The sequence below is a fragment of the Haliotis cracherodii genome, unplaced genomic scaffold (genome assembly GCF_022045235.1).
Source record: "Haliotis cracherodii isolate W230 unplaced genomic scaffold, xgHalCrac1.p SCAF_7, whole genome shotgun sequence".
NCBI classification, from domain to species: Eukaryota; Metazoa; Mollusca; class Gastropoda; order Lepetellida; family Haliotidae; genus Haliotis; species Haliotis cracherodii.
In genome coordinates this window covers 7,255,725-7,327,813 of record NW_027266330.1, presented here as the reverse complement: position 1 = coordinate 7,327,813, position 72,089 = coordinate 7,255,725, and the positions used below count along the sequence as shown (strand labels likewise).

The 72,089-nt window shown below is 41.0% G+C and overlaps 3 protein-coding genes across 3 annotated transcripts; 1 reads left to right on the top strand and 2 right to left on the bottom strand.

The window, feature by feature from the left end:
• Nucleotides 1–11,953: 11,953 nt before the first annotated feature.
• LOC139448547 (monocarboxylate transporter 14-like) lies at nt 11,954–18,207 on the bottom strand. The gene is made up of 6 exons (XM_071230114.1): nt 18,018–18,207; nt 17,192–17,335; nt 15,963–16,239; nt 15,213–15,619; nt 13,740–13,865; nt 11,954–12,156 (listed from the first exon to the last, which is right to left on the bottom strand). The coding sequence occupies exons 1-6, from the start codon at nt 18,205–18,207 to the stop codon at nt 11,954–11,956; spliced, it is 1,347 nt and encodes a 448-aa protein (XP_071086215.1).
• Nucleotides 18,208–30,658: 12,451 nt separating this feature from the next.
• LOC139447207 (monocarboxylate transporter 14-like) lies at nt 30,659–45,881 on the bottom strand. Its single transcript, XM_071228432.1, has 6 exons — nt 45,692–45,881; nt 42,476–42,619; nt 41,126–41,402; nt 39,893–40,299; nt 33,185–33,310; nt 30,659–30,861 (listed from the first exon to the last, which is right to left on the bottom strand). The coding sequence occupies exons 1-6, from the start codon at nt 45,879–45,881 to the stop codon at nt 30,659–30,661; spliced, it is 1,347 nt and encodes a 448-aa protein (XP_071084533.1).
• Nucleotides 45,882–54,112: 8,231 nt separating this feature from the next.
• LOC139447799 (ras-related C3 botulinum toxin substrate 2-like) lies at nt 54,113–68,498 on the top strand. The gene is made up of 6 exons (XM_071229285.1): nt 54,113–54,224; nt 58,614–58,784; nt 61,351–61,465; nt 63,321–63,438; nt 64,327–64,487; nt 65,965–68,498. Exons 2-6 carry the CDS (start codon nt 58,669–58,671, stop codon nt 66,040–66,042), a joined length of 588 nt encoding a protein of 195 aa, XP_071085386.1. The 5' UTR covers nt 54,113–54,224; nt 58,614–58,668; the 3' UTR covers nt 66,043–68,498.
• Nucleotides 68,499–72,089: the final 3,591 nt, after the last annotated feature.

The window sequence follows — 72,089 nt, the reverse complement described above, 5'->3', positions numbered from 1 at the left end:
TGGGGACACTGGTGGCCCAGTCGTCTAAGGCGCCGCGATTCACTGTGCAGAGTTGCGTCCCTTGGGCACGCCAGAAACCTATGATTGTGGGTTCGAATCCCGTCTGAGACCTGCATCACTTCGGGCTTTCCTCCCACATTAACCTGACACGCCGCGATATAAATGGACTACCGTTAAAAGCGGCGTTAAACCCAACTCAGCTTAATGTGGGAGGAAAGCCCGAAGTGATGCAGGTCTCAGACGTTTACCACTTCGGTGGAACCAACGAGCAAGGGTATGATGCTGACAAACCTCGAAACATAATTAGAGGATTCGAACGCACAATCATAGGTTTCTGGCGTGCCCAAGGGACGCAACTCTGCACAGCGAATCGCGGCGCCTTAGACGACTGGGTCACCCGTGCCCCCTCTCGGTGCTGAAGCCACTGGAGGATCCACCATTTTGGTGAGACAGGATGTGATCCACAGTCCCACTGATGCAAGTCTTCAAGCTGTTGCTCCGGCGACGTACTTTTCTTATTGCACTTGCTCTGCGCTCCTATATCCTTCAGCGACCTGATGAACAAGCTCCATATGGCGGGGGTCCTAAAAACTGTATCATAAAGGGTGATTTAAACGGTCAGTATCCCTCGTTATTGTATCCAGCAACCTATTTTTGAAATGTGACAACATTGGCGTCGTTTCTCCCACGAGCCTGCACGTGACAGGTTCAGATGGTTACATCCCATTAGTAAGACATCCCATTAGTGAGACACCCATTGTAAGACTGTGGAGTAGGTGGGATTAATTAAACAAACACAGCCAGTCTACCCACTTAACAATGGTCACAGCCCATGACTAGCGGATTTATTAATAAGAGTAGGCCAGTACTTCTGTTTGAATATTCTCAGGAAATAAATGAATTAGGAGCTAGTAGGAGCTTACTCAAAAAGTTGAAATGCATGTTTTGTTAAAACTTACTTATTACACATATAAATTCTGTGAACATTTCATGCACCATCATGGCAGATACGTGTTGTACAGTGACAAGGTGTCCGAACTTATGGGCAGATTCTTTTAAACAGAAGTATCTTGTGTTTTGACAAAGCTTTAGATGATATTGATGTCTCAATAGATTTATTCACCAGCACTGTATGCAACTCTGCGGAATCTTGATAGCCTTGATATGATATCCTTGGAATGATAAAGAACGCTCATTTATAGGATGGAAAGAGACATGTTACTTAAATGTTGTAGACGTGACAAGGATAATGATTCATCACAACTGTACATCAAATCTCGGAATATGTCTACCAGTACCCAAGTGATGAGAAACGTCTACACTCTGATAATATGAAACGCACATTATTATCTAGCATGCTTGATGCTAAAAGGGTTAGGGGGACTCTAAAACAATTCAAAATTTTAGATTTACATATATCGCCAATAACGACTGAAAGGTAGTGCGAATATTTTAAAAATTAATTTGACATTGCTGAACATTTGAATGAGAATGACGGCGAAGGTGTCTTTGTCAGCGGGACTGATGCATACACACATAAGTACAAATTCGTTAGTCTCTCCAATTACTAGGAGGAAATATTTAAAGGCATTGAGGATATGAAATGTAATAAATCCTCGGCTATTTTCCAGCTTCATGCTGTACTAGCATAATTATTCCATTGCATAAAAAAGATGATACTCACTCCCCGAACAATTGCAGAAGATTGTTTGATAGGCATTACTTAGAAGTTGGCGGATGAGAAGGTAGACACAATTTTATGGATAACAACTTCTTTAATTCTGTAAAAAGTGACGTTTCGGTATAGATCCTTATACCGTTGACAAGCAAGACTGATTGAGGGTTACTTACGTATATTGGAGATTTTACGTGCGCTTTCCGACAGTAAGCGTATGGGGGGGGGATGGGGGGGTGGTTCAAGGGTTGCTTATTGAGAAATTTTGAGATTTTGATGTGTTGCGTAAATGTCAAGAGTGGTAGAGGGCGAACTAAGGGAGCAGTGTGTGGTAGGACTTTTTGTTTACGTGATTTGGATTTGTAAGTTTATTGGGGTTTAAATGCGATTAATAAGTCCTGTTTTGATTAAGTATATGCCTAAGGCCTTGAATTTTTTTCTTATTTATTTTGTGGATTTAGGATTGATTCTAGAGTAAGTGCAGTATTAAGATTTAGGGTGGTTTGTAGTGTGGTTCGGTGTGTTTGGTAGTGTGTGCAGTGAATGAGTACGTGTTCTGGTGTTTCTTGTTGTTTGCAGTGTGGGCAGGTTCCTGTTGCGTGTAGTTTAGTTATATTATGGTAGTTATTTAGTTTGGTGTGGCCTATTTGTAGTTTAGTGATTATTCTATCGATTTTTTTGGATGGGTGTAGTATTTTTGGTTTAGTTAGGGTTTTTTAAAGAATTTTTCTGATTTGGCTATTTGAATTTAGGTATATATTTGGCGATATTGTGGTGATTTTTTGTTTAGTAACACTTTTAATTTCTGATTTTGAGATCGGTAGGTTTAAGCTTATTTCTGGGAGTTTAAGGGATAATTTGGCTGCTTTATCGGCGTTTTCATTGCCAAAGTTTCCAACGTGGGCGGGGATCCAGATGAATGATATTTGTTAGAATGAGGGTTACTTACTTAAATTAGGAATTTAACGTGCGCTTTCCGACATATGCGTATTTCGCGCACGGGCCCGCCAGACCATTTGGTGTTTGGTCGAAAAGGGTATGTCCGAAAAGGTGAGGCAACCTAGGTGGGTCTCTTTAGGGTTGCTTACTTACTTTGGAGAACAATTTTGGAACTTTGAAATATGCCATAAAAGGTGTGTGGGGAGACTAAAAGGAGTTTGTGTGTTTTTATAGGTTTAGATTTTTAGGGTTTATTGGCAGCTTGTTTGTTGTACTTTTACTTTTAAATGCGACCAAATAGACCTGTTTTGATTAGATATATGCCTAGTGCTTTAAAGGTTTTTAAGTCATTTAGGGGGTTCAGTACAGTTGCTAGTGTCATTTGATTGTTGCAGTTTAGTGTGGATTGGAGTGTTGTTCTGTGTTGCAGGTAATGTGTGCAATATAGTATTACGTGTTCGGGCGTTTCTTTTAAGTTGCAGTGGGGGCATTTACCGGTTTGGTGTTTTTTAATTTGGTGCAGGTGGGAGTTTAACTTAGTGTGGCCTGTTTGTAGTTTAATTATTACTCTGTCAATATTTTTGGTTTTATGATGGATTTTTGTTTTTTTGAGTGGCTTTTGTAGCAGGTGTTTTAGTTTACAATCAGATTTTTGCCACTTTTGGAAGATTTTTGCCTTTGTGATACTTTTAATTTCGTTTTTTGATATTGGTAGGTTGATGCTTACTTCTAATTTTAGTGCTGATTTGGCTGCTTTGTCTGCGTGTTCGTTGCCAAACACTCCAACGTGGGCAGGGATCCAAACTATTTCTATGTCTTTACTTAGTTTACGTAGATTGTTGGCGCTTTTAATTATCTGTTGTATTAGTTTTGGGCGTTTTTTTGTGTTTTTGTTTTTTATGGCCTGGAGCCCACTTAATGAGTCTGAAAGGATTAGGGTTTTTTGGTGTCTGTTTATTTGTTCGCTGTGCAGGGCTGTTACTATCCCCAGCTGTGAAAACTGATTGATTATTTGGGAGCCTATATGATTGTGTTTCTTTTTGGGGTTTGTTGATATGGATGCCGAATCCTGTGCGTTTTGAGCCATGGTCAAAGGACCCGTCTGTGTAAATGTGACACCAATTTGGCCAGAATGTATGCTAGTGTTATGGCTTTAGCGGTATTTGGATCAGTTTCTTTATTTAGTCTGGTGGAGAGAGATATGTCGATTTTGGGGGGTTGAAGTTTTGGGTTTATATTAGTTTTAAGGATCTGTTGGATTTGTTGGTTTTGTTGGGTTGAGGCCCAGTAATTTATTGTTAGACAGACAGATAATTTATTTAAGTCTCACCTCACAAGTACAGGGTAAAAATATGCTATACAAAATACAATAAAAAGTGAGCCACCCTTTAAGGGTTACGAGAGACTATATATGAACTAAAAATACACAAAACATAAAACTATATACACATAAAAGGTTATCACTACAAAACTAAGAACATAGAAAATATACCATTGAAATATCATAAAATATACACAAAATAAAACCATTACCGATTACAGTATAAAACTTGTTTCCGCTTCTGTATTAAAAGTTTGCAGGTTTTGGCGGAATACAAAACAACATCCGGATGAGCTAAGATGAAACTAACTTTCTGTACATCTGTAAAATCATTAAAAGTACAACATCTATCCAAACATATACTTAAGAGGGTAGAACGTATATCATTATAGAGGGGACAGTGTAATAAAACATTGATTTCATTCTCTCCTCCACCGGTGTATTTGTGTATCGTCCTGTCTCTATGTTTATTGGGGCTACTCTGCTTCTGAATTTGGCTAAGGCACTTCTATTACTCCTGGGAATCGAGTTCAAAATATATATTTCAACACAATAACCACTCTTAAAATGTCTGTACAGTCTCAACTTCCTCCCACACTTCTCCTGCTGTGAATTCTCTGTACATCAGTTTGCCAGCTGGCACACTCTCCTGGATTTTGGCACATATTTCAGATGTGATAAAACAGGTGTGGAAATTGTTGCTAAGAGAGATAAAATGTTCTAGGTTCATACTCCTCAACTTATCATGTACGCGTTTGTTCCAGTTCCGCTTGCGATGTTCTGCTTGGGTGTTGCTCCAGATAAAAACTTTAGATAAGGACCGTTCAGGGTGTATGGAACTTAGACGTTTATAAAACTTCGTAACACTTTTCCATTGTCTCACACATGGTGGAGTCCATCCCATATCACCAACCAGAGCTGCATTGGGCGCGTATTTGTTGAGTCCCATATAGAACCGCATGGCTCGATTATGTAAGGCATTGACAGCTGGCACGTTGTACTGACCCCAGATTGCAGCTCCATACTCAACTATAGACCAGACCATAGAGTCGTAGAGTTTAGTGTACGTCTGGTATCTCATTCCTCCCATCACTTTGTACTTAGATATGAGGAGTCCTAGTGCTCGACTTGCTGGACTTGCTGCCACCTTGCCCATCCGTCTACAGTCTAAAAAATTAGTTAGAAAGAGTTCAAGATAGGTGTAACTGTCTGATACTTCCAATTCAATATCCCCACATAGAAAAGTGGCTTCTGTCCTAGGAGTTGCAGGATTCTGGAAGTGGATAACCTTGGATTTGGCTTGATTCACTGTCATCTTGTTCTCTAAACACCACGAGTTTAAACAGTCTAACATCAAGTTCAGGTTGTTCTCATTCTCGGCTAGAAGGACGACGTCATCTGCGTAGGCAAGAACATTTACATATGCTTCATTGATTTGGACACCAAGTGAAAGCTGATTGAAACGGGCGATGAAGCCGTTGATAAAAATGTTAAAAAGGAGGAGTGATAGCAAACAAACTTGACACAGCCCACATTTCACTTCGAACCACTCCATCCAATCTCACACAGCTGCGTACAGAGTCATCCAAAGATACAATAGCATGATACACATTGCCTTCAATTCCGCTCTGTATTATTTTTTTCCATAAAATAGCTCTATTGACACAGTCATATGCTCTTCTAATATCCACAAAAGCTACAAAAGTTTGTTTCTTCATACTCTTTCTGGATTCAATCAGTGATGTTAAAGCGTATATGTGTTCCGTTGTGGACCTTTTCTTCCTGAAACCGTTTTGTTGGTCTGCCAGCAAGTTACGCGTCTCCACGTGGTCAGTTAGTCTGGTGTTGAGGATGTTGCAGTACAGTTTATAACAGGCACTTGTAAGAGTTATACTTCGATATGATAGTGGGTTTCTTGGATTAGCTGTCGATGTCTTAGGAACATGGGTTGATAATGCCTTTCCCCGACTCTGTTGTAATCCTCCCTGAGCTGAAACACATGTTAAAAAGTGTATATAAAAATTGCATGCTAGCTGCATTTTTAAGGACCTCTGTTGGAATATCATCAAAGCCACACGCTTTCCCTGTCTTTGCTTGAACTAGAGCACTGTGAACTTCCTCCATGGATACATCCGCGTTAAGTCCAGATGCATGGGTGGAGTTCGATGTTGACAAGTCACCGATGACGTCATGATGACGTACGTCACTCGTGTCACTTACATTACTGTTCAACAGTGTCGAGAATGCCTTACACCATGTATCCATAACATTGGGTTGATGACTTGTAATAGTACCATCTTCCAGTAGTACATCCATAGAGATTACCTTCTTTCTCTCGTTCCCAATACCTATATTTCCAATCTTTTCCCAGAAGTCAGCCCTACCAGAATCACAGAGTGACTCCAACTCGTCCAGAGTATCACGAATATGTTGTCGCTTCTGTACCTTTACGGTTTTATCAAACAATTCTCTTTTTTCCACATACACAGTTTTTAGGCGTCTTTTATCTTTACCCGTACTTTTACACCATGCTTTCTCAGATTTACACATGTCATTCCACTTTGTAGTTAGGTCGTCGTTCCACCAAGCCTTCTTTACTTTCCGTTTCTTGTTTCCATTCCGTATACTTGAAAAAACTCGTCTGGAAGGAAGCTTTTCATTCATTTCTTTTTTCACATTATTTGACGAAATTGTTAAAACCACTATCCATATCACGCTGTTGATTCTCCGACGTTTCCAAAGACAAAATAGTAGCTTGTATACCTCTAAGGCATTCTTCAGACGAAAGGAAGTTTTCAGGGACACACGAGACATCATGTTTAACTACGTCCCCTGCCTCTACATAAGTCTGACCAGTGTCCGTCATGTCTGTTTGAGCTGTGTCTTCATGAAGCACCACCTCCCATGTCAGAAAGGAATGATCTAACTTCGCAGCTGCCTTGGTGTCCACCTGTGAGATGAGTTTCAGCAATACCCAATATATCATATTCAAGAAAATTAATACAGGCTTCTCGTAAGACATAATTATCTGTTAGTTCATCTTAACACCAACCGTTAGCATTCCAAAACCCACACCGGGCCTAAGATGGATGTTCTCGGCAAAGATCCAGGGATATTTCGCCTGTTAGTGCCTGTAGCGATATGCGCGGCGTGCCATGCTGAGTGCGTGTGATTATCTTGCGTGCTCGACATTGGGTTGAGTTTAGTTTATCGCTTAATGAGGAGTTTAAGGTGTTGTATATTTGGCATCCATAGTCTATCTTTGATCTAATTAGTGATTTGTAAAGTGACAGTAGGGTCTCCTTGGAGGCCCCCCAGTTGGAGCCTGTCAGGCAGCGTAGTGTGTTTAGGTCTTTAGTGCATCTATTTGTTTGGTGTTAAATGTGAGCACCCCAGGTGAGGTGTTCATCAAAGATTAGTCCAAGGAATTTGGTTTCTTTTTGGAATTGTATGGTTTTTTTGTTTAGTTGTAGTTTGGGGGTGTTTGCACGCATATTTCTGTGTTTGAATACTATCCCTGTGGTTTTTTCGGCATTTAGTGAGAAACCCCATTTATTTGCCCATATTTGAATTTTATTTGAACTTATTTTATTTTTGATCTTAGAATGAGGGACTTAGTACAGAATATATATAGTAGGTGGAGGATTAACAGTAACAACAAATGCATATATGAGTGGGATAACATAGGTAAGGTGTTGACAACAACGGGATAATACAACAGGATGGACAGAGAACACATAGGTGGAAGCCAATGGGACATGAAGCCAATAAACAGGATAAGTGATTATTGCTTGATGAGTTCATAGTAGGCGGATGGGATGAAATTGCTTTGATCTCTGTTGATTGATGGCTTGTGGCGGCGAATGTTGATTGCTTCTGTTAGTTTTCTTTTAGTGAAATCATGGAGGTTGTTGGAGAGGATTTGAACGTTGTACCAGTTGATATTGTGATCATGACGGCTGTTGATATGGTCCGAGATGGCTGATTTACTGTCGGATTTAATGGTGGAGGTTTTGTTCTCTTTCATTCTGGTGTTGACTGGGCAGGATGTTTGATCTACGTAAGATCGTCTATAGTTGAGTCAATTTTGTAAACTACACCTTCAGGCTCTTGGGGTTTGGTTGTGTTCTGCCGTTGGCTCTTAATAGGGTCTTGAGGGAGTTGGAGCTGGTGAGATGCAATATTGGCTTGCTGTTTGAGGGGGCGGCTGATGATCATGTGGGAGGCTTTTACCGATGAACGAGAGGGCGATGCGGAAGGGCGCTGATTCAGGTTTGAGGGTCGCAGGTCTGGGTGTGGGATGGAGTACAGAGGCGATGACTTTGTCGACGAGATTGGGTGGATAATTGTTGAGGTGGGTGAAGATTTGGCGGAGGTGTTCGATCACAGGTTTGGGGTCAGCAGAGGAAAGGTTGATAGCTCTTTTGGTGAGGGTGGAGATGATGCCAGTCCTGGTTCTAAGAGGGTGGTTGGAGTTGAAGTGGATATACTGGTCGGTGTGGGTGGGCTTCCGGTAGACACTGGTTTGGATTCTGTTAGCTGGGCTTCTAGAGACGAGGACATCTAGGAAGGGTAGGTGGTTGTCCTTTTCTATTTCGATGGTGAACTGTACTCGGGGGTGTTGTTGGTTAAGATGTTGTAGTAGCAGGGTTGGGTCTTGGTCTTGTTTGAGGATGACAAAGGTGTCGTCAACTATCCTAGCAGATAGGTTGGATGGGTGATGTTGTGAGGGCTTGCTGTTCGAAGTAGATCATGTAGATTTCAGTAAGGATAGGAGAGAGTGGGGATTCCATGGGTAGGCCGTGTATCTGTTGATAGTACTCGTTGCCCCAGGTGAAGTAGGTAGAGGAGATACAAGCGGGGGTGAGGGCGATGATAGAATCAGTGGTTAGGCTGGTTTCAAAAGAAGTTTTGGTGATGCGACGGCGGAGAATTTGCAGAGTGTCTTCTATGGGTACGTTGGTGAAGAGGTCTACTACGTCGTAACTGATGATTTGATCTGGATCGGTGATGTTCTTGAGTTTGGAGCAGAAGTCCGTGGAGTCAGAGGTGAAGGAGTCGGCTGTTTTTCCTAAGGGGGCAAGGATTCTGGTTAGGTGATGGCCGTTTTGTAGACACTCGGGAACACACAAGTAGACGGACTTTAGGAGGGTTCTTGTGGATTTTGATGGTGGCTCTGGCATAGGGTGGTTGGGGGTGATTGACGGAGAGTTGGTGGTGAAGAACTTGGCTAATTTCAAAGTTGTCTTTTAGTTGTTTTAGGAGGGCTTTATGTTGGCGGAGGAGTTTGGCAGTTGGGTCCGTCTTGATCTTGGAGTAGGTGGTGGGGTCTTGGAGGATGTTGTTCACTAGCTCATGGAAGAGGTTAGTGTCGCCCTCCCGTTCATAGGAAAAGCCTCCCACATCAACAGCCGCCTCCTCAAAAAGCAAGCCAACATCTCCACCTACTTCACCAGCTCCAACTCCCTAAAGAATCAGAAAAGATGATAAATTGTTTATATGCAGACTGTCGTTTAAAATATACTAAGGCTGTAAGGATAGCATTGGCCTCAACAGTGAAAATAGAGCTAGTGTCTGGTATTCTAGATGAGATATGTTTTGATCCAACGACAGTGGCACATGCCACCTTGCCACCGTCCTTGGATGCATCAGTAAAGATTGAACGGTGAGTGTCGTATTTATTTCTTAATCGTACATATTCCTGTTGATATATAAGTTGATTTGTGTCATATTTATAATTAATAAAACGGGTTAGAGAAACGTCTACCTCTGGCCTCACCAGCTGCCAGCAAGGACCGGAGTAGACAAGAGATTTTGGTCAGATAATATCTAGGTCTATATTTGCAGCAATAATATGTGGTTTGACCCGAATTGTAAGTGATGGAACCAGCTCTAAAAGAAGCTCTGGGTCTTTATGGTTTTTTTTATGTCCGACAGAAATGTATCCAATTGGTTTAAGTCACAATGATTTTATTTAAGGCTAGCATTGTCAGATAACTAAGAGTGATGACGTAGATTGTGCTGGGGATTAATGCAGGTAGCGAAGTACTGTAAGTCCCCAGTCAGGGTGTCTAGCTTAAGTTGCCGGTGGTTTATAGCTTGTATTTTAATACATGTAGTGTGATATTTAATATTGACATGTGTTTAATTTATGTCTTTAGTATTTTCTGAAATTATTAGTTTCAAGGCTGCACTTTGTAACATTGTGCTAATATTTACTGTCATTTTACAGGTATTTATCAATACAGATCTCGTCTCGTCACTTCATGGGTCAAGTTTGTGTCGGGGCGGTCGGGTAGCCTTGTGGTTAAAGCGTTCGCTCGTCACGCCGATGACCCGGGTTCGAATCCCGACATGGGTACAATGTGTGAAGCCCATATCTGGTGTCCCCCGCCGTGATGTTGCTGGAATATTGCTAAAAGCGGCGTAAAACCAAACTCACTCATTCACTCAAGTTTGTGTCGGTGACCTTGGCATGGTACGCGTTTGCAATGCAAGGGAGACAATTCACTCGACTAGTCAATGAAATAACAGCAGTGTGGCATGTCAGATTGACATTGTCTACAGCAGTATGACATGTTAGACTCTGCTTGTCTCCAGCAGTCTCCTCTCCGGGACAGTATATCTTCATTTATGTTGTCATCTGAAATATTCTTTCCTGGCCGAAACTTTGACAAGAAGATGAATGTGTGTATTTAATCAAGACTGTTCAAGATGAAATTGGGGCGGGCGGGTAGCCTAGTGGTTAAAGCGTTCGCTCGTCACGCTGAAGACCCGGGTTCGATTCCCGACATGGGTGCAATGTGTGAAGCCCATTTCTGGTATCCCCCGCCGTGATATTGCTTGAATATTGCTAAAAGCGGCGTAAAACTATACTCACTCACTCACTCAAGATGAAATTAGGGTATTGTCTCGATGGAGAACGAACGTTGTAATAAAGTTAGCATGAGCTCATTTTCTGAAATTTCCCCCATTTCAAACAATAACTTCTTGTTTGGGGGAGAGGTTTCAGACGACGAATATATTGTTCGGTTTGTGTGTAGGCAGAGCCTCTTGAAACAGTTAGGCGACTGACGGGATCGGGTGGTCAGACTCGCTGACTTGGTTGATGCATGTCATCGTATCCCAATTAATACGTGGATCGACGCTCATGAAATCAATCACTGGATTGTCTGGTCCAGGCTCGATTATTAACAGACCGCCGTCACATAGCTGTAGTATTTCTGAGCGCGGCGTCAAACAACATACAAACAACATACAAACAAAACAAAAACAAAACTAGATTGCATCTGTATTCAGTCAGCTCGGTCATCATCATCTAGCTTGAGGGATGAATTTGTCTTAAGCATGTGCTAATAGGTGACTTGATTGATGCATGTCATATATCACTGGATTGTCCAGTCGAATATTTACAAACCGCCATCATATAGCTTAAAATGTGCGGCGTTAAACAACACGGGAGTTACTTCACAACTGAACATGACGTCATGATTTCCCATTGTTAAATATTAACGAAACAGAATTTCATCACCGAGCATACTGAAATATTTACAGACATACCAATATACAAACACATATATATCGGCCCGTGAAGATCCGGGGTAGAATAGGTCTTCAGCAACCTAAGCTTACCGTAAAAGGCGACTATGCTTGTCGTAAGAGGCGACTAACGGAATTGGATAGTCAGGCACGCTGATTTGGCTGATGCATGTTATCGTATCCCAAGTTATACATGGATCGATGCTCGTGATGTCAATCATTTGATTGTCTGGTCCAGACTCGTTTATTTACAGACCGCCGTCACATACCTGGGATATTGAGTGCAGCGTAAACAACAAACGAAACCAAGTCATCAGTAGCAACTTGGGTGGACTGATGCTGACCCTTTTGTGCATTTACAATTCGTTTAATGCAATGATGTGCTTGTTCGAAGACATAATCACAAAAAAGCATTTTGATTAAAACTGTTTTACTAGAAAACTGCCATAACATAACTCATGGATTGGAACGTCAAACCTTCAGAGTTCTTCCGCTCTCACAGAACCGGCGATGTCTTTGGCATGATCCGTGGCTGTATTGGGACTATATGATTGTTGCCTTTCCGATCGGCGACACATGTGTACGACTTCATACAAGAGAATGATACTGCCTCCTACGATGTACAAGGCCCCAGTAACATAGAAGGATATGGCGTAGTCTCCGGTAAAATCGTACAACCAGCCTGAAATGGTTAAATAGTTAAATAATGTGGAGAGGCTGAACATTGAAATCATCCAGTAGAGCGAATGATAATAACAATTATAATAATAATAGTAATAATAATGGTGGTTGGATTAATGTGGAGGCTCTTCATGATAGAATTGTTTTGTGCACTTTTGCACACATTTATTTGTCTGATGATCCTCTTGTGAAGCATGTCGAGACTCATGATGAAAACAAGACATTCCACAGTTTTCCAAAACGAGCCAAGGATGTGTCACATAATCTCAATGTCGGTGTTGACTTTGTTGATGGTTCTGTACTGCTGGACGGTACAGAAATGAGTGCCCACCAAGCGAATTGCCATATCAAATCGGCCCAGACTCAGTTTTTCAAGGAGAGACTTTCTGAACGACTACTGCATCGAGTTTACGTGCAGTGTGTTGAGAAGATAAGCAATCCTGCAGAGTCCTTAACTTGGATGAAGTCGTCTGGCCTGAAAAGTGAAACTGAAGGTTTTCTGTTTGCTGCTCAGGACCAGTCACTTCCAACTCGAAACAGTCAATGTGTGATTTGCATCAAAATGTGAATACTAAATGCAGATAATGTAATGAATTTAATGAGACTGACCAACACATTGTCAGTGGATGCCCAGCTTTGGCACAAACACAGTATCTTAAACGACATGATGGTGTAGCTCGATCATTTTATTACCGTCTTCGTCATGCTTGTGGTTTTGACACAGAGGTCCATCCATGGTACGACCCGGAATATGAGGGCGTCATGGAAAAGGATAAATACAAAATTCTTTGGAATAGGCCCGTATACAGCCTCAGACGTATCCAGGCCAACAAACCCGATCTTCTCCTCTTTGATAAATCCAATGAAATCATAAAAATCATTGAATTTTCTGTCCCCTTTGATACTAATGTGATTGACAAGATTGAGGAAAAACATGGCAAATATGTGGACCTCGCTTTCGAAATGTCACGCTTGCATCCCAAGGGGGGGAGGGAAAGGCCCTGAGCTGATGTGGCGTCAATTGTAGCGACTGTGCTTGTTCTTGTCCTCAGTTGTCACATACGATTCGATCTCCAACATCAACGACATGACGAGGCAACATAAACTTCAGCGTTTGTGATGGGCACATCAAGTTCAATGTTGGCAACGTGTGCTCTTTTCCGACGGGAGCAAAGCTGATGTCTGAACACAAATCTACCTTAGTGGCAAGAGAACTCGACACCGTCCCATTCCTCACAGGTCCTCAGAGGGACATAAAGGGCAATTCCTGACGGCGTCGTTAAACGCCTAACAAACCGCCATCGAGGGCACCCTTGCATGATTGCACTTGGAGGACATACACATTACTGAATCACTGACATTCATTTAGTGACAAGTTATCATCACTGTCGTTACATTAAATCGCACAGTGACATTTGAAGGTAGTTATTGTTTATCAGTGTTTATATCATGTCAGTACTAAACTTTCGAAATTCAACGTTTGCATCAGCTTGTATATATTTAATTTTTGTCATTATGAAAACCTGATCAGTCTACTGTTGATCCTCAGTCAATAGAAGAGTACCATACACCTTCGGTACTCACCAGCAAACGGTGATCCCAGGAAGACAACGACTCCTTCCAAACAGATGAGAAGTCCGAATCCTTCACTGAGTTTGTCTACACCAATTATGTCTGCCACAACAACTGGTTGGAGGTACAACCAGATACCTGGACAAACAAAAACATAATGTTTTCAGAAGCACCCACACATCGGTAAACCCCTACAGTGAGTAAGTGAGTGAGTGAGTGAGTTGGGTTTAACGCCGCTTTTAACAGTATTCCAGTTATATCACGGCGTGTCAGCTTAATTTGGGAGGAAAGTCCGAAGTGATGCAGGTCTCAGACGTTTACCACTTCGGTGAAACCCACAAGCACGGGTATGGTGCTGACAAACCTAGAAACATAATCGGGGCGAATCGGGATTCGAACCCACAATCATAGGTTTCTGGCGTGCCCAAGGGGCGCAACTCTGCACAGCGAATCGTGGCGCCTTAGACGACTGGGCCACCCGTGCCCCAAAACCCCTACAGAAACGTTTTGTGGACGATAGGGAAAAGTGTGTTTCACTCTCCTACCCAGGGTTCCATGCGGCCAGCCTATTAACACAGGCCAGCAACATGTGATGATTCGTGACATCTTCCAAAGTCTATCAAAATATTACATATGTTTTGCATCTGTTTCATTTTTGACGAGTCTACACATTTAGTTAAACATGTTTCACAGAATTTCATGTACATTTTATCTGTGAGTTTTACCAAGATGTCCGAAAACGTTTTGTACCCGCTAAATACCTTAAACAGCAATGTACCACATCCCTTATATCACTTATGTCTAATCAATCTTCTTGTGTAATCTACAGTTTAGCTCAATTTCTCCATCAAGCACTCAATATTCGGCAAGAACTTGTAAATACAAATGTATCCTAGAACGCACATATAAGTTGAAAGTATGTATACATTGTGTGTATTTGTATATAGGCCGGAGGCCTTTCATACAATAAACTTCTTGTCTCTTGTCTTGAATAGTTACCTTTTATTGAGACAAAAAACACTCGATACGTTCATAAAAATCTATTCTCACGCACCGCACTGTTGCCGCTGTAGTTAGTATATCTATATCATTATGTACAACGATATGTTTAATGCACAGACAGATTTGCATTTAGCCATTCTGTTCCGATTTCAGAATGAGCCTGTTTGTTTACAAATGAGAGAAAAGTCTGGTCACGAGATATTTATATTTGCTGGCGGCAGTGGGATAATGCCAAGTCACCACAGTGCAGGAGTGTGAGTGTGTTTAGCAAGAGATATTGCAGCTTATTTAGAAGTAGTTCCTAACTGGTGACGTCATTTAATTGATTTGGTCGTAACACCGTGTTTGTTTCTGAAAACAACCATGACTTCTAATCACTCGGCACTTTATGATAAACTTCATAAACTTATATCTATTCCAATGCTCTAGACAAACTCGTAAATATCTCATGACACAGCATCTTGTAAATACTAGTATACAAACCCAAGAATATCCCAAAGAACGCTGAATATGCCATCAGTGTTGGAAATGACACCAACTTTGGACACGCCATGGAGGCAGCACCACACAGAATACTGGCTGAAGCAAAGAAAGCTACTCTGTTGACACATGGGATGTCGGATATCCGACCAAAAATCAAGCGTCCCACCAGGCTGGTTATACCGATGACTGATATCAGCCACACTGATTGTTCTTCTGGGATGTCCAGATCACTTGCCAGGTCTGGGAGATGGTTAAATGGGATGGTGTAAGGAACAGCCCCGATCACGGCTCCAAAAACATAAACGGTGTATCTGATGTTGGTGAACATTGAGAAGATGGATTTGACTTGGAAGCAGAAAGCTGCATGGGAGCAGGCCCTGGCAATCTCCCTTGTGTCTCCATCGGAAAGAAAGACATCAAAGAAAAGCTTTTATACATGTTACGCATATGGTTTGATGGTAAAAGAAAGCGGTTGTCAGACGTTTACCCCATTGACCAAACTCAGTATGTTGCTAAAAAGAGCATGGAATATGCGGATTCTGATCATAACCCAGGACAAAGGATTATTTTAAGCCTTCATTACCACCCTGCAACCACCCATATCTTAACAGAAATTTGGTTAAGAAAAAGTTTGATAATACACTCGTGGCTGCCACCGCCACATAGAAACGCTTCTATTTTGTAATGCCAATCCACATATACCTTCTACGTCGTCGGTTCTACGTCCTATTGGTTTCAATCTTACCTGATGTTCTTGATTCGGTTTTCATATCTCTGAGTTCCTGCCTGGTGTAAAACGGCCTGAAAAGTGCCCCAAACACTGCACAGTTGAGGACAAGCCCACCTGTAATCAACAACGCCCCCTTCCAGGAGTACTCTGACATCATCACCTGCAGAAGAGGGGGAATAACTAGTGTTCCAAGACCTCCTCCAACAGACCCAAGGGCGTTGGCCAAAGACCGTCGTTTCTCAAAATACTGGTTCGTGATGACAACAGCCGACATATACAGCAAGCTGAAGCCTAAACCTGGAGAATGAGAAGGGTATATGAAAATGAATGCTCATAAAAAACGTAAAAAATAATCAGGAAGACTGGAATGTGTTCACAATTGTTGGTTTGTCTGTTGATTGCTTGCACTTCACACAGATATCAAAACAGAAACCCGGTACAGATCGTTCAATTGTCTATGGTTCTGTATTTTGCGGTAGATATATAGTAGGAATAATATGTAAGGAAACCCAAATGTTTACAGAATCATATGTAAAGAAATGGCGTTTTGAATTTCAATCTCCATAAAAAATTCTATAGTTCGTCCATTCCCCATGTGTATCTAGGCAGGCGCGACATCTTCTGGGCATTCTGAAAATCAAACGCCAGATTGTCTCCCGTGGTAGCTTTACCATTCTCTTTTGAAGGCCTGCCCAAACCGTTTCAAATTCTTTGGAGGTTTGGCTGGCCTGGGCAGTGTTGTGACACCTTACTGTCTTTGACAGAGGACGAGGAACTCAAATTCTAATCAATGCACAGTGCATGACCACTGGACGTGAAATGTGGTCCACATAACGTTGACCGGTAATATATCCTTGGACGATTATCACACCCGTCCTGTTTTCATCTGTGATTCCAGCCCAGACCGCGATGCTGCGACCACCGAAGCTATCCTGCTGCCGGATAGTAGCTCTCTCCATGCCGTCCAAGACCACATTGTCTATTATATGTAGCGTACACAGAACCTCAATTCATCAAGAAACATGGAGTTTAACTTCAATACCGCTGTTGACTCCCTCCATACACCTGTGCCGATTGTTGTCTGAGGCGCCTGTTTCACCACAGGCACCCATGATTGCTGGCTTCACCAGGTTATTTTGGTCTTTCGTCCCACATTAAGCTGTCAAGCAGGCATATAACTGAAATTTTGTTTAAAGCTGATTTGAGAACATCTCACTCACTTCAGCCCATTCTTCATCATGGCTCTTACCTTGGAGGACTCCATAGCTGAGATACAGGAAGAGCAGACTGTCAGCCAGGAAACTGATACTGCAGCCCACACACGCCAATACAGCCCCCAGTACGGCTGTCGCTCGAGTTCCCAGCAGTCCAAGGACGACCACCCCCACGGGTCCTAGGCAAATAGAATGATGTTATTAGAATCACTTTATTATCAAAGAACAAGGCGTTTGTGCTCATGTAGGTGCAATCCCTTTTTTACATGTATACCGACAAAACGCAGAATTCTCATGAATGAATAAGTGAAAAATAATAACGTCACATACCTCATATTAACTTATGACATATTACCTCATATCATTAACTTAAGATTAGTTTAACATTTAATCGAAATCCGTGACATCCAAGTGCCAGGATTCACAACGGTATTCACAATTTATATCACAGCTCTAGGAACCGACAATTTAATATTCTCGGACGCTTTGTATAGTTTTGTATGTCAGAGACTGTCACTTATATAGCTGTTTTCTATCACTTTTTCAACACATACATTGGTTTCCCTGAAAGGCGGACTGTTTTTCAGAACATCCCCCATCTCCAGTGAATGGTTTATTTCTAGCTCAACCCGGAGAATAATTTACAACAAATGGTTTTGGTGTCACACTGGGCTAGCACTATAAATTGGCATCAGTGGACTAGTCGAAGAATCCACACACCCACACACACACACACACACAAACCACACACACACAAACCACACAAACACACACGTGTGCATGCAGGTTTCTGTGTAATAATCTTGGACACGACGTTAATCTCCATCCACGGTTAACCCGTATATATATATAATATCTTACCAAGCAGTAGGACGAGGCCACTGAGAAGAGATCCAATCCAGGCTGTCTCACTACGAGAACTTTTAAACTGATCCAGGAGCTCCACGTATATGACGCCGAATGACTGCATGAGTCCAAACACAATGAAGTGGACGTAGAACGAGCCCATCACGCACACCCAGGCCCAGCCAGTGTCCTTCTGACGAGCCATAGCTGATGAGACAGGCAGCAGTGAGCTGTAAGATGAGGATGTATGAGTGAGTGAGGTGGTCTGAAGCGCCGCAGTTCGCCGTCGCACATCCCCCAAGGCGTGCCCTGATTATACGATCGGGGGTTCGAATCCCAGAAAGGTGTTTTTAGCATTCTCCTCCGTGATCAATTACAGTGGGAATATCCAGTGGTAATTGTGTGAATCATAGGTCCTCCAAAATAGTCTTACTTATTCGAATCATCATATTCGCGTGTCTCAAAAAATTGAAATGAGTTTATATGCGTTTTGTCATCCAGCACGGGAGTTACTTCACAACTGAACATGACGTCATGATTTCCCATCGTTAAATATTAACGAAACAGAATCCATCACCGAGAATACTGTATGTGAAATATTTACAGACATGCCAATATACATACAAATATATATCGACTCGTGAAGATCCGGGGTAGAATAGGTCTTCAGCAACCCATGCTTACCGTAAAGGCGACTTTGCATGTCGTGAGAGGCGACTTACGGAATCTGGTGGTCAGGTTCGCTGACTTGGTTGAATATTGCTGAGTGCTGCGTTAAACAACAGACAAACAAACAAACAAATAACCTGCTTGCACAATGACTACAATGTTGTGTGCTATTTATGTCTAAGTATTACTGATTCAGTCTCAGATAATGTCTATATTTTTTGTGCTCCCATTATAGCCTGCATGTCCCCAATCGACAATCACACAAAAGGCGTGCACACAGATACAACGGTTACAGGCCAAATAGATAGCCAAAATTGATGTGGCTCTCGTGGCAATGGTTACGGTTGCGTGATTGTGGAATGTGGCTCTCGTGGCTATGCTGTCAAAACATGCTTTGTGATTCTTTAATTACCGGCAAGAGTTGGTGAAATGCACACAGCTGAAAATGTGGCGCATTCGGCAATAGTCATTTTTGTAATGTGGCTCAACCTGCTAGACACCGATACAACTGAGCATGCACATCTACCCTTCCAGCGAAGATGATGCAGAACATTAGAATTTGACGCTTTGTTGGTTGTGCATTCCTCTGTCTCTGCATGGCATGGGCCAATCGTCTACATGTAAAGAAGCGTATCCCCGGGAAGGGTGTCACTTCTGCCTGACAATACAATACGCACATGTTTAGTGAAGCTGCGCCTGGTTGTCACTTTGTCAAATGTTTAGATTCAAGAATGTTTAGGCAATTTACAATGTGACATAAATAAGACTCCTGGCAAAGTTCCTTTGATTTGTAATGAACTGAAACATTAAGATGCGTAGGGTCAAAGCGGGAACAGTCATTATGAGATGGACAATTGTTGTCGCATATATGCAAGTAACTTGTGAGTGAGTGAGTTAACATTTTAAGTCACATCGGTAATATTTCAGCCATATCATATTAACGTATTAAATACATTGGGACAATACAATAACTAGACTTATCACAGAAATATATTTAAAACTAGTATGGAATCATAGCATGGAGGGGGCACGGGTGGCCCAGTCTTCTGAGGCGCCGCGATTCGCTGTGCAGAGTTGTGTCCATTGGGCTCGCCAAAACCTGTGATCGTGGGTCGAATCCCGGTTCGCCCCGATTATGTTTCTAGGTTTGTCAACACCATACCCGTGCTCGTGGGTTTCACCGAAGTGGTAAACGTCTGAGACTTGCATCACTTCGGGCTTTCCTCCCACATTAAGCTGACACGCCGTTACATAACCGGAACTCTGTTTAAAGCGGCGTTACTCATAGCATGGGTAGCACTAAACAACGCCGGCAACTGAAGGTAGATCACCATACTAAGGACCATGGGGACTTCCAGTACTTTAGTTACCTGCATGGACTTGTGTCACAGTGTATCAGCCAGTGTTGGATGCAGTGATGCAGGTCTCAGACGTGTGTCCAAGTGAAGCCCATGAACACAGTGTGTTGACAAACCTATAGAAATAGGTCGAATATTCAGGTCCCACGAACCCATGGGTTTCTATCACGCCAAAGGGTCGCGACCCGCCTCACAAGACGATTGTATTCACTGTCGCTATATAATAACTCTTCATAATGCATGGATCTTTGTACAGCGGTGTGCGGTGAGTGTAACTTATGAAAAGACTCCTACATTTTCCAAACCACGGCGTCACTGTATTATTTACGCCACACAAGAAAACTCCAATCACTGCACCCAATATCTTGGAGCAGAAGATCTAATCACGACTAACGGGAGCGGGTGGTCGGGCAAAGTAATTTGGTTGATCATGTCATCGTATTCCAACCCCTAGACCGATACGCAGATCCTGGTGTAAATCATTGGATTGTCTGGTTCAGACTCGTTTATTGAGTGAGTTTGGTTTAACGCCGCTTTTAACAGTATTCCAGTTATATCGCGGCGTGTCAGCTTAATGTGCATTTATATTTGTGTACGCGAGGTGCTCATGAATATAGAGGTTAACACGCGAGTGTGTTTGGGGATGGTAAATATCCTGTATTAGGAATAAACATTGTATTTAGCGAGCCTTGGCGAGCTAAATACATAGTGTTTATTCCTAATACAGGATATTTACCATCCCTAAACACACAAGCGTGATAACCTCTTAATCATATAATGTCATTCTTCAATTCTGTGCTTGAAAATAGCTTCCCCTCACTCACAAACATTACCTAAACATAGCGAGTTTTCCTGGAATGCGCGCATTAATATTTATTACGTCACAGGGTAGGTGATGTGTCAGTCGGACAGTGACAGTAGCCAATATAGTTCAAACTGAAATCTGTTTCTTATACAGTGGCGAAGCAACATATACGCAAAACAACAATTGTTTTAACTTGCCTTTCGCGACAATCCATCGGTCTGTCCGCTAGAGTAACTGCCCTTTGTCAAAGGGAAGCTACCCTAACCCTAGTCTATGAGACATCACGGCCAGTGATTGTTCACAGTCGGCCTGTTCTGTCATAACGTTAAGAAGTATAGTCAGATGTATACACAGCGCCAAAACGAAACAAGGTAACAATTCATACATATTTCGCCTAAACCCAACTATTTCGCCATACAGTGGCGAAGCAACATATACGCAAAACAACAATTGTTTTAACTTGCCTTTCGCGACAATCCATCGGTCTGTCCGCTAGAGTAACTGCCCTTTGTCAAAGGGAAGCTACTCTAACCCTAGTCTATGAGACATCACGGCCAGTGATTGTTCACAGTCCGCCTGTTCTGTCATAACGCTAAGATGTATAGTCAGATGTATACACAGCGCCAAAAAGAAACAAGGTAACAATTCATACATATTTCGCCTAAACCCAACTATTTTTATTTGTGGAAAAGGTTTCAAGCCGCAGAGGTCTACAAGCACAGATATGGCTTCTGATCCCGCTTGGCTAGGCCTAGTGCCCTCGCAAAATTGTTTCGAAATTTATATCTCCAAAGTTGCCCAAACTTATAAAATTCCTTAGTTACGTCGCAGTTCGACACTGACTTTCAGTATATAAGACTGTTTTTTTAAATAATTGTATCAATTATCCCTGTAGTTTATCCAGATTCACGATGGTTAATTCTGACTCGATCGCCGAATGACAAGTGCGACTCCATGTTTGTTTATAAACACTGAAAGTAGTCCCTACTTGACCTTTGATATTTGCATCTCTATCCGCATATGACCCCAACGGATATCGTTTTTATCCGTTGGCTTTATCCTGTCGAGAAACCTACCCATTATATGATAAATTTGTATATGCGAGGTGCTCGTGTGATATATTCTACTATAATCCATGGGGTATGGGGAGGGGAAGGGGGAATGGGGTGATCTGTACAAGATGTATTCATACTTTTCACGATCTCCAGATAAGCTGCGTATTAGTTACATTTGACCACTTTCTAAATGGCATTGTGTATTCATATATCATAACCGTTTCCGAGTTCCATGAAAGTTTAGTGGTTTCAAAAAGGAAAACAACCATGTCATGAAAACCATCATAAATTCTAGAAATATAGTTATGTAAAATCCAGTATTCCTTTATAAGAACAGTCACTCCACCACTAGGTCGGCCACGACGTTTAGTTTTCCGGCGTACACTGTAAAAGATCGAAAACCGGACATGAACTGATGAAGGTTGTGAAATCGTCAGGACTTGTAGCAAAAGATTCACCGAATGCTATTATGTCGTAGTCGTGACAGAAGAGTTTTACCTGTGACTCTTCATTATCGTGTTTCCTTAATCCTTCAATGTTCCATGACAGAATACGAAAGTAAAAAGGGCCATGGCCGTTTCTTCGTTTTCCTCGACTATTGTCCCGTGGAGTTACCTCCCTTGAGCGAACGGATTGATAACCGGGCCAATCCTCACCTGCAGCAGTCTCATAATCAGTAATATCACTTGCAATATCATTAATCTTGACAACTTTATTCTTCTCTCTGTCAAACATGAACGCATCATCGTTCACAATTAGCTTGTTCACGCGAATTTTCGGCTTTTTCCCATCACTCAAAGCAAGACCAAAAAATGTAGATAAAGCTCTCCTGTCCTCCCTGATTTTCTGAGGAAAGTCCTCGGATACTCTTTTGTCTGAATCCTTGGGGAGTGTTCCACGGCTACGTTTATAAATGTCACTTATCTCTTTCGGAAACAGAAACTTTGCCACAATAGGGGACGATTCTCTTCTAGGGTTTAAACGATGAGCCCTTAAAATTGTAATCTCGTCTGCCTTGTCCATATCCAAGTCGTTAGCGAGAAACTCCCGATATATCTCTCCTCTTTTTTCCCACGTCTCACCATTAGTACCCTTAAGACCTCTGAATACTAAATCATCCCGCCTATTACGACACTCTGAATCTTCCCTTCCAAGCGTGAGAGAGAGGATTTTAATTGTCTGTTCTCCTGCATGACATTCTCAATTTGCACGTGCAAGTCGGTCGCCATCTTTTCGACTTTCAAATTCAAAGCGTCAAACTTACTGTTCGTTTCTCTAACTTCGTTATGAATGTCTTTCAACATTGTGGTGATATCACTAGTCGTGTCTTCTCTTCCAGCATTAATTCCGACCGTACTGCTTTCGTTAACAGTAAGAGTTCTCTGGGGTCGTGGACCCGGGTTCGTCTCGACATCACCGTCGGCAACTAGAAGTACACTGAACAGTAGCAAGAGTCGCAAACTCAAGGAGAGTTTAGTCCTGCACATTGTTATGCCATGGAAAGTAGTTTTGCACTTATTTGGTTGTGCAAAACAGCCAATTTTGGCTCTATATTGGGCCAGGCTGTCGCCCATCCCGGGAGCTCAAACTACCCGCGTCCTCTCGGTACTCGCGCATGCGCACTTATTCCAATTAACTGAAACTATAAACATGCTTAAACATGTGGGTTAACTCCCTCACACGTTTATATGCATGCTGGTTATGTGTTGAAGCTTTATATCATCTAATGACTATATTGTTGTGTTATGAACAGATATGTTTGTTTTAAGGAAATGATTCACATAATTACGTTTCCATAAACATATAAATAATCCACGCCCGACATACGCTACCCTCAGAATATTTAAAAGTCAATTCCTGAGTAAATTCGAGGTTATGAATTTTCATTTCCGGTTGACAAATAGTTTGTTTTAGATCTAGTCTGTGTTTACAAAGGAAATTCATAGTCTTTCACCGTCTGCTGGAATTGCCGCCGTGAACGATACGATAATATGCAAGCCTTTTAAAGGATGGTAGATATTCAGAATAAATTTAGTTGAATATCCAACCAAGCCTAAAGTTTCATTCTATGACTTTTCTGGAGTTTGTACAGAATTACAGCTTTTTAAACATTCTGACAACATGCACAAACCTGAAATTCACACGTGTATGGTACTATCCGGGGGAACTACGTGCATTCTTAAAAGAGGGATATGTCCTTATAAGTGAATTTGTAACATCGTACCCCACAGTAACAATATTACAAGTGTTGTTTCAATATAATCCTCTAGGTCACACTTACTAGCATGCAACAGTCTTACCTTATTCACCTTCAAACTCAGATCTGTACAACTAAGAATACTCTTTCACAGAATGTAGACGAATGTATTTGTAATAATTTATTATACATGTAAGTGTTTTATGCGTAATGTTTTCCTTTATCATTCAAGTAAAAGTTCCATATCATTTGGCATTCTTGGTGAGTCTTCGCTCACAACAGCAAACGTTTTTCTCGTATCCTTCATTTCATGTATATTTTGTATTGGATTAACGATGATTATGTCTGTGAAATGACTTTTGAAGATATTGGGATACCAAAATAGCATAGAATAATCTAATGATTCTTTATATTAGTAGTGGGCACTTCCTTTCCCTAGAAGACGTCTAATTGGTAACAACGTTGTAAATAGTGTTTAATCCTTGCCCGATGAGTTAAACGTACGGGTTTTTATGCCTAAACATTTTTGTATCCTAAGTTTGTTTCGGAATTGTTTAGAATGAAAACGTTTCAGATTTGATTAGCAAAGCAAAATGATACAAGAATCAGTTAATCAAGTACGTTTAATATCAAAATGTGTTTGTGTCGGACGATATTATCTAGTAAGTATATGTGATTGATCACTTACAGTCGTTAATGGTGTCACTAAACGATCGACATTTCTCTTCTGATACGCTTGATTTAATTGCATTGTGATTAAATTACACCAAGACCCAAAACATAAGTTTGATATAACGATGGTAACAGCAGAAGATTGACGCGCGAAAGACACACAGATTTTTCTATCGTACATTTGAGGGTAAACATGAACGAAGCCGTGCAGGATGCCTTACAGAGATTTGACTGCAGAACACACAGTGAAGTTTATTAATGATGATATGTTCATTCATTCGTGCAATAGATATGACAATCATGAGCGCTGACTCTATATGTGTTCGCAATAGAACATTTGGAAGAAATACAATTTACTTACAAGACTAGTACACAACAAAGTCATCAAGTGAATATTAAATAAATTGATTCAACATCAAATCCTATATTTGTTTGACGAAACAGGTTTAATGCAATCCAAATTGTACAATCATTATCATAGAATACAGCATGTTTATATATGTGTGTCGCTACCCCTCTCACGTCAAATACATAAATGTATTAAAAAGTTTTAATATAATTCAAAATCACTATTATTTTTACATTATAACTAAAACTATGGAGCTGAGCATGTCGAGCCAACAAACTATTGTATATATTTTCACCCTTAGAATTTATGTTTACTGTGTTTGCGATGGGGTCCAGACAATTCCCCAAATGGACAACTCCAAATACTACTGCGTAAAATATTAATGCCAATTTGGAAAAAAATACCAATTGGATTAAAGCAAGTAAAATTTAATCCAAAGAAAACATAAACTATTCAATTTCAAGTTAAAGTCGTTAGAAGTTATGTACAAGCATATATTGCCCATGTGTGCTCCCATATCTGGGATAATTGTACCAAAGAACAAGAATCAATGTTTAGTAATCTTTCTCACTTTTCTTATTAAAGGCATAATGATGGATAAACTATTGTGTTGCAGTGAATGTTAATTTATAGCGACTAAGGCTAATCCCTTACTTCCAGATATTAATTGACATGTCTCACCAACATCTCACAAGGGATCAATCCTTGTTTAAACGCGAAGAGATACAGTTAAACGTGTTAAATATTTTAATAAGGTGTCGCATGATATACATACATAAGGTATATAAGGTATACAGTATACTGCAGGTTAACAATACATGTACTAATTAACTAATAGTAACTGAGGGTTAAATGACGTTGTTTACTTAGTAGCTTACGTGGTTGGGTGTTTAAATAGTGACACATAAATAAACTATTATTCTTCTTTTTGTTCATTTTCAAGATGCTGTGTATAACTTCCTAAACTGCTAACATATGTAGTTTCTGAATTCTGTTGGAACGATAATTTAATGTCTAATTTAGAAAACATTATATAAATTATCTTCCCTCTCGAAGAAAAACAAACTTGGAATTCTCCGTTCGTTTTCAATAATTGGGTTTGCATAAAAGAGGCGATTAATAAAATACGAAACGAGCCTTATGTGTAATACCATGTTTTACGAACATTGCGAAACCAAACAGTTTATACCAAACTGTTCACTCGTTTCCTAGAAATGGTACGGCACGGGGGATCTGTCGTTCTCTCATCTATTTTAATCATACATAATATATATCTTGAAGCTGCTAATGAAAGCATGAACTCAATTACTGTACAAGAGTTCATTTTGTATGAGAATAAATATGAAGTTATGATTTTTGAACTTCAAATACTACGATGTACCCACTGATACCGCCATTATGTTGACGGCCTGATTGTTAACAAGCATGAGTTGCGATATGTTATATGATTGCTTTGGAACTTTTATTGGTACTGGATTCTTCTTTGCGCAATAACCAGAGTATTATTTGTTTTAAATGCAAGCAAGTTTTGTGCCTTGTGGAATTGTAGATGAAGAAACACAATAGATACAATTCGCATTTATATAAGTAAAGCAAAATATCAATTAAATCTGAATACGTCAATGTGTAAATTTCTTGTTCTAAAAAGTACAGGTATTAGTATTTATATTCCACATGTTCATAATTTGGATTTGTAACATCTTTTGTTATTTTCTTGCATCGGTTGTACAATACATTTACAGTCGTAGTTTGTTGACTGAGCCCCCCGAAATATTTTAAACATTGCATTTCTAGCAATTTCGTGCCGTTTGGACAATATTCATACCAACAAATGTAATAAGTCAGTGGCAAAAGTTAAGTCAAATTAACAAAGATGGCGGATGCGGTAAAATTTCGAAATTAAATCAGTACTTTAAAATTGGGAATAGCTTCAGCGCACCCGCCAGGTCTGCGAGCAATACTGCTACACTTAAGTGATAATATTGAGCTTGTATATATTCTAAATGATTATAATATTATTTCAACACTAGGTAGTATGTGCTACAAAATGGCTGTTCGAAGAAAATCTCACCACCAATAACAGCATATATATTTATACTGCTTTTTTATATGTTTTAACTCAATTTGTTTTACTATGCATTATGTATGGTCTCTTATAACCCACATCGTGGGTGGCAGATATACTCTATAGTGTACCTTTATAATAATGTATATACCTACAACCTGTATCTCCGATGAGACAAAAATAAAGAATTTGTCACTTGTCACTTGTCACTTGTCACCGTCTCTATTAATCCGCTCTGTGCACTTGACCATAAAGTCTACACACATACTTGTTCTGTTTTTTGCAGTGTATCTAATTTACTACACACAGGAATAAGAGACAATGAGAGATGGTTTAATGGACATAATCAAATTTTACATTTCTTTCAATTTTCAATTACATAAAAAAAATAGCTCGGGGTACTTTCTTTTGCCCCTCAGTGTGTGGGTACAGCTGGATTCTAGCGTGGACGTCACGCATCAGAATGGTGAAACCGTGTTGAACATATGTAAATCATATCAAAACAGTAAATGGCTATTATAACAGTATCATTGGAACCATTCTTCAACGGATTGACATGCATATTGATTTAGTAATATAGGTAAGTGATGGAAAATAGATATTGACAGCATTTCATTATATGATGCTAGAACAAGATGTAGCTCTGAAACGGCGTTACAATAAATACAGAAGTTGATATCCCCAAAATTTTATGACTTCAAGCATTTGATAGTGGAACGAGCATACCTTTGTTGGTTAGCGATGTTATATATTCTGCCTTAAGGAAAGTTTCTGCGTGTGACAGACATATATCGCATCATTTGCAGAGGTCCTTGAGACACACGCACCAAGATATATGAGAGAGAGAGAGAGAGAGGGGGGGGGGGGGGGAGACGTGACTAGCATTGTGGTATGTGATTACAAACTGAACGCAATATATCGGAGACATGCAAGTGAATAAAATACATTTCTTGATGTTTGAGGAGACCAACATTTTGTCATTCTTTGTTTAAAATTCATGTTACCATTAACCGTAGTAGTTGAACAGTCGTCTTCTATATTCAATATCAAACAAATGTGTTGATTGGCTTTCATTGTCGATATGAACAATGACGCGGTTTACGTTTGTTGTAAACCGCGTGATTGGTTGGTTGGTTGTTTAACGCTGCACTCAGCAATATTCCAGCTATATGACGGCGGTCTGTAAATAATCGAGTCTTGACCAGACAATCCAGTGATTAATATCATGAGCATCGATCAACGCAATTGGTATCGATGACATGCATCAACCAAGTCAGCGAGCCTGACCACCCGGTCCCGTTAGTCGCCTCTTACGACAAGCATAGTCCCCTTTTACGGCAACCATGGGTTTCTGAAGACCTATTCCAATAGTTGTAGTTGGTGGACGTTTTGTGAAACAACATCTCATAATCTGAAGCAGTGACATAGTACACCTGTGATGCTGTTGTTTGATGTTTGTTGTGTAACGCCACACTCGGCAATATTCCAGCTATATGACGTCGGTCTGGACCAGACAATCCAGTGATTGACATCATGAGCATCGACCTACAAAATTGGGATACGATGACTTGCGTCAACAATGTCAGCGAGCCTGACCACCCGATCCCGTTAGTCACCTTTAACGACAAGCATAGTCGCCATTCACGTCAAGCATCAGTTGCTGAAGACCTATTCTCAACCTGGATCTTCACGGGTCGTGTAGTTATGAAATGACATTACAAAGAATATACATGTTATCCATAAACGTTATCACAATCCACTTCTTAGTGGAAAGAACATACCTTTTTGTTGAGCGATGCTAGATATATTTAAAACGTCTGAATCTCCGGCTTAAAGATGTCTTCAACAACTGATCAGCGTGCTTTAAGGAAACTAAACGAGTGTGATGATAAACAGACATGAACACGATCAAAACAATTCCCGGTCAGGCATGACAACCTTCAGTCGCGTCTTGCCAGAGGTCATTGAGGCACAGTGATGAATATTATTAGTACAAGAGTACTCGTGTCGTACGTTTACGAATCAGCGTTGTATTGCCAAAACGAGAGCTCTGAAACAACTCTTGCCAATTGGATGATACATTCTCGATGTTTAGCGAGTTTATAGTATCAATTTTCGACGACTTTCTTTATGAGTGTTGTCAGTGAAGAAGAGATACGCATATACAGATACATAACCTCGCCACATTGTATGTGGCACGCCTTTGTGCGTGGCTAACGACTGCTGTTCAGACGAGGAGGTTGGTGACCTATAAACCATTGTTTGGGTTCAGTCGGCTAAGAAAGAAGCCAATTGGCCCCAGGTTGGGGACAACGTGCCAGCTTAGTTAGGTCATTTGGTTGTAATAAATGCGACCCTTCAAGCAAGGCAAGTGTCACCTGAACGAACACGGGCGGCTCAGGCGTCTAACGCGCAGCAATTCGCTGTGCAGAGTTGCGTGACTTGGGCACGCCAGAAACCTATGAATGTGGGTTCGAATCCCGGTTCGCCTCGATTATGTTTCTAGGTTTGTCAGCACCATACCCGTGGATACCAGGAGCATGATTATAGTGCTAACTGACCTAGGCTCAAATCCGATGGGTCGAGATTCGAACCCACGAACAACTCTGCATCGAGTTTATGTGCAGTGTGTTGAGAAGATCAGCAACCCTGCAGAGTTGTTCGTCTGGATTAAGTGGTCCAGTTGTCTAAGGCGCCGCAATTCGCTGTGCAGAGTTGCGTCCCCTGTGCAAGCCAGAAAGCTATGATTGTGGGCTCGAATAGCGGTTCGCCTCGATTTATTTTGTTTTACAAAATGAAATAATAAGTTGGAGGCTTATCTTTGGAGGAATACGATTTGGTGTACCGTCCGTGTGGCCGTGTACCCAGTCGGGTGTATGTGTGAGTGAATGTGGAAGTGTATGAGTGTTTGTTGTTTACCGCCGCACTCAGCAATATTCCAGCTATATAACGGCGGTCTGTAAATAATCGAGTCTGGACCAGACAATCCAGTGATTGATATCATGAGCATTGATCCATGAAATTGGGATACGATAACAAACAGGTACATCAACCAAGTCAGCGGGCCTGACTACCCGATCCCGCCAGTCGCCGCCTACGACAAGCATACTCGCCTTTTGCGGCAAGCATGGGTTACTGAAAACCTGTTCAACCCCGGATCTTCACGGATCAGCGAATGTGCCTCCTTAGCAATAACTCCCTCCAACACGAAATGAGGTCAAAAAGAAAGGAAATACATGTTCCGTCGGGGAAAGGTAGAACCTGTTGCCGTGTCACTGAAATCAAATGAAATACATAACTAAAACTGATTTAATACAAAACATTACACGGCAGAAACACAATGAACAGGACCTCGCAAATGACGTCGTCAGGCTTTTTTGTGCAACGTGGCAGCAGTGTACCCAAGGAAACTCTCCTCTATAGTTTGACTACAAGTGTTTGTGTTCTGACCGGAACCAAGTGCGTGTGACGTCATAGATGACGTCATCAGAGCCCTTCCTCTGACACAACAGCAGGGTTGTCATAGACATGCTCTCCCACCGTGTTAGGACTATACGAGTCACTGTGTTCCGTCCGGAAGCAGGTACGTGTGACGTCATAAAGTAGAATTATGGCGCCCCCTAGGATGAAAAGACCTCCCGCGACGTAGAAAGACATGCCATAGTTTCCGGTCAAGTCGTATAACCAACCTTGAACAAAGAAGGCGGAGGAATATGAATGATATAACTGATATTCTACGTGAATTACTAACTGATCAGAGGGCACAGGTGGCCCAGTCGTCTAAGGCGCCGCGATTCGCACGCCAGAAAACTATGATTGCGGATTCGAACCCCGATTATATTTCTAGGTTTATCAGAACCATACCCTTGCTCGTGGGTTTCACCGAAATCTGAGACCTGCATCACTTCGGGCTTTCCTCCCACATTAAGCTGACACGCCGCGATATATCTGGGATACTGTTAAAAGCGGCGTTAAATCTAACTCACTCACTCAATCACTCACTAACCGATCCATGCGATACACACCCAGACCTAAAGGGCTGATCACCATATTATTGTCAAGAAATATTGTTCAGAGACAATAAATGCCCCAGAGGTTCACACAGAATGGTTATTCAAAGTACGATACGTGTCTACTGTGATGTGGCAAGCAAGTGACGTAAGACCGAATATGACGATCGGGTGGTCAGGCTCGCTGACTTGGTTGATACATGTCATCGATCCCAATTGCGTGGATCGATGTTCATGCTGTCAATCACTGGATTGTCTGGTCCAGACTCGATAATTTACAGACCGCCGTCATATAGCTGGAATATTGCTGGGTGCGGCGTTAAACAACAAACAAACAAACAAAATCACTACAAAATCACCTCGATTATCTGCCGAACACGATTTCTTTCTACCAATAGTGGTGCATATGATTTGAATGGGTCACTAAAAATCAGTGATGGCACCACGTGTTTTCGCGAAAAGGGAAAACATGTCCTATTCTACCGGTAGCACGTGCTACTCACACACTTAGTATAAACACAGCGTTTGTTTGCTGCTTAACGTCACAACCAGCAATACAACTGTCATACAACAGCGACCTGTAAACAGAGGACCAGACAACCCAGTGATCAGAATCGTCGGTGTATGACACCACGCTGACATCCAAGTCACCAAGCATGATGTCCGATCCATAACAGAAGTTGCCAATGAGAAAAGAGGTGTGATCTGTTCCTGTAAGGCCATGTAAGGGATAACATGTTGACAAGCTACGTGTCATTTAGTAAGTCCTCAGAATGTCCTCTGAAAGCAAAATGTGACTTTCCATGAAAATTGGTATTTTCGTACATGTTCTTAAGTACTAAACAACTGGAAAATGTAGACGCCATATAGTGGAGTTCTTGGTATATTGAAGGGGACGTGCAGGGGAAATCGAAACCATCCCTCTTGGCATACAATTTGGTTCAGAGGTACCCGTCATTTTAAATTTCTATGCATTGACCTAGAAAGGACACTGAATATGGTTTCTCAGTTGTTTCTTTGATTTCTATCTCTGGTGGACAGACGAGGTGAAGATGCTTATTTATCTAAGCTTTTTCAAGAAATGAAGCGGTCTACTTATCTGAAACTGAGGAGGAACATCTTTACAATATTACATTTCTTTGATTCAACTGAAGTAGTCATAAAATCAGATTCGTATGCAAAGAGAAACAGATCATCACAATTGGTGAGGTGAGGTGAAATGGAGTTTAACGTCGCATCCAAGATTATTGCACTTATATAGCGACGTGCATGTACGTGTGTGTGTTTGTGTGGCTGCTTGTACTAGTCCGGACTGATGCCGATTTATAGTGCTAGCTCACTGAGATACCATGCCGCAGTTTAACATGAATACCCCACTCAGACACAGTATACTGACTCCGAGCCGACCAGTCCTTGTTTTAGCCCCTTATTGCCGAGCGCCAGTCGGGGTAACAAGTACCATCTTTTAACGTCTTTTGGTATGACGCGTTCGGGGATCGAACCCCGGACCTTCCGCTCTCCGGGCGGACGCTCTCCCACTAGACCACGGAGGCGGTCCATCACAATTGGTACCCATGGGGTTATTGTCAATCAGAAATCCAGTAACTCTAAAACTTCACATGACTATTGCTAATTTTGCCAAATCGATAATCGGTAATCTCTTATGGCAATACCTTTCGTTGAAATATGATTATACTAAATCCATATCGTCAAATGACAGTGGTTATGCAGGACCATTTCTATTATATTGCAATTCTTTGCTAACTCAATCTCTTACATGGAAATTTCGTTACCAAACAGAACTTTTCATCTGACAATTTCTTTGGTTAAATCAATACCTAATGAGACAAATGTTCTTGCTCATCTGAAGATGCAATCATTTCCTTGATTTGTCGGTGGTCAAATACTGATTTGTTAGGAATAATCAAAGTCGGCAGAAACATGGACAGCCCTAATAGGATTATTGAAACCATGTCATTCATACATGGCGCAAGGTACCTACCAGCCATAGGCGATCCCAGGAAGACCACGATGCCTTGGAAACAGATGAGGTAGCCAAACCCTTCACTGAGTTTGTTTACGCCTATAGTGTCAGCCACCGCCACAGCTTGGAGGTACAGCCACACGCCTAGGAACATACAGCAGCAACACACTGAGATGTGCTACAGAACCTTGACACATGCAACAGAGACTTGACACATGCAACAGAGACTTGATATCAATAACAGACACTTAATACATACAACAGAGACTTGACACATACAACAGAGACTTGACACATACAACAGAGACTTGACACATACAACAGAGACTTGACACATACAACAGGGACTTGACACACACAACAGAGAGTTGACACACACAACAGAGACTTGACACATACAACAGAGGCTTGACACATACAACAGAGGCTTGACACACACAACAGAGAGTTGACACATACAACAGGGACTTGACACATACAACAGAGACTTGACACATACAACAGAGGCTTGACACATACAACAGAGAGTTGACACACACAACAGAGAGTTGACACACACAACAGGGACTTGACACACACAACAGAGGCTTGACACATACAACAGAGAGTTGACACACACAAGAGAGAGTTGACACACACAACAGGGACTTGACACATACAACAGGGACTTGACACATACAACAGATAGGTGACACATACAACAGGGACTTGACACATACAACAGATAGGTGACACATACAACAGGGACTTGACACATACAACAGAGGCTTGACACATACAACAGAGGCTTGACACATACAACAGAGAGTTGACACACACAACAGAGAGTTGACACATACAACAGGGACTTGACACATACAACAGAGACTTGACACATACAACAGAGGCTTGACACATACAACAGAGAGTTGACACACACAACAGAGAGTTGACACACACAACAGGGACTTGACACACACAACAGAGGCTTGACACATACAACAGAGAGTTGACACACACAACAGAGACTTGACACATACAACAGAGGCTTGACACACACAACAGAGACTTGACACATACAACAGAGGCTTGACACACACAACAGAGAGTTGACACATACAACAGGGACTTGACACATACAACAGAGACTTGACACATACAACAGAGGCTTGACACATACAACAGAGAGTTGACACACACAACAGAGAGTTGACACACACAACAGGGACTTGACACACACAACAGAGGCTTGACACATACAACAGAGAGTTGACACATACAACAGAGAGTTGACACACACAACAGAGAGTTGACACACACAACAGGGACTTGACACATACAACAGAGGCTTGACACATACAACAGAGAGTTGACACATACAACAGAGGCTTGACACACACAACAGAGAGTTGACACATACAACAGAGGCTTGACACACACAACAGAGAGTTGACACACACAACAGGGACTTGACACATACAACAGAGGCTTGACACATACAACAGAGAGTTGACACATACAACAGAGGCTTGACACACACAACAGAGACTTGACACATACAACAGAGGCTTGACACACACAACAGAGAGTTGACACACACAACAGGGACTTGACACATACAACAGAGGCTTGACACATACAACAGAGAGTTGACACATACAACAGAGGCTTGACACACACAACAGAGAGTTGACACACACAACAGAGAGTTGACACATGCAACAGAGACTTGACACATACAACAGAGGCTTGACACATACAACAGAGGCTTGACACACACAACAGAGAGTTGACACACACAACAGAGAGTTGACACATGCAACAGGGACTTGACACACACAACAGAGACTTGACACACACAACAGAGAGTTGACACATACAACAGAGGCTTGACACACACAACAGGGACTTGACACATACAACAGAGGCTTGACACATACAACAGAGGCTTGACACACACAACAGAGAGTTGACACATGCAACAGGGACTTGACACACACAACAGAGACTTGACACACACAACAGAGAGTTGACACATACAACAGGGACTTGACACATACAACAGGGACTTGACACATACAACAGAGAGTTGACACATACAACAGAGGCTTGACACACACAACAGAGACTTGACACATACAACAGAGGCTTGACACACACAACAGGGACTTGACACATACAACAGAGGCTTGACACATACAACAGAGGCTTGACACACACAACAGGGACTTGACACACACAACAGGGACTTGACACACAACAGAGACTTGACACATACAACAGAGGCTTGACACATACAACAGAGACTTGACACATACAACAGAGGCTTGACACACAACAGAGACTTGACACACACAACAGGGACTTGACACATACAACAGAGGCTTGACACACACAACAGAGACTTGACACACACAACAGAGGCTTGACACATGCAACAGGGACTTGACACATACAACAGGGACTTGACACATACAACAGAGGCTTGACACATACAACAGAGGCTTGACACATACAACAGAGGCTTGACACACAACAGAGACTTGACACACACAACAGGGACTTGACACATACAACAGAGGCTTGACACACACAACAGGGACTTGACACACACAACAGAGAGTTGACACATACAACAGAGAGTTGACACACACAACAGAGGCTTGACACACACAACAGGGACTTGACACATACAACAGGGACTTGACACATACAACAGGGACTTGACACATACAACAGAGGCTTGACACATACAACAGAGACTTGACACACAACAGAGACTTGACACATACAACAGAGACTTGACACATACAACAGAGACTTGACACATACAACAGAGGCTTGACACACAACAGAGACTTGACACACACAACAGGGACTTGACACATACAACAGAGGCTTGACACATACAACAGAGAGTTGACACATGCAACAGGGACTTGACACACACAACAGAGACTTGACACATACAACAGGGACTTGACACATACAACAGGGACTTGACACATACAACAGGGACTTGACACATACAACAGAGGCTTGACACACAACAGAGACTTGACACACACAACAGAGACTTGACACATACAACAGAGGCTTGACACATACAACAGAGAGTTGACACATGCAACAGGGACTTGACACACACAACAGAGACTTGACACATACAACAGAGACTTGACACATACAACAGGGACTTGACGCACATAACAGAGAGTTGACACACATAACAGAGACTTGACACACACAACAGAGAGTTGACACATGCAACAGAGACTTGACACACACAACAGAGACTTGACACACACAACAGAGACTTGACACATACAACAGGGACTTGACGCACATAACAGAGACTTGACACACATAACAGAGGCTTGACACACACAACAGAGACTTGACACACATAACAGAGGCTTGACACACACAACAGAGACTTGACACACACAACAGAGAGTTGACACATGCAACAGAGACTTGACACATACAACAGAGGCTTGACACATACAACAGAGGCTTGACACACACAAGAGAGAGTTGACACATACAACAGAGATTTGACACATACAACAGAGACTTGACACACACAACAGAGACTTGACACACACAAGAGAGAGTTGACACATACAACAGAGACTTGACACATACAACAGATAGGTGACACATACAACAGAGACTTGACACACACACAACAGAGACTTGACACATGCAACAGAGACTTGACACATACAAAAGAGGCTTGACACATGCAACAAACACTTGACACACACAACAGAGACTTGACACACACAACAGAGACTTGACACACGCAAGAGAGAGTTGACACATACAACAGAGACTTGACACATACAACAGAGAGTTGACACACACAAGAGAGAGTTGACACATGCAACAGAGGCTGGAAACATGCAACAGAGGCTTGACACATGCAACACACACTTGACACATACAACAGAGACTTGACACATACAACAGAGGCTTGACACATACAACCGAGTCTTGACACATGCAACAGAGACTTGACACATACAACAGAGACTTGACACATGCAACAGAGGCTTGACACATGCAACAGAGTCTTGACACATGCAACACACACTTGACACATACAACAGAGACTTGACACATGCAACAGAGACTTGACACATGCAACAGAGACTTGACACAAACAACAGAGACTTGACACATACAACAGAGACTTGACACTCACAATAGAGACTTGACACATAAAATAGAGACTTGACACATACAACAGAGACTTGACACACACAACAAAGACTTGACACACACAACAGAGACTTGACACATACAACAGAGACTTGACATATACAACAGAGACTTGACACATGCAACAGAGACTTGACACACACAACAGAGACTTGACACATGCAACAGAGACTTGACACATGCACCAAACACTTGACACACACAACAGAATCGTGACACATACAACAGAGGCTTGACACATACAACAGAGGCTTGACACATACAACAGAGACTTGACACATACAACAGAGGCTTGACACACACAACAGAGGCTTGACACATACAACAGAGACTTGACACATACAACAGAGACTTGACACATGCAACAGAGACTTGACACACACAACAGAGACTTGACACATGCAACAGAGACTTGACACATGCACCAAACACTTGACACACACAACAGAATCGTGACACATACAACAGAGGCTTGACACATACAACAGAGGCTTGACACACACAACAGAGACTTGACACACGCAAGAGAGAGTTGACACATACAACAGAGACTTGACACATACAACAGAGACATGACACATACAACAGAGGCTTGACACATGCAACAGAGGCTTGACACATGCAACAAACACTTGACACACACAACAGAGACTTGGCACACACAACAGAGGCTTGACACATACAACAGAGACTTGACACATGCAAGAGAACCTTGACACATACAACAGAGACTTGACACATACAAGAGAACCTTGACACACACAACAGAATCGTGACATACACAACGAAGACTTGACACCTGCAAAAGAGACTTGGCACATGCAACCGACATGAGGGGACATGTGTTTCTCTGATTGCACTCAGTGTTGAAGCTTCACCTCAACCCCTAGGGGACTGGTATCAGTAAGTTTGCTCTTAGCATTGAGGCTAATTACACCTCAAGGTGTGTGGGACATGTGTTGAGTGAACATGCACTCAGTGTTGAGGCGCCACTTCAAGGTGCGGGGACGCGTGACGCCCATTCGTCTGGGGCGCCCCAAGTCGTTGTACAGCGTTGGTATGCCAGAATCCGACGATCCTTTGTTCGAATCCCATGTTCACTCCTACATGAAACTGACACGGTGTGATAAAACAGACATATCTCACAGACTGATATCCGTTTCTGTATTGACATGACAGGAGACAAACATTGGTTTCTGCAATTCATTTTTTTTTAAATCATACCGAAACATGTCATCCGATCGATCGTTTACATCGTTGTTTGTTTGTGTGTTTGTTGTTTAACGCCGCACTCGACACTATTCCAGCTATATGACGGCAGTCTGTACAAAATCGAGTCTGGACCAGACAATCCAGTGATTGACATCATGCGCATCGATCCAGGCAACTGGGATGACATGCATCAACCAAGTCAGCGAGCCTGACCATCTGATGGTACGCCAGGCCATGCATAGCATATTACAGACACGGTAGACTCGGTTTCGACTTTTATCACATCCAACAGATAAAACGTTGTTAAACTTATTCCGTCTCAGCTTATCCTCACTCTCAGGGGTTAGTTAGCTTTAATCTTCATTGGACTATTCTGCTTTCACAAAAAGCAAATTACCTTTGTCGTTTCAACTAAGTTTAGGGGTATTGAGGAGAAGGGGTATTGGCGTGTAGGGGTATTGGCGTGTCGGGATATTGTCGTGTAGCGATATTGGCGTGTGGGGGTATTGGGGTGTAGGGGTATTGAGGAGAAGGGGTATTGGCGTGTAGTGGTATTGGCGTGTAGGGGTATTGGGGTGTAGGGGTATTGGGGTGTTGGCGTGTAGGGGTATTTGGGTGTAGGGGTATTGGCGTGTAGGGGTATTTAGGTGTAGGGGTATTGGGGTGTAGGGGTATTGGGGTGTTGGCGTGTAGGGGTATTTGGGTGTAGGGGTATTGGCGTGTAGGGGTATTTAGGTGTAGGGGTATTGGGGTGTAGGGGTATTGGGGTGTTGGCGTGTAGGGGTATTTGGGTGTAGTGGTATTGGCATGTAGGGGTATTTACGTTTAGGGGTATTGGGGTGTAGGGGTATTGGCGTGTAGGGCTATTGGGGTGTAGGGGAATTGGCGTGTAGGGGTATTGGCGTGTAATATACCCGAGCCGTGGCAGGTTGACTGAGTTTGACAATCCTGAGTCAAAAGTCAGGTTCGTGGATATCAAGTGACGAACAATATCTGAAGAACTGTATTTGGGTTTCGCAAGTTGGAAGATAAAATATTGAATAATTACAAAACGTTTTTTTGAAATATGACTAGTATAAATATAGATTCATTATAGTGATTTAAGAACATGACTATATGTTAACACCTCATCGATATATAGGGCCATGGATACACTGAGATTTACACCACTGGTTATATTGGTATGACTATAGAGATGGCAACATGCTCAGATTAATGAGGACAAGAATTAAGACTTTGAGTTATTGATACATTTCAACAGATTACATGGATATAACACAAGAACCTATCGCGTTACAGTACACTTACCTAAGAATGTCCCAAAAAACACAGAGTAAGCCATCAGTGTTTGAAACGACAACAACTTCGGACACGTCATAGTGGCAGCACCACACAGAATACTGGCTGAGGCGAGGAAAGCCACCCTGTTGACACACGGGATGTCGGATATCCGAGCAAACAGCAGGCGTCCCACCATGCTGGATATACCAATGGTGGATATGAGCCAAGTCGACTTCTTCTCCGGGATATTCAGGCCGTTCGCCAGGTCAGGGAGGTGATTGAAAGGGATGAGGTAAGCCAGAGCCCCGACAACGGAACCAACAACAAAAATGGTGTACCTGATGTTGGTGAATGTTGACAGGATGGACTTCACTTTGAAGCAGACAGCGGCTGCAGAGCACGATTTTCTTGTTTCTTGCTTGTCTCCATCAGAAAGAAAAGCAAATACAAGATAAAAGCGATTATTCTAATTAAACTAATTACAATAATTAGATCGTTTTCTCCGATTCGATACCTCTTTGGGTCAGGATCTAACAAACCCTCAATACGTCTGGTGAAGTTTTTCAGCCACTCCTTTTCAAAGTTCCGATGACTGCTACAAGAAACAAATGTTTTACTTTGGAAGGAGCCAAAACAATTTATCTTGACAGGATGTGTTTTTTTTCACGACACGTGTCGTATCCAGTGAACAATTGTTTTAAGGCATTGGCTTCTCCTTGAACTATTTTCTGAAAAGAATAGACTGCTGGGGACAATAAAGTATAGAACCTCTGTTTGTTTGATGGTGGCTGAACATGAAAAAAAACAAAGAAATGGTCATTTGATACTGATGTACATTATTCGGGTGTCACAGGCCATATTCCTCGCATCATATCAATAAGTATCTCACAACATCGCGACTGTTTTCAGCCAAGTAATTATTGTAATAAGTTTCTCAAATCCAATTGTCAAGTGTACATTTTCTTTTTACCGGCAGTACATAATCTAGGAACCATGTTCTAGTTCTATATTTCTGTGTTCTTTATTATGTATTAAGAGATGAAATATTATATTTATGTGGAAAATTAAAATGGACAGTTCCCTCTAAACACCTGTAAGGAATTACATGACGAATATTTGGCTTCTCAAACTTGGTTATCTCATATCGACGCCTCTCATGAACATATCCATTTTGTAAGGTCATTCCATATATATTCGAAGTATGCTTGAATTATTCTACGTTCACTGTCCAATGTCCTATTGGTTTCAATCTTACCTGATGTTCTTGATTCGGTTTTCATATCTCTGAGTTCCTGCCTGGTGTAAAACGGCCTGAAAAGTGCCCCAAACACTGCACAGTTGAGGACAAGCCCACCTGTAATCAACAACGCCCCTCGCCAGGTGTACACTGACATCATCATCTGTAAGAGAGGAGGGAGAGCCAGGGTTCCCACACCTCCTCCGAGAGACCCAAGGGCGTTGGCCAAGGACCGACGTTTATCAAAGTACTGGTTCACGATGACGGTGGCGGACACAAACAGTAGGCTGAAGCCTAAACCTGGAGAGAGATCATGAATACTGAATTATAATAATAATTAAGAAGAACCATGATTAAAACCAATCAATTAAAACCATCGTTAACTTTATAGTTCAAGGACAAATGCACGTGATAATGATATGGTTCGGCCCAAGATAGAGTGAGTTAAAATTTAACATCACATTTAGAATTTATCGATGAGTTCAATTACTTTTAAAAAAACTATAATTATATGTGAATTAATAGTAGTAAAAAGATCCTCAATTGATGATTATTTGAAATATTTCTCACTTGTGATGGAGAAATCAACACAGTCAAGCAGGACATGCTTGACGGTGATTCTTTCATCACAAGGGATACAAAATGGAGGATCCTCACCTTTCAATAAATATTCATTTGTATACCTGCTATGGCCAATACGACATCGTCTTATTATGACCTCATCAAAACTGGACTGACAACCCAAGCAGGTATAACAGATATTTGGTTTGATTCCATGTAATTTATTGATAGAACAGCAGCTATATATTAAATAACTCCTATTGTGGCTGTGTGTTTTCATTTTAAATGAGGGTGAGTTTTGTTTTAGTCGGCTTAGAATTAGTATTTCAGTAACATCACGACGTGTTAGCTTAGTATGGGAGGAAAGCCAGAAGGACGCCGAACGCTTTGGACAAAACCCAAAAGCACGGGTATACCTCTGACAATGCAAGATTAATGATCGGGGTGACAATACAATCGCGTTTTCTTTCAAATACTGATGGAACCCTACCCTTGCTTCATGTGGGAGTAGTTGGAGTGTATCGTAGACGACACTGAGTGTATCGTAGACGCCATTCACTCACGGGAATGTCCGCACATTCCGATTCAACACAAATCGAAGGTTGACATAATTTTTACCTACTTTTCGACAATTGTTAATGTCCATCTCTGTATTTTACAACACAGGGAAATATATTTCCCGAAGAGTTTGTGCTGATGGTTTCAAACAATATACGTGGTACCCTGCCGAGATGGTAAGACACTCCGTGTTCCTGAATGTCAACAATCTGAAGCTTCCTGACGTCACTACAGGTGGCGGGCCGCATTCTTACCTTGGAGGACTCCATAGCTGAGATACAGGAAGAGCAGACTGTCAGCCAGGAAACTGATACTGCAGCCCACACACGCCAACACAGCCCCCAGTACGGCTGTCGCTCGAGTTCCCAGCAGGCCTAGGACGATCACATCTAGGGGCCCTATAATCAAACAACACGTATCAGTTACATGAATAAAATAATGACATCATTAGTTAGGTCAAAACATTTCTTCCAAAGTTTAGGTTCGTTCGTCTGTCAAACGTTAATCCGTGAAAGCAATGGTCCTGTTTCCAAACAGTCCTCTTTAGAATGTGGCTAATTCTGCTACAATGCACATGTTGGTATGCTCGTATGTTCAAAATATAAATTTCTGCGATTACATGAAAAGAAAATTCAAAACTTGTCTCACTAAAAAGGGTGGGTATTTCGATTACCCTTGCTGCGTCACACCACAATATATTAAACCATGGTACTTACTGTTACCCTGCCTGGCGCTCGACATTATGGGATAAATCTCGATATCAGTATGACGTGTCTGAGAGGGGCATTCATGCTTAACTACAGCATGGTATGTCAGTAAACCCGGCATTAAAGTACTCACGAAAATGAAAAAAACCTGTTTTTCTCAATTTAAAAATCGACACAAAGTGTTACATAGCTGTAAATACGAAATACCAAAACAACTCGAAAAGTACTAGTCTGGATTTGCTAGTTTGATCTCAGTGAACAATACAAAATGTACTTTACAGGAGGTAATTTGTCGGCACTTTCAACATTCAAAATTAAAACTAAGTCCAAATTGACATAGCAGAAACAGACTATAGGCATTATGCACCTGTTCTCACCTGTCGTCAAGGTGTCATAGGTCACCTTGATCTACTTACACCTGGTTATGCCCTGTTTCACAATAGTCTGTTTTATTCACATTTATACACACTTTTACGTGTAAAAAGTCATAAAAACATTTGATACGCTGTATTTGTGCCACGGCCCAATTAGTACTAATTTAGTTGTTTGAATATTTACATATTTTGTATATTAACTGCATTTATTTAAGATCTGAGGTCGAAAAAACAGGGTTTTTTTCATTTCCGTGAGTACTTTAGTACAAGCAAACACGCATGCACGTCGCTCTAAACGTGCAATATTCTTGATCTTGACGTTGAACCCATTTTAGTTCACCTCGTATCATGATCCGATTTTTCAAAAACAAAGACGCCATTTAGCCAGGTAAGGAAAACAGGTCGGATAACGACCCATATAGTTCCTGTGCTTTCCAGTATTGTCCATAGTTACTAATGATATCCATAAACCGCTTATACACTCTCTCAAAAAAGAAACGCAACCCCAGTCTGAAAATGTGAGAAAACCCCAAGAAAAAAAATATTGATTGTAAATAAAAAAATTCTGATATACACTTATACCATGTACACTGTTTATTAACGTAAGCGCCCAAACACACCAATTTTCGTGCACAAGGGCATTTTATTGTTACTTTTATCATAGTGAGCAAAATTTTCACGTGGCCCATGCCAAAAGCCTCATGCACGTGCAAGTCATGGAAAGAGCAATAAAAGTATGGGTTTATAAAAGCACGTGTTGATTAGCGATTCACTCTATCATTTTCACTGAAAGACAAGGTCGAATATGCCACGGTTGAGTGCTGCAGATCGAAATATCGCCATTGGTCGTATTGAGGCCGGACAAAGCTTTGGAAACGTTGCCCGGCACCTCAATATTCATAAAACAACGATTTCCCCACTTTGGAGCTGATACACCCAGTTTCATGCAACTGAAGATCGCCCCAGAAGTGGTAGGCGAAGGATTACCACACCACCTCAGGATCGATTCATCCGGGTCACCCACCTACGTAATCGGCTAGCCACACCTACCGTCACTGCAACACAGGTGCCAGGTTTGAGAAGAGTGTCCGCACAAACAATAAGGAACCGTCTACGAGAGGCCGGTCTACGTGCAAGAAGACCACTTATTGGACCTGTTTTACGCCACGAACATCGCCGCCAACGACTCAGGTGGTGCACCAACGTTCGGATATGGACCCTCAGAAACTGGAGGCGCGTCTGGTTTAGTGACGAATCACGTTTTCTCTTACAACGCCGTGACGGAAGACAGCGTGTCTATAGAAGAGGAAACGAACGTTTTTCCCCGAACTGTGGTCGGCAGGTCGACAGATTTGGTGGAGGGGGCGTCATGGTGTGGAGAGCCATGTCTTACAACCAAAGATCAGACTTGGTGATCATTCGTGGCAATTTGACAGCCAAGCGCTATATCAATGACGTCTTACATCCTCATATTCTGCCGATTATCGACCAACAGAGGGAGCTCTATCAACACGAAAACGCCCGGCCGCACACTGCTCATGCAACAGTAAATTTTCTCCAGAATTCTAACGTCAACGTGTTACCATGGCCCTCCCGATCACCAGACATCAACCCAATCGAACATCTTTGGGATTATCTGGACCGACGAGTACGTTCACGTACACCGCCGCCGCAGACGTTGGATGCACTAGCCTCTGCACTGCAGGAGGAGTGGAGAGCAATACCTCAGGAAAGAATCCGGCATCTAATCCGTTCTGTTTGTAGGAGGTGTAATGCTGTGATCGTAGCTCGTGGCGCTGATACGAGGTACTGAGAAAGACGCCCCATTGCGTCAAGTCGAACTTAGTGAGAGAACTGTCGAAGTCTGGACTTAAACTTGCATAACTGTACTGCCACCATGCCAAATTTCATATTGTTGTCTTCAATAATAAATGTGTTATAATAACTTGAATATTGAGATAAACATCTTGAAAATATAGGGGTTGCGTTTCTTTTTTGAGAGAGTCTATTTGAAATATCATGAGAAAATCTATTGGAAAGATCAGTCTTTCCATGTTCTTTCGAAGTATAGAAATGATACTTTTTCTTATCGTGTATGGTTTGGCGACATTTAGACTACTATCGACACTAGTCTTGTCCCGAACTGAGAAATGAGATATATTATGATTGTCCTCGAAGATTTAACGAGAATTAATTGTGTATAGCATCCCGATAGGATGAGTTGGTAAGGCGACAGTTAACCTTCTAGCGCTTCACAGGCAGGTGCGTGGTATACTTCCGAGGGAGCTGAGAATGATTAACGAGTGCACACTGATCCACTGACTTGGGTGATAATGTTTATAGAAGAACCCACATCATCATCATCATCATCATCATCATCATAGCTTACCAAGCAACAACAGCAGTCCACTGAGAAGAGATCCAATCCAGGCTGTCTCACTACGAGAACTTTTAAACTGATCCAGGAGCTCCACGTATATGACGCCGAATGACTGCATGAGTCCAAACACAATGAAGTGGATGTAGAACGAGCCCATCACGCACACCCAGGCCCAGCCAGTGTCCTTCTGACGAGCCATAGCTGATGAGACAGGCAGCAGTGAGCTGTAAAATGAGGATGTATGAGTGAGTGAGGTGGTCTGAAGCGCCGCAGTTCGCCGTCGCACATCCCCCAGTCGTGCCCTGATTATACGATCGGGGGTTCGAATCCCAGAAAGGTGTTTTTAGTGAATGTGCAATTCGGGTATTCCTCCGAGATCAATTTCAGTGAACCATTCGTATCAGCTTAATATGGGAGGAAATCCCAAAGTGGTGCAGGTCTCAGACAATTACCTTGAGAGTTTGTTAAACAACTGTTTCAACACTTCATGACAGTGTCTGAAGTTATGGTGACGAGTGTGACATGGACACATAAAAACTCTCATGCCATTTAAGCCGAATTGTAGTTTTCGGATTTATATCTATTTTGCTTTTCATCGGTATGATTTTGTAACATATAGTTGGCCTCTAAAACATATACATTTATTAAGATGGGAGGTACGTCTCCCGGTTGGTGCCTTCCCGTCAGCCCGGCACCTGTTGAACTCACCTTGGGTTTATTAATCCAAAAGAACAAACGGTGCTTTCATTTTGCTGCACCCTGTGAAATAATTCCTCAAACATATTACAAATCCTGACAATCAGAACAATCACAACAATTCCTATCCATTAACTGTCTCTTGTATGTGGTGAGGATGTTCATGGTGTCAATCACTGGATTACCTGGTCTAGACTCGATTATTTACAGACCGCCTTCATATAGCTGGAATATTGCTGAGTGCGGCGTTAAACAACAAACAATCAATCATAATGTGTCGGTGCCACCCTTCCACGTGGTTGGTTGTTCTAGGGTCCACAGTTGCCTTGTAGTTTGGTCATGGTCACGTTCTACCCAGTAACTCCCCACATTGTCCTTAAACGTTTCAAGGTTGGCCCCTTCTGAAGCATCTTCCAGCGCCAGAACATCACTCACAACATGCGGGGGAACCAATGGTAAGACAATGGCACTCCGTACAAGACGACAAAGTTCAGGGTTTTCCTTTTACACTTTAGCAAGGCCAAAATTCTGGAAGGGTTTTTTCAAATAGCTTGGCTAAAAATTAAAACAAACACACCACCAGCATGGAACACAAGACGGATGGCGTCCTGAGCTGCCAACAAAGTAGAGGGTCTTTTAGGGAAGTTAATAATCGTTCATAGATTGATTGCATCTTGTCTGGAAGTAGTCCATAGACAAGCGGGCACATGTTGTCTTGTTGTCTGCCATAGCATGCGTGGTGTTAAGTTGGGTGAGAATGTCAGGACAAAAGTTTATATGACGATGCTTCTGACCAAAGGCGAAGGTTTTCTTCAGTTTCAAAGATCAAGAATTTGTTGTGATCGCTATCCGATGCCAATAGGATGTTATCGCTTGTGCATTTGCCATATTGCAATGGCAAAACATTGTCCAACGTCTTTTATAGTTATGTTAAATTGCCTTGTGTATGCGTGTTTAAATCTAATAAGTGTCCACTGCTAATACCACAAACGTGTCCATGAATCACCGAAGTTCAGTGGCATAATATGGGGACCGACATATGGCATGCCTGGGTTTTACTTTGTCCTGCATTTTCTATGAATTGCTACTGTCCAACCCATATATTTCATCCTGCTAGTCCCTTATTTACATGGACCCGCGCAAATCCGGGTTAGAATAGATCTTCAGCAACCCATGCTTGCCGTAAAAGGCGGCAATGCTTGTCGTAAGAGGCGACTAACGGGATCGGGAGGTCTGGCTCGCTTACTTGGTTGATGCATGTCATCGATCCCAATTGCGTGGATCGATGCTGATGATGTCAATCACTGGATTGTCTGGTCCAGACTCGATTATTTACAGACTGCCGTCATATGTCTAGAAATACTACTAGTACTACTACTACTACTACTACTACTATTACACAAATTGATACTAGTTAATGCCTTGAAATACTACGACGACTACTACTACTACTACTACTACTACTACTAATACTGCTGCTACTACTACCTACTTCTACTACTGTTACACAAATTGATACTAGTTAATTTCTACAAATACTGCTTCTACTACTACGACTACTACTACTACTACTACTACTACTACTACTACTACTACTGCTGCTGCTGCTGCTGCTACTACTACCTACTTCTATTCCTGTTACACAAATTGATACTAGTTAATTTCTACAAATACTGCTACTACTACTACGACTACGACTACTACTGATACTATTACACATTGATACTAGTTAATGTCTAGAAATAGTACTACTATTGCTACTACTACTACTACTACTACTGCTGCTACTACTACTACGACTACGACTACTACTGATACTATTACACATTGATACTAGTTAATGTCTAGAAATAGTACTACTATTGCTACTACTACTACTACTACTACTACTACTACTACTACTACTACTACTACTACTACTACTACTACTACTACTGCTGCTACTACTACTACTACTACACAAACTGCTACTAGTAAGTGTCTCTAATATGATGGATTTTATGCCAGGTTATGAAGAGTATACAGCTATAAGATTATATGTCAATGCAATCTTTTCTCTAAGTAGCTGAGCACATCCTATGTACAAAGCATGAAATTGAATGAAAGTCAAGTGCTAATTTCCCCATCACAGCACAGAGTTAGCGACGTCCTAAGTCGAAGTCGATGTCTGTTCAACAATAAAACAACCACCCCAGCTTGATACCGGGTGAGGAACGATGCTTTGTGCAATACCCAAAAGCTATTATCCATGTCCACAAATTTCTTAATATAACAATATGATTTAATGTATTGTTTGCAGTGAAGCCGAAACACTGTTACACCTCATACCAGATATCTCACAATGAAGAATGTTGTCCATTTACGAACGACAAATCGTAAATTAATCAATTAAAATTTATTGTTTAAGTCACTTAAAGAAGTAAGCAACTGTTTAAAAAACGAAAACAAATGCGCAAGACTTACCCTATGGAGAGGAGAACTGAAAGCCGACGGCGGTTGAAATCTGCGGATAGAGTGGTACAGATTAGACCAGTGTTTAAACAAGAATGTCAATACAGATGCAGCACTGAACAAGACGTCAGAAGGCAAATAGCGTCACGTTTGTGTTTTGATGTCATCCATTGTAGCATTACCGTGGATTACAGGCTTAGCGGACAGAAGAAAGTGTTGCCCGGAGTTCGTCCCATGTCATTGCTAGCTCACGAGGGGACATACCTTCCGACTGGGGTGCATGCAATGCGGTAATGGTTAATTAACAGCGGTTCTCTGTGTGGAGCTGAATGGTAGAGGCCTATCAAATCCGCATATTAAAAATATTGTTTTTTAACAGCTTGGTGTCACTGTTAATTTGTCATTCAGGAAGTCGAGTCTTTGTATTGTCTTCATCGTAGATTTTAGCAATATGAAGTTTATTTTCGGTGGGTTTTTTGTTCTTCCGTGTCAGTCCATGTTGGTTAGATATTTATTTAGCTACAGCTACAAAACCAGATATATTTTATATTTAAAATGGGGAATTCGAATTATGTTTTAAGAAAAATACCTTGCAACAACGTAATTTAAGTGGCAGGCTAATTCTTTTTTTCAGCAATTAATTATTCAAATAGTTCTTCTTTTCAGAAATTTTCAGGGATATTCCTAGCCGTGTGTGTGTGTGTGTGTGTGTGTGTGTGTGTGTGTGTGTGTGTGTGTGTGTGTGTGTGTGCGCGTGCGCGCGTGCGTGTATGTGTGTGTGTGTGTGTGTGTGTGTGTGTGTAGTTCAGTAGTGCTGGCAAACTGAGATACTGTAGCACAGTACAACATGGATACCCCAATCAGACACATTATCCTGACTCCGAACAAGGAGTCCCTGTTGTATCCCCTTAATGCCGAGCGCCAGGCAGGGTAACAAGTGCCATCTTTTAACTTTTTAAGAATGGCGCGGCTTGGGTTCGAACCACGTACCGACCGACCTTCCGCTCTCTCTCTGTAGACGCTCTATCCACTAGACCGCGGAGGCGGTTCAATACATATGACAAAATGACGAAAAAGGTACGTTGTACGCCGATTTCAGCAATATTCCAGCAATATCACGGCGGGAAACATTTAAAAAGGGCACCACACATTGTACTTGGGATTCCAACCCTGGCCTTCGGCGTGACGATCGAACGCTTTAACCTCTTGGCTAATCCACCGCCCTGATCAAGGTGAATGTCTGTATTTTGAAGATATTTATCTCTGTCTGTGTTACATTATTATTATGTAAAAATAAAAAAATAAAAAAATGCAGCAAAGAGGGTTTGGGTGATCCTGGCACAGGCAGGCTGGTTAGGCTCATCATCAGCTCAGGGCTCTTGCCCCTTCTACACAAAACCCCGACAGCAAATGGGACTTCTCCCACGAAGCGCTGCTTAGTCAAACCCACCCAGAACCAGGTTTGTTGGCCTGGACACGTCTGAGGCTGTAAATGGGCATATTCCAAAGAATTTTGTATTTATCCTTTTCGATGACGCCCTCATATTCCGGGTCGTACCATGGATGGACATCTGTGACAAAACCTCAAGCATGGCGAAGACGGTGATAAAATGATCGAGCCACTCCATCATGTCGTTTAAGATATTGTGTTTGTGCCAAAGCTGGGCATCCATTGACAATGTGTTGGACAGTCTCTAAATGTATTGCATAATCTACATTTCATATTTACATTTTGATGCAAAATCACACATTGACGGTTTCGAGTGAGAAGTGACTGGTCTTGAGCAGCAAACAGAAAGCCTTCTGTTTCACTTTTCAGGCCAGCCGACTTCATCCAAGTAAATTACTCCTCAGGGTTGCTTCTTTTCTCAACACACTGCGCATAGACGTTCAGAAAGCCTCTCCCTGCAAACACCCTGGGCTGATTTGATATGGCACTTGGCTTGGTTGACACTGATGTCTGTACCGTTCAGTAGTACAGAACCCTCAACAAAATCAACACTTGACACCGACTTGCACATCGTATTGTTTTCTTTATAACTTCGAAAATATTGCCATTTTTGCCCCCCACACGTCAGGTCATGTCAGAAGACCATGTAACCAAAACTTGCAAGTTTAATCAAAAAGGGCAATAGTTAGCCGTTTGAAGAGAGCAGCCTACTTTCAAACCAGTATGTCAGTGGGCAATAAAAGGCCGTTATCCAGACTTCAAATTTAACCCCACTTTGGCTACAGTTACATCAGGTCGTGTCGGGGGCATGGGTAGCCCAGTCGTCTAAGGCATCGCAATTCGCTGTGCAGAGTTTCGTCCCTTTGGGCACGCCAGAAACCTATGATTGTGGGTTCGAATCCCGGTTCACCCCGATTATGTTTCTAGGTTTGTCAGCACCATTACCGTGCTCGTGGGTTTCACCGTAGTGGTAAACGACCTGCATCACTTCGGGCTTTCCTCCCGAATTAAGCTGACACGTCGTGCTATAACTGGAATAGTGTTAAAAGCGGCGTTAAACCAAACTCACTCACTCAAGAATTGGCAGATCTTGATCAACGTGGCAGTTAAGTCAGTTGTGACTTACACTTTTGATCCCATAAATGACATTCAATTATGGTAAAGAATGAGGGATTGAAACATATTTGTAAGCCAAATATGACTTTGGATATAATTTTTTTTGTACCTGGTATTCGAACCCATAATTCGAGAGTGAGTGAATGAGTGAGTGAGGCTAGCCACCTATTGGACATTTTTACACATATTACAACATTATCACGCATTTGAACCATGTTCATGAACATGAACCTTCGGCGCTTACCAGCGAACGCTTGAAACCACGAGCCTATCTCAAAGCCTCGAAGGGACCGGCCGGTAATTCGGGTGTGTGTAGGAGGGGGGTTAAAATAAATGGGCGTCACATGCTGTAACCTATTTGTGGGAATCGAACCAGTATCGAGCCAAAGCTTTCACCATAAGGCAATCCTACATAACCACTCGGGTTCACTCGGGTTCACTCGGCTTACACCGCGGCTCGTCTCGGTCCACCAGTTTCTTGTACCTATTGGACCGAGACGAGACGCGTACTCTCGAACTCATCGTGATCTTCAAGACTTCAAGACTCTTTTATTCTGTAATAAAGGCGTTCAGCCCAGAGTACATGTGTATATAATCAAGTCACAACAATTTTAAATTACAAACTACAATTACAATCATTAAGAAAAGATCTGCTATAAATCATCAAAAGTAAGTGAAGCACTCGTAAACTTTATGTAAAGTTGTCTCCCTTTAACTTCTGAGATAAACCTGCCTTGCCTGCGTGCATTTAACAATATACAGTGCTAAAGATCCTGACAAAGAATTATCTGTCATAACTTTCTCAAATTTGTCAAGAATACAAAGATTACTAGTGCAAATACTTGGCAAAAGCATATTTCTGAATTATTTATACAAGTAACATGTTGTAATAAAATGAACTTCATCCTCCACATTGATACACTCAGATTATCAAAACAATATTTACATACTCTATCCTCTCTAGCAACTCCTCCCCACCGCCCAGTTTCATCGTGAGCTAAGACAGTGTTGTCTCCCTTTATGGTGATTTTACTGACGCTTCATTTTATCATTTAACTCAGGTGATCGGCTCTCGGGATTTTAGGTTGAGAGATTATCCCAAGGGAGACTGTTGCCATATCTGTTTTTTATCCCCTTAATCAGGGCTTATACTTAAAATATCGGGAATGATACATACATTTCTTAGGCATGTATACATAGGAAACTGTACATGTCTCCCCACCCAAGGAAATGCTCATATTTCAAACACTTGTAAATTTAGAAAGTAGTCACATATTTTCGAACTTATAACAATCAAAAGAAATGCATTTGAAATACGATATGAGCAGGTATTTACTTGGGTATAAACTTCGGAAGTCATTCTAAGACATTTCTGTAAATCCAGTTTGTTACATAATATAGACTGTTCTTTGGAAATTTAGAATTACAACTCAGACAAAAAAAAGATGCAAAAATATTGGACAGAGGGGCTGTGGTTCACGGTGTGTGGCCCATGATCTGCTTGGTAATAATACAACACAAGAACCTGACATCTTGCATGGTTAATTCGATAACCATTTACTGACCAAATATATTTACTCATGTCTACTCGCGTTGTTTTATTTGTTAATAAAAAGTACCATTTACGATTGTACTAAAAGGCAATTGCAGAATTTGTTAAACAAATTGATTCAAAATGCACTGTACTTTTAAAGCGATGTTAGGTGATTGTGTGATAATAAGTACTAGATATATCTAAAATAATGAGAATATTCAAATATTCAAAACTTCTTCGTCAAGAATTTCTTTCGACGTTCTACCATCGTGCTTCCATTACGAGGGCGTTCGCGTGTGAGGTAGAACATCGTATGTCCTCCAGACTGGGAGTCAGTCTTCTACTCTTATGACAAGATAGCGAACACTCCGTTACACTTCGGTCGGGTTACACGCGGTTTGTTTATCTACACAGGAAATGGGAGTGACGGCACCGCTATATGTAGGCCTCGACAGATTGCATTGTTTCCTCGGTCTCATATCCACGTATATACTTGCAATTACCGTTCCTCATAAAAACTATACCCTGCCAACATTTTAAAAAGTAGTTATTAACATCATACGCATTCGTAGCCGGGTTCACTTATAATATCTATACATGATATACCTGATAACATCCATCAGTTTGGCAACTGTAAATTGTGCATCAAAATTCTGTTTACACATTTATTTTGCATAATTTCCCAGTTAAATTACCACAGTGTGCATATATATGTATGCATTTTTTTAATAATGTTATTAATTTAGAAATCTTTGAAGACCCATGACATGTACTTTTGAACTCATGTGTAATACACGTAAAATAACATTCGCACCTGGCATAATTTTTCAGTTCCATTACTGGTGCTTTGATAAAAGGTTAGGCAAATCTAGATCCAGGCCACACCCGTATAGGTTTCAAAGTTACCGAGCGTCCATTAAACGAGAGAAAGATTTATTGGCAACAGCCGAAATCATCATTTTATCGAAATAATCAGGACGAAACCACGCTCTTGGGAACGGTGTCATATTTTCATTTTATCTTTTCTGTCGAAGAATCCTTCGTGGTGTTGTTTCAGGGAAAGTGATACGCTTCGCCTATCAGGAGAATTATCTCTCCATTGGAATGCAAGGGAGACCACCTAGTGAAGATGAAACGATGATTTTGATTGGATGTTATTTTTAGTCTCCCAATGCTCATTAAATATGGCGGCGATCTAGAAAGTGTGGACTGAAATGACATTGTTTCGAGAAATGTTTCTATGATATTATGGTCATTTGGAAACATTTTGATTGAATCATACACATATTTGAAGGGTAAGACACAAATTCGATGCTGTAATCGGTTAAGATGCTTGTATGAGTCATCCATTTCAGCTCATACCGTCTTTGTGTAGCGGTGATACCTCGCTCAACCTCCTCTCTCTGAGTCAGACGGTCTCATTTCAACTGTCAAATGAGTTTGATGAAAAGTTTCCATGTTCACATCCTGTTGGGATAATTTTCCTATATTCATCAAATCTAATCATGACTAGCAATCAGCGGGGTGTGGATGAAATTAAAACACGTCTGGAGAGTTGATTTCCTTGCCTTAACTTGTAGGGCCTCAGTCTTTGTTTTCGTGTAATGTGTAGGGTGTGTTTTGTAAATTCACCATAGACGTACTGAGGGGAGTATGTGTACTGATTTAGAACTTGTAGCAAAACACACAGATTTTACCACATTACGTTTTAAAAAATGCAGATTTTGTCTATTATCCTGCCTCTAATCTAAGTTAGCAATTGTAATAATACATATGTTTAGCATGTTTAGGTGTTCCATATTATATTTAAGGTGTGGTTACACTCGATTTTTATACAACTATATGTTATGAGGAAAATTGTGAAATAGTTAGTCCATGATCAATGTGCAGTGCTTGCAAGATGCTTTTTTGTGCACATTTTTACAGCGAAAGTCTTACCTGTGGAAATGGCAGGTAGAATTTGTATCTGGAGCCTTGGCCATATTTCATAATTTGCATGATCTTAAGCTACTACATGCAATAAGGGTAAGGGCTCTACACATGAAATTAGTCAATATGTATCATGACTTATGAAAGGGTGGTGCTTAAGTATATTGTCCAAACTTTTATAGGAGATTTTTATGAATCCACATCAGCTAATCATTATTTAACCTATCATAATTTTGATCCAACTAGTCAACATCTTATTGAAGATGAGCATCATTAGTGGTTTTAAGTGTACTTAAATAGACTTAGGGATTAATCTACCCCTGAGGATAATATTTGGCCCATAGCCTGAAGCAAATGTCAGTACAAATTCCCAAATTGAAATTTAGAATTTACCATTGCAAGTTGTTATGGCTGTAACTATTGCTCTGCAGTGATGACTTGTATTTCACTGATAGGGTCAATAGAGAGGATTAAAGACATTTTATGGATAGGTTTACATTACTGCTTTCAATGAAATATCAAAATCAATGTTAAAATGTATCCAAATTTAACAACATCCTAGGTTGTGACATACAATCCAGAGTCAGAGACTGAACACCCAATTCCAGACTGGTCCATCATTGAAAGTTCACTACAATATAGGATTTTGTGCAATAGAATCAAAATCTGTATTAATCAATTTTAAGAACACAATTTTCTCTTGTGTAGGCATGAGTTTATCTGTGACCTGCATGTTTTAGTTACTATGTCCAATTGTTAATCACCAGTTTTGAAGAAGTGTGCTGTAATTCCTACACTTTCTGTGCAATCCATAGCTAGACTTTTATCTGGGTGATCTGTAGACCCCAATCTTGACCAATATGGTAAGGAAGGAACGGGGGAGAGGATATGGTCGGGCTGTGTATTGCCTTGTAGGTTGCCCTGATACGACTATCTCCTGATATGATACAAAGCGTGATACTTTGTTCACAAGAGAAACACATCGCGATAATGGTTCTTAATTCATGGCAATTTTGCATAAATGTGTATGTTTCAAGGGGCTTAAACACTTATTAAAAAGGCTTCAAACTTCCTGAATATCTGGTCTGATATTTAAGATATTAAATGTCTCTTTGCAATCAACAATTTATTTCAGATAAAACTAGAGTAACATATAAGTATTTTCTATTATTAAATTCAAAAGCAAATTCCCTGTTCACGAAATCTCAGATTTACACCAAAATTAAATGAATACAAAATTAAAATATGGATGGATAAATGTGTATCACGCATCGTATTGTTTAATGATATTATCGATGTATTGGTGAACTTTGTAACATCTGTTCCTTTGGTTTTTGTATTGCAGTATTTTGCGAAACTTAGGTCTGGATTATGATACCTGTTGAAATATATTGTCATTAACGTTTTGGTCTCGAAGACAAACAAATGAGATATTGTTGTCTGCAATGTTGTACAAGAGTAACAAGACTTAGAGCTGCTGTTACTGGAGACAATAACTGTGTTGGTGGAAGTAATCAAGTGTTGATGTTGCGGGTGCCTGTGTTGCGAGACTGCTTGTATGCAGAGTCCTCCCTGGTTGTAATGCCACCTTTCGTGCAGCAGAAACAACACTATTGTGACCAGGGTGGAGAAAACCTGCCAATTTATTTTTAGCTTTTATAGATGGATATTATCGTTTGTTATTTCAAGAAGGTGAATAATGCTTTGTTTAAGGATTAACTGTGGGCTGAGATCAATGCAATTGAGATATCTCCAAAAAATTAACTACAATGACAATTTATTGTCAAAATATATAAAACATGGCATTAAAACCATGTACTTGTAACATTCGTTCTGAAAAAGATTGGCATTGGTTATAATTAGGGTGGTTTTATAACCAGGAAATTTTGCACTGTTGAAATCTGTTGTGTAGAAAACATGGTATTATGACTAGGGACGACTGTACCGCCATTTCTCAGCGTAACAGTACAGCAGTGGTATACTGCTGTGTTTTCTGCCTCTTTCCAACTGCTCTTCATTTTCAAAAACCAAATCAATGCTTTCTCCCTTATTTTTGGAATGATCTCATAGTCGAGAGGCTCAGCTGCTGTTTGTACCCAGGGAAGTCACAATGACAATGGCAGTGTGTTTTAGAAATATTTATCATCAGAGATTTGCTGTATATATTTTCTCAATATACCAACACATTCAGCATGTCCAGATTGTATTGTAATACATATTGTCGAGGGTTGTATTGCGATTTACCATATAGCGGGAATATCATGCAGTCTTAGAATATAGTAACACAGATTTATCTAGATATGCTCACAAGCCGATATTCAGCCCCAAGTTTGCAGCAAATGACACTAAAAATTTCCAGATTGAATACAAAAATGCCCAACTCCTCAGAATTGAAGGAAATAAAACATTAAAAAATCGATGTTTTTAAACAATGTCACAATCTGTCCCCATTTTGCAGCCCAAGGACACATAGTTTGGAATCCTAGACAAATCCCAGAATAACTTGAGCTTATTCCTTATATCCTATTAAGTAGGGCTTTCAGATGCTGAGCGTCACAGTGATTATTTATTGCAAGTAGGCAGTGAATATTGATCTTGTAGGCCATGGTACAGCTAAAGTACTCTCCTATTAGCATGATTAGTCACTTCCAGGTCTATAGTTGTTATGAACAGGATGAAGTTACTTCCATACTTGGAGCAATGTAAGAACTGACAGAAAGGGGAACGACTCCCTCCCTAAGTAATTGTTGATGTGAAACAAGTCCTCAAAGTTTGTTGCTGTAGTACATGTACTTCGTCTTGAATTCAGGGATCCCCTAAAGTTGAAACTGTTAACATGGCGAGGCCCTTTTGTGATGGCAAGGTCCCTCTCATACTTTATTTTGAACACTGAATACCAACGACCCTAGTCCGACTCAGATATTACTCCCTGTGATCAAGTAAGCTCAGCTAATAATAAATACTTCTTGCATTCTAACATAACCGTCTATTGAAAATGATACCAAAAGCAAAGTTTAGGGGGCCTGTTCCACAAATCATTCCAAGTGTTAATTTAAAATCCATACTTTATCATAGGCTTACAGTGGCAGCATTAGAAACTGGCACAGTTCTCTTGTCCTTGAAAACTGCCCAATTGTTAAGGTATCATAAGGGAGTCCCAGAATTGCAGAAAATGCAACTTACCTCAGAATTGCAGTTAAATACACTAATTTTCATTATTTGCAAGTATTTATGTCAAATTTTGCACTCGAATGATGCTCAAACATACAATTCAAACATACAAAATACGAATCCTACCATAGAACAGAATTTGAATTTCTTTTCTCACTTTTAAACGTTCTTGTGGTATTATGACTACATAAACTATGTTTATATCATACCATAAATGCAAGAGATCAGAATTTGTAAAGAAAAAAATGAGGTATTAATTTTTGACAGGAAAATGGTCATGTTTTTACCACAAGATATACCGCAGAATATTGGTAAATTTACCACAGAATTCATCTTGAACTGATAAGGTCTGATGGAACTTTGCTATTTTTAAGAGTTTTGCTATATGTTATCACTATAAGGACTAGTTGACTAAAACTGTTAGTTTCTATCGCTGAGTAGTCGTAGTGCTAAGATCGCTTTGTGGCTCTCTGGAACATGCCTAGGTCACTTTCATCAGTTTTGGCAGAGATTGTACAGATTGCCTGTAAGCTGTAGTGAGCAAACTAACAAACGTTTTTTTTCAAATTGTTTATTGTTTCCAGAGTTCCCAGGCTCGACTTTGCTGACCGGCAGATCTGCATACAGAGGACAGTGACGATGGCTCAAGGCCGACCAATCAAGTGTGTGGTGGTGGGGGACGGGACAGTGGGCAAGACGTGCATGCTCATCTCCTACACCACGGACAGCTTTCCCGGGGAATATGTTCCCACAGTGTATGTATCTCAATACCAGCAACATCCCAGACACTCTGTCAAATCTAGGCTTTAGCCAATCTCATTAAAATTAGATTTTTTAAGACACTTCCATTGGCAGCCACATCAGCAAATCAGCACAAAAGCTTAATACACTCAATTTATCTATCAATATCCCAAGTTGCCACAGTTGCCAAAAAGTGTAATTTCTCGACTGTGGACAAGTTCTGTCAAATGGGTGGGTGTTTTGCCTTGGGTTCAACCGACACGACCAGGGGAGGTGGCATAGCCTAGTGGTTCAGCCCTTGGGTTCACCTGACACGACCAGGGGAGGTGGCATAGCCTAGTGGTTCAGCCCTTGGGTTCAACCGACACGACCAGGGGAGGTGGCATAGCCTAGTGGTTCAGCCCTTGGGCTCACCTGTCACGACCAGGGGAGGTGGCATAGCCTAGTGGTTCAGCCCTTGGGCTCACCTGACACGACCAGGGGCGGTGGCATAGCCTAGTGGTTCAGCCCTTGGGCTCACCTGACACGACCAGGGGCGGTGGCATAGCCTAGTGGTTCAGCCCTTGGGCTCACCTGACACGACCAGGGGCGGTGGCATAGCCTAGTGGTTCAGCCCTTGGGCTCACCTGACACGACCAGGGGAGGTGGCATAACCTAGTGGTTCAGCCCTTGGGCTCACCTGACACGACCAGGGGAGGTGGCATAGCCTAGTGGTTCAGCCCTTGGGTTCACCTGACACGACCAGGGGCGGTGGCATAGCCTAGTGGTTCAGCCCTTGGGTTCAACCGACACGACCAGGGGCGTTTGCATAGCCTAGTGGTTCAGCCCTTGGGTTCAACCGACACGACCAGGGGCGGTGGCATAGCCTAGTGGTTCAGCCCTTGGGTTCACCTGACACGACCAGGGGCGGTTGCATAGCCTAGTGGTTCAGCCCTTGGGTTCAACCGACACGACCAGGGGCGGTTGCATAGCCTAGTGGTTCAGCCCTTGGGTTCAACCGACACGACCAGGGGCGGTGGCATAGCCTAGTGGTTTAGCCCTTGGGTTCACCTGACACGACCAGGGGCGGTTGCATAGCCTAGTGGTTTAGCCCTTGGGTTCACCTGACACGACCAGGGGCGGTTGCATAGCCTAGTGGTTCAGCCCTTGGGTTCACCTGACACGACCAGGGGCGGTGGCATAGCCTAGTGGTTCAGCCCTTGGGTTCACCTGACACGACCAGGGGCGGTGGCATAGCCTAGTGGTTCAGCCCTTGGGTTCACCTGACACGACCAGGGGCGGTGGCATAGCCTAGTGGTTCAGCATTCATTGGGCACAATGTGTGAAGCCCCAAACTCTGTCCCCTGTCGTGATATACTGTACGCACTCACCCGATAAAACGATGTATTTCAATGAAATCCGGATTTTGTAGACATATTACGCTTCGTCATCATTTGTTTGTTTGTTGTTTCACATTCCACTCAGCAGTTTTCTATTTATGTCATAGTCGTCTGCAAATAAACCAATGATTGACATCTGCATCTGTCTACATGTTTGGGATGCAATGACATGCATCAACATGATCAACCAAGTCAGTGAGCCTGACCACCCGATCTTGTTAGTCGCCTTTTATGACAAGCACAGTTGCCTCTTACAACAAGCATGGGTTACTAAAGACCTATTGTAACCCAGATTGTCACAGGTTGTTATAGCTTTGAATGCTTCACGCATTCTGCATTGTTATTTGTGGTACATACTAAAGAGGCACTATATGAAATCATTGAAATCCTCAGTGCTCGAAATTTGTGCCTGTCCATATACCTGTGGCAGGTAGATCTCGTGTCGGGCCTGTAGTTTTAAAGTTGAATGGGTCCTCATGGCCTGCAGTTAATTTACATGTCTATTTATTTATCACAATAAGCTGCATTTGGTTTTTATAAAAATAGCTTGAAGTGTTTAGTCAGGGCCTGCAGCTTCTAAAGCAATTGTTTTTTGTTTCAAACACTGGCAATACTTGTAGTTGAATACGGTTGCAATAATGTTTGAGATATCGCAAGTGGTAAATGCCTTTGGTGTTAGCAAGCTGATGTGTAAAAAAGGAGATCACTCTGATTAAAATTCTGATTATAGACTGGTAAAATGAATAATATTTTTACCGACTGGCAGTTTGTACCAGGTGTTATTATCTGTTAATAGTGTGTGTCTGTAAGTTTGTGTCTGTTTGTGTCTGTGTCTGTGTTCTTTAATGCTACACAGGTTTGAAGAATTATTACACATCTGTATTGAGACCCTGTTTGACGCCATCAATTTGTGGTGGCATGTAGTCCAGCATGGTTTGTATACTCCATAGGGAGCTGAGAATGAAAGTCAAGAGCACACTTATCCATTGACAGGGGTAACAATAATGTTTCATTTTGAGCAATCACCACGTTCACTTGAGTAGAATGGCACATTATAAATGGACTTTTTCTTCTCCTTCTTTTTCTTTTGTTGCTGATTTGACAACTATACGGCCAATAGTAGTAGTAGTAGTAGTAGTAGAAGTAGTATCTGTTGCAGATTTGACAATTACTCTTGTTGTTATTATTTTTATTTTTTCAGATTTGACAACTACACGGCCAATATGATGGTTGACAGTGTTCCAGTGAGCTTGGGATTGTGGGATACAGCAGGACAGGAAGACTATGACAGGCTCCGGCCTCTCTCCTACCCACAGGTTGTGCCTTGTCTTCTCTTCTCATCCTAGTAGTAGTACCACACAAAATGTCAGTTATGGATGAAAATGAGCAACGTTGACTTCTTGGGACAAATAAATCAGCATTATCTGTGTACTTGCACTCAGTCATCACTACATCACTTACATTGGGTGAAGACTGTGACATACATTGTGATCTGATTTATTCATTTTTTGTGTGAATAAGTTGCAAGTAATTCCATAGCATTTGATTGGCTGACCTAGCAGTTTTGTTTTCCATTCTTGTTTCTGTAAATCTGAAAATAAGTAGGCCACGCCCACTCGTTGACCACTGTTCCCAGACTGGCTGATGATATAGTGGGCGGGGCTTGTGTGGGCGGGGCTTGTGTTGCATTATTGGGCTGAATTATGCCACTGATTTCATATCATTGTCTACAATGTTTCTTTGTGGTAATTATTGAATTGGCAATCTGTGAAGTTATTATCGTAGACTAATTTATTAATGATTAGAACTGACTTCAAAAATGTTTTTGTGTTTATGGAGGTAAAAACTTTATGACAAATGGAAGCAAAAGGAAGCAGACCTCCCAAGCATGCCAAGGGAAAAGTGTCAACACATTTTTATGAGTGCTGGACATTTAAGAATTACTCAAGTAGCTTCAATCCTTATTTTGTGTTTTTGCATTTATGGAGATATATATGGTTTATTAAACAGTGTGCACATTGATTTTAATGTTTATGCCTCCATAAATGCAAAAACATTCTTTAAGTGTTAAAACTCAAGTTTGCTAGCCCGATGAAACTTATTTATTTCAAAGATCAATATGATATGTAACACATCAGGGCTAAAAGAATTGTCCTGCAGGGCGAGTAGATTATTACTTTGTACTCATCCTGCACTATTTCACTTGCCCTTTTACATCTTTAACAGTTTTTGTGTTCTTAGTTGTAATTACCATTTTCTGTAATTAACCTTTGAGTTCGATATCTACGACAGACAGGGCATAATAATTCACAGTCACTGCCATTATGTCCCTCACCGTGATATTGCTGGAAAATTGCTAAGAAAGCAGTGTAAAGCCTCACACTCACTCACTCACTCGATAGTATGCATAACAATTGATTGTTTCAATTACTTATAAATAATACATATATTATGCGAACTTCACACCTTGTGTGGTTGGTTAGCAAGGATTACAACAACTTCAGATTAGAGTTACTTCCCTTTGCTTTGAGTAGTGACAGATAGAAAAATGGCTGTCTTTGAGATTGTCACCTATACTTTATTCAATGCTATTGCATTGATTACTGTAATTATGTAGCATGATGTAGTTGGTTTAACACTTTTGCAATACTATCATAATAGTTTACTACAATGGCAATACAGTCACAACAGTGAAAATAACCCCAATAGTCACCCCTAGTGGATGATATTATGTGATTAAAAACTAAATGGCTTAGTAGTACCCCTGCTGCTTGCTAGTGCCCCCTGCCTAGTGCCCCCTGCCTAGTGCCCCATCGGTCATGGGAGACCAGTCATCCCGGGCGCCGCAAGTAGTTATACAGAGTTGCATCACATGGGCACATAGAAACCTGTGATTGCAGGTTCGAATACCAGTTCACTCTAATTATGTGTCTTGGTTTGTCAGCACCCGACCTGTGCTTATAGATTTCACCAAAGTGAAACCTACATCACTTCAGGCTTTTCTCCCACATTAAGCTGACACGCCGTGATATAACTGGAATTCTGTTTAAGGCGGCGTTAAACTCAACTTTCTCACTCCAAGTGCCCCATACACTGGGTTAAGGTTGTTCCTTGGTGTTCTTCTTGTTAGAGCCGTTGGTTGTATATAACATGGACTTTCTTGTGTTGCAGACCGATGTGTTCCTGATATGCTTTAGTGTTGTGAGTCCCTCTTCCTTTGAAAATGTCACAACAAAATGGAATCCCGAGATCAAGCACCACTGTCCTGATGCCCCTGTTATACTTGTTGGTAAGAGTTGTCTCCCTTAGCTGCTGATCATGCAAATCCAGTTTCACCTTCATGATTCTCCCTACTTTCAGGGCTCATACAGGCAGGAAAAGGAAGTTTAGTTTAGTGTCAAGTCTGAAAAGACTTGAAAATCACCAACCTCGCTTGAAAAGCCCTGAACTTGGGGAAAATGAAATATGAACTTGTTAATAAAAATATTTTTAAAAAGCAAGCAAAGTATGACATTTATCACAGTGATAGATTTGTGTGCCAAAGACCATAAAGAGTTCATGACAAACTTACTATATTGTCTTGTTGGACGTGAAAATTGATCTTGTTGGAAAGTGTCTGATAATCATACTGCTTTTTGTGGATTTATATGATCGTATAGTATGTTGGTTTTATAATATACAGACAAAGGCAGATAACTCGACTGAAAAAACTTAAAAATGACAGTTGACAGCCTTGAAAAAACCTTGAGGGGCCTTAAATTTTAGTGTTAAATATTTGTATGAACCTTTACTTTGTTAGCGCAATACCATGCTTGTCACCCACAGCAAGACAAATCATTTTGATATAGTGTTTCATCACCCCATCACTATAATCATGTTAAAACACCATTGGACAGCAGTGAAGATCTGGGTTAGAATCGGTCTTCACCCACCATGCCCACCTGTGCTTTTACATGCTGACTTGGTTGATATATGTCATCATATTCAAATTGCATAGATTGATGCTCATGATGTCAAACACTGGACTGTCTGGTCGAGACTTTATTAATTACAGTTCGCTCTCACACATCTGTTATTTTGCTGAGTGGAGCATTAAATAACAAACAAACAGAATGATTATGATGATGGACTTCAAGTCAGTGGCAGTGATATAGAGTTATTTTCTTTTCATTTTCAGGTACAAAAATAGATTTAAGAGAAAATAAAGAAACCATCGGCCAATTAGTTGCTCAGGGTCTTGCACCCATCAAGCGAGAACAAGGGATGAAGTTAGTCAACAAAGTGAGAGCAGTCAAATACATGGAGTGCTCGGCACTCACGCAGAGAGGACTCAAGCAGGTACGGAAGTTTGGAGCAATGATTCTGGTTTCAAATGATCCCCAGCATCCTGTGCCGACCGTATGAGGCGACTTAATGAATTGGGTGGTAAGGTTCGGTGACATGGTCGATGACTTGCCATTGTCTCCCGACTTTACGAATTATTGTTCACAATATCAAGCACTGTATTGCCTGGTCCAGGCTTCATTCATTACAGGATGCAGCACATGGCTGGAATATTGCTGAAGGCAACAAAACACAACAAAACAAACAAACAAACAAAACCCATGCATGCAGATCAGGGTCCTGAAGGGAGATCAATTTATGATTCAATGGAAACAAACTGTACGTGATCAAAGCTTTAGTTAAGTGTTGAAGACCTTTTCCTTGTTTGAAACCAAATTGATTGATAGAAGAAAATTGGACATGGAGAGTAGTTATTGTGCATCCTACGATGGCTCCAACTGAAAGGCAATTGTTTTCAAGTGTGCTTCAAGCCACTCATGATATTTTTCTTCAGCAACCCTTGCTTCTGTAAATGGCGACTATGCTTGTTGTAAGAGGCGACTAATGGGATTGGGTGGTCAGGCTCGTGACCTGGTTGATGCATGTCATCGTATCACAATTGTGAGGATCGATGCTCATGATATCAATCACTGGATTGTCTGGTCCAGACTCACTTATTTACAGACCGCCGTCATATAGCTGGAATACTGCTGAGTGTGGCGTTAAACAATTAACCAAACCAAGACCTTAAACGAAAAAAGTGTGCCAAGGTTTATCATGACATTCTTTATTTCTATCACCATTAGACATGATTATTACTGAGAAGCTGTGGAAACACATATCATCAACTGGTCCTGCTTGAACACTACAACATGTTTACAATGGTTACATTTATGTCAGTCTTATTCTCTTCCAAGTTTGTTGCAAAAGTAAGCATTGAGAACTGTATCAGAATTATAGCCTTCAACATGTTCAAAAGCTACTAGTCAATGAGGACTACCTTCAGTTGCCTTGGGCTATCAGACTAGTGTGAATGTAGAAGGCTAGTCAAATCATCTGGGAACTTCTTGACTAAGTACTTCAGAGCAGATTCTAAAGGAGCTAGGCTATTTTTAGTAATGAACTTGAAATTCTAATTACAACACATTTTGAGATATTTGACTGTCAAACCTGCTGGGGGTCTTTAAACGAGTAGTAAGTCATTTATTTTAGAAAAACATGTCGTCGCATGAAAACTCACGATGTATCGTTTTACCCTTATTGAATATTGCTCACTGCGGTATTACACAACAAACAAACAAAACCAGGGATTGATCACTGACTAGTCTGGTCCAGTCTTGATTATTTATAGGGAGCCATTTCGCTGACATATTGTGACATTAAATAAACTAATAAACAAAAAGTGTTCGTTCTAGTGGTAATAGATGTTCTTTTTTAATTTTGTACACATGATTTATACAAGTGAGACAAGGAAATCGTGTTATCTTTCCAGGTATTTGACGAGGCTGTGCGAGCAGTGTTGCAGCCCCAACCCGTGAGGAAACGAAACCATAAGTGTACATTACTGTGATGGCCGACGCAAGAACGACGCAACTAAATATGTAAAACCCATTTTACTACAAACTTTTGCCAAACCGACCCATCAGTTTTCTGATGAGGAAGACTGGTGTGTTTTGTACTACAAGAAAGCCATCGCTGTTCAGCATTTGTAAGTGCTGAGTGAGGCTTTACCATTCTTTTCCTAGGTATTTCTGTTGATATTTAGTTGTATGGCATCTTATGTTACTAAAACATATAACAGCAGTGCACTTCCTCCATCTTCTGGAGTATGGCAGTATCAGTCTGGCAGTATTGCGTGATGGAGAACATGTTTAGTTGATTAGGTAACCCTTTTGTACAGGTTGTAGTATGCAATTTTAAGTATTTGTTTTGTAAGATTTTATTATTTTTGCATGCCAATGTTCCAATATAGTGCTGGAATGTCTGTGTATATGAGGATCTTGTTTGTTCTGGAATTGTTATACAGTTCTGTTACCATGGTTACTTGTGTGTATCTAAGTCAGAATGTACTGGGCTGTTTTTGTTGAGTAGGTGTAGGGCCATGAATACTAACCCTGTAACAGCAATGGCTGTTACGATTCACTGAAATTTCAATGCAAATGTGCCAGGATAGTCAGTGTTTGTAATATACATCAGTCTGTAAGGACAACATCAGTCTGTAAGGACAAGCTTGGTACAAGTCTGAAAAGACATATCCTTGTTCACTACCACTTTTACCAGTTGGCAGATGGCAGCTTGGTAACAAATCATTTTTGGAGAAAAAACAAAATCTAACCCTGATACAAGTATCGTATTGTAAGGTCATGCACAAATATTGTATTGATACAAGAGCAAGTTACACAGGGCCTTGTTATTTGGTGTGAAAATGAATTCTAAAAAAATATTTGCTGGTATATGCACGTTGATAGTTAGGTGGACTCAAGTGTACAAGATGTCTGGATTCATTTTGGATTTTAGTAATTTGCAGTCAATGAATAGGGTTCCTTCGGAGTGACCATTTTATAAGTTAGTTTATGGATTCCACGAAACCTAAAAATAATATTCAGCAACTCTGCAGCAAATGTCTGTACAAAATTCCAAAGTGTAATTAAACATTTCCCCATTCATGCAGTTAAAGTTACGACTAGTGTTATGGCTTTGTAAGGTGACTTGCTTTTCACAGATAACAAGTCCACTATAGAGGAAGAAGCTTCAGTGCTTAGTTTCACAATATTGCCCTAAATTTAGGAAAATAAGAGCCTTAAAAAAAATTCCAATTCACAATCTGCCGAGAGCATCAGTTTGGAATTCTAGATAAGTCCCAGTGTCAAGTTGTCATGTATCACACATTATCATGCCATGACCCACCTGACTACCTATGTACACATGCCATTGTGACAACATGAATCCTTGCAGCACTAATCCTGGGCCCACGTGCACAAGGCAATGTTAGGCTAAACTGCATGGACCCCTGAATCTAGGGACTCCCTGAATCTAGGGACTCCCTGAATCTAGGGACTCCCTGAATCTAGGGACTCCCTGTATCTAGGGACTCCCTGAATCTAGGAACCCCCTTAATCTATAGACCTCCTTAATCTAGGGACTCCCTGAATCTAGGAACCCCCTTAATCTATAGACCTCCTTAATCTAGGGACTCCCTTGATCTTAACACAGGGACTCCCTGAATCTAGGGATTCCCTGAATCTAGGAACCCCCTTAATCAATAGACCTCCTTAATCTAGGGACTCCCTTGATCTTAACTTAATGGTTGAAGCAAGGACCCATTGACTTCATTCTAGATATCAAAGACTGATTAAGAGTGAACAACTACAAAAGTCTTAGTACTAAGATCGTTTTGAGTGACTTGGCACATCCCTGTGATGTTGTTCCCCCATGCTAAGCAACTTTTATGCATCATGTTTACAGGTTTGGGATCAGAGTATTTCTTTATGATTTGTGATAGGCTTAGGGGGCTTAAAGAGACACACAATTGAAGCTGCGTTTTATATGTGCTCCAGTTTAGCATTGGGTAATGATAATGAGGCACCTGAATGAAGGGACTGGTGTCCAGCTCTGTGCCAGGTTTGGCTGAGGTTAAGCTGTACTTCAATTCCACAATAAACATCTTCGCTCCTGCTGTGGACATATCATAATGTATATGTTTATGTCAGATGTAAGTTCTGTGCATACGGCTCTAGTAGCTCTGTGACTGTCAAATGGAAACATTTGAGACATATGTAATTTATTGTAGACTTTACTCTCATCTTTAAGACCGAATGTTCTCAATTGAATATGAACAGTTGCCATGGAAATGATAGCCATGTGACGTGTACAGTGGCCATACTTGGTGATGTGTAGCCAATGATAATGCGGTTTTGAACACTGATTCCTTCATGGAGAACATTTTATTGAATTGTTGACCTGTACACAAGGAATATGTCTCTTACCTTGTATTTCAAATGTTTTGTTTATTAAATATAAATATTATATCTGAGTTTAACCCTTATTTTATTGAAAGTTAACATTTAATTGTCTCAGTTGTGTGTTCTTAATGCTTTCATGGCATTGTTGTATTACACAACATATTTAGAAGATTTTTTTTTTTTAGACTTTCTGGGGTTTTTCTCTCTGATTTTTCAGCCCAACAATAAGGTAATGAATGGATTGTATTGACAAATATGTTTCAAATGTTAAAACCAGTTGTATTTTCTGGAAGGCTTTGCACATAGAAAGTTACAAAGATTAAAATAGTGGCATCCCACTCGTATACTTGCACTGACCTAGCTGGAGATTGGGCTGTGTGACATCACACAAGGAGCTGTGGCAGTATTCTATGTACTAATCAGTGTTTAATCAGTGGTGATAAGTATAGAACATATTTATCAACATTCGGACAGGTTATTTCTGTTGTGAGACAGGATGGGCTTTTTGACCTGCTTACCTATCTGATAATCATGACTTTAGAACCACTTGGTTTGATTTTTTAGCCAGAATGTAAAGGTGTGGTCTTTATTCTAGGTACTGGGTCCTGTATTACACACAGCATTAAGCAAACAATCAGTGCTTTTTGGAAATTCTGTCCTATAAATCCATGTATAGTTTCGCCATTGTTGAAACAGTGTAATTACGGTGAGCCCAACTGAAGTATCATAGGCTTCAAATGTGATCATGGAAATATGATTTTCTCAATATTTTATTCCTCACTTGCAGTCAAGGGAAGCAACTCTTGATGTATGCACAGTAAAAGGAAGCAACTCTTGATGTATACAGTATCAAGGGAAGCAACTCTTGACGTATACAGTGTCAAGGGAAGCAACTCTTGATCTAGGGAAGCAACGCGCGGTGTATATGCAGTCAAGGGCAGCATATCGTGGTAAATAGCAGTCAAGGGCAGCAACTCTTGACATACTGCAGTACGAGGGAAGCAACTCAAAACTGGCAGCATTCTGCTCGTCATGTATAGCTTTATGCAATTGTATTGGATGCTGATGAATCTTTGTTATTTGTGCATTTCTTCCTGGTTTGATATACATGTTTACTTATCATGTAATTTCTGAGTGACTTGACATAAGGCTTTGGTACATTTTGTAACAAGAACATAAAGAATAATGTATTTTGACATCGTAGGTTATATTTTGCTTGGGTGGCTAGTAGACTGGTGTACTAGTACACTCACAGTATACATTAGCAAACAATGTTTTAAGCTGTATGACAGAATTCATAATTCTTCACATTGTTTTAGATTTTCATCTGTATGGACTGTAAACCCTCAAACTGTGCTTGCAACGGTTCATGATGTATCAACTTTGGTGCATTATTATCATGATTATTAGTATTGTGTCATGACTAGGTCTACGCATTATTATTACAACCCTAGTACAGAATGTTTCTCAGTATTTAGACGCAAAACAATTAGATTTGATCATGTACAGAACAAAATATCCTCTACCATCTAAAGACATCTGATGAGTCTCAATATTTATTTATGATTTCCAAAAATTAATCTTTCTTTACTTTTAATCCCAAACAATTCTACTTGTGTATCTAGTACAGGGAAGCAGCTTAACCTGAACCATTTACTTGCCTAATTTCTTATGCTTACTTCAGACTTTTCTGTCAGATTGCTTGCTGAATTATGTTTTACTATACCGGTAGACCTTGAGACAAAGTATTGTAGTCATGTCACACAGTTAGGGAGTGACGGTTATCAAACAGTTGGCAATGGCCACAGTTGTGTCACAGAAACCAGCTTGGTGCTCGCTGCATCCGATGACAGCTTTAAACCCAGTCCCATTGCTCCTTCTTGTTGTATTATTTGCATAATACTCTGTTTTGCTTTTGCTCGTCTAGTCATTTATTTTTGTTTTGTGCCAATATTTTGTGCAATTTGTTTTTATTTGTCTTTGGTGCTTTTCCTCGGTACTTGTCTCCTTTTAGTTTGTTCGGATCAATTATTTATATATTTGAGACCTTGTGTTTCATCATATTAAGGATATGTGTCGTGATCAGTCGATGCTCATGATTTCAATCACTGGATTGTCTGGTCCAGACTAGAATATTTGCAGATTGCCATCATATAGCTGGAATATTGCTGAGTGCAGTGTTAAACAACAAACAAACAAACCAATTTGGTGCCCCAGGTTGTCTCCCTTTGTTGTGCAAGGATCTGCAGATTGTGGGTTTGAATCTCAGATTTGCCCAGATTATGTGATCCCCCCTTGTGGCAGGGTCAGACCTATCACTTGCCCCCAAGCCCAGGGGTGGTACAAATTCAGTCTTTCCTCCCATGTTTAACTTACACTACGTGTTAGGGGGCACGGGTGGCCCAGTCGTCTAAGGCGCCACGATTCGCTGTGCAGAGTTGCATCCCTTGGGCAAAGTTGTGGGCAAAGGGGCAATGGCTGTGCAGTTGTGACTCAGAAACCTAGGATCGTGAGTTTGAATCCTGGATCGCCCCCGTTTTGTTTCTAGGTTTGTCAGCACCATACCTGTGATCGTTGGTTTCACCAAAGTGGTAAACGTTCGAGACCTGCATCACTTCAGTGTTTCCTCCCACATTAAGCTGACATGCCGTGATATAATAGGAATACTGTTCAAGTTAAATCCAATGCACTCACTCACTGAAATTGATATTCATGTATATATCCATATACTTTGTCATCTATAGTAATACACACAATAATAACTAAGGCAATGACAATATTTGCGTTCTATGCTATTTTAAACCCAAAGGGGTGCTGTAAAAGCATGGTGGTTAAGACGTTCAAACATCTTGCCTGCTACAGTTCTTACAATGTAGTGTAGTGACATGATTTGGCAAGAACACATCATTCTGGCATCATTAATCCATATGATATTCAGAAATATAATATTTATGATGAGGCAATTTGTAGGGTTGTTTAATTTTTCATCTGTATGGACTGTAAACCCTTGTAATCATTATGATGACAACCTCTGGTGCATTATTATCATGATGATGAGTATTGAGTATATAATAACATCCTCAGTGCATTTGTTAAAAAGAAATGTTTATTTTATTTTGGAGAAAATATATCGACTCAAAAGTATCACAAAATATCATGCCTTCTTAACCACGTGTTGCATGAGGTAATTGACATCTCTGTGGTAGATTTCGCTATAGCAGCAGTTGTGGGAGACAACAGCCTCGGTATAACAGTGGTAACGTATTACTTATAGAATATTCCGAATAGGAAAATTCTACGTGTTTGACAAATATAAACAGTGAATTATTAATTTAGTATCCATAGTCGTAAATTTGTATAGATACATCAACATTGAATAGTTACTAATACGCCCATATCGCGACATGCGATGACAAACGTAGGACAGTCCCTCTACCCTGCTTGGAAAACCTGTTTAGTACCCTTGCCATGTATATTTATTGTTCTCCAATATTTAGTCTTCAGTATTGTCATAATTGTGAACAGTAATTCATATGCATACAAATGTGATATCGTTATTTTTAAGAAAAATGGCTATAATTCATGGCATTTCCAACTTATCTTTTTTTTACAATCGCTTACTTTCCAGTCCCATATGTTTTGTGTGTAATATGAA

Excerpts from the sequence above, each read along its gene's own strand:
- LOC139448547 (XM_071230114.1), bottom strand. The coding sequence starts at position 18,207 with ATGGCTCGTCAGAAGGACACTGGCTGGGCCTGGGTGTGCGTGATGGGC. Across the intron at positions 17,336-18,017 it reads TGGCCTCGTCCTACTGCTTG|GACCCGTGGGGGTGGTCGTC; the intron begins GTAAGATATTAT and ends CTATTTGCCTAG. Across the intron at positions 16,240-17,191 it reads CAGCTATGGAGTCCTCCAAG|GTTTAGGCTTCAGCTTGCTG; the intron begins GTAAGAGCCATG and ends CTCATTCTCCAG.
- LOC139447207 (XM_071228432.1), bottom strand. The coding sequence starts at position 45,881 with ATGGCTCGTCAGAAGGACACTGGCTGGGCCTGGGTGTGCGTGATGGGC. Across the intron at positions 41,403-42,475 it reads CAGCTATGGAGTCCTCCAAG|GTTTAGGCTTCAGCCTACTG; the intron begins GTAAGAATGCGG and ends ATCTCTCTCCAG. Across the intron at positions 33,311-39,892 it reads GTTTTTTGGGACATTCTTAG|GCGTGTGGCTGTACCTCCAA; the intron begins GTAAGTGTACTG and ends GTATGTTCCTAG.
- LOC139447799 (XM_071229285.1), top strand. The coding sequence starts at position 58,669 with ATGGCTCAAGGCCGACCAATCAAGTGTGTGGTGGTGGGGGACGGGACA. Across the intron at positions 58,785-61,350 it reads GGGGAATATGTTCCCACAGT|ATTTGACAACTACACGGCCA; the intron begins GTATGTATCTCA and ends TTATTTTTTCAG. Across the intron at positions 63,439-64,326 it reads TGCCCCTGTTATACTTGTTG|GTACAAAAATAGATTTAAGA; the intron begins GTAAGAGTTGTC and ends TTTCATTTTCAG.